The following is a 71,470-nucleotide window of genomic DNA, read 5'->3' on the forward strand; positions in this document are numbered from 1 at the left end:
TTCTTTTTTCCCAAGCAGACAAAGGAGATCTCTCTTTTCATTATAACTATGTAGTGATATCATGGGTAAATGCAAAAGAAAAATATGTATTGACAAATGAAAATCTGCAAAACCTTAACTTAAGACACCGGAGTGGAGCGACATTCATCTTGCAACCATGGTGGAAGGTGATTTTCTTTGGCACAAGTGGCTCTTTGAAATTCATCATCCTGAACATAACAAATTAGAAATATGTATTTTTGTAGCTTCATACTATTGATACATGGGAAGAATGACGGTCCATTTTGATACCTCATCCAGTTCATCAAACTCAAAATCCTGACAAAATGATCAAACACTGAATGTTAGACATAAGCAGAGGTTGCCAGTTCTGTGTAATTTATAGCGGGCCAATGTGATCTCATCAAGGATTGTGTTGACGTCTAACTATTTCCTCCATCTCAGTGTGTCTTCCCACATCTGCATAACCTTCTCCGCGCCCAACTGTCTGGCCTTCATGAACATGCATCATACGTTCATATCGATGCTGTCAGATCCTAGCATTTCAGAAAGCTATCTAAATGGTACAAGGAAAAAACAGAGGAAACGAAGAAATAAAACAAGGCAAGCAGAAGCATCGTAGTTGTCGTGCATGTCGAGGACAAGCCATGTACGGCCAGCCACTCATGGAAGACGGCAACAACGCGCTCCTCACATCCTCAATGGAGATGCCAGGAACCAGACGTCAAAGAGCGTGGATGACCTTCCGCCACAGTGATCCTATCTTCTATTATTAGTAGTTTATTAAAAAGAAAGCATGGTCTTCCTCTTCATGACTACACAAACAGAAACATACAGATTGTGGCAAATTAAATCCAAACAAGATAATCAGTGTGTCATGCCTAATTTAAAATACATTCTTGTGAGGGTAAACAAGAAATTGTCTCCCCTAATTAATTCCATCTAACTAAAAAATTCTGCAGCCTAATACTGTAGTACGAAAATTCATTTAACTAAATAATGTGTGCACCTTAATATGGTAGTACGGTACAGATTAGTTTTATGACTCACTGGCAATTATAGAACTTAAAGGAGACTCGCCGGAGTTGATGAGCCACTGGATTATGTGCGTTGCATAATACAAACTAAAGGCGACTCACTCGATAATTTCGTTGCGCGTTGCCGTTACTTTTGTCTGGTCGCAGCTGATTCGGCCACACACCCATAATTAACATGTAGTGTCTCTCTCGCTCCTTCCCTCTCCAAATTCCCGAGCAATTATTTTTTATGGTGAATTTGATGAGATATGAGAAATATCTTACTTCCAAGGCATATATACAACATGGGATGTGTTGAAGCAAATTAATTGAATAAGAGAAATATCATGTTTCTGTTGTAAGAACTTGGTGCACATAATTGCATGAAATATAATATATCCAGATCAGTTATTAGCTTCAGTCACATGAGCATCACATGACTACATCACGTAGATAACTTGACAACCCTTCATGCCACCACTTAAAATTAAAAGGCTGATATGAAATAAAATTAGCTTTGGCGCACACCTTAGCTTCACGATTACATCAATGTGATTCTACGACAGGTTATCGGTGCACTCTGATGCTGCCAAAATATATGGATAGTCTCAAATCGCATTGTTGTTCTTCACCATTGGGCCACAACAACAACAACAACAACAAAACAAAAATGAATCATCTCTCTCTCTCCCTCTCACACAACAGCTAATGCTAGCAGCAGGGTATGATGAACAATATGAACTCATCTCTCTCTCTCTTCTTCCCTCTCTCTCTCTACTGCACAACAATCGCGAATAGCAGCAGCAACAGCAGCGTACCATGACCAATATCGGCTACTCTCTCTCTCTCTCCCTCTCTCTCTCTCTCCCCCTCGCTCTCCCTCCCTCCCTCTCTCCCTCTCTCTATCCCTCTCTCTCTCTCTCCAATGCGGCGTCGCCCCGCCTACCATTGCCCTTCTCGGATCAAGCGCTGCACCACCTTTATCCCCTCAGCTCCCTGCCGCCTCGGTTCAAGCAAGGACGTACGTACATCGGTGCCGCAGCAACACCCTCGACGAGCCGTATCGCCGCTGCCGTGCGCCATTTCGATGAGATGGCCGATATGAGAGAGATGACGTATGCTCAGGAAGAGAAGATGAATGGATACCTCCCGTCCAGCCCCTGATGTCATCATAAGCACGTCGCCGATGCTGGATTGGCGCCGCTCGACCTGTCATGCCGGCCCACAGGAGAATAAACGAGATGGGGAGGGGATTAGGCTTTCTCTGGTTTGCTCGGGGGACCGGTTGCGTAGCGAGACGATCGGCTATTGGATGGATTCATCATGGGCAAAAGGAAAAAGAACTACCCGTATTTTTGGATATATAGAGATTGATTACCGTCAGTTGATCGTGATTGATTCCTTCCATGAATGTAGGTAGTAGAGATAAACGAGGAAGGAGACTGATTTGGTAGATATAAACAAGGAAGGAGACCGATTTGGTGGAACCACACGCAACTTGAGATAATCGGCGTCCATTAATTGCGAGATCGGAGAAAATCATGGATCCTATCGATTGATGGGAGGGGAGCAACGAACGAACAAACGAACGACGTACGAACTCGTCCTTTAGGAGTAGAGATTAGAACATTTTGAACCAACCAGCTCTCAGATCGTACCCCTACCTACTCCCTCCGTTCCGAATTACTCGTCGCAGAAATGGATGTATCTAGATGTATTTTAGAGCTGTCAGGATCCTATTGGTCGATAGAAAAGGTACTCCCTCCGTTTCGAATTACTCGTCGCAAAAATAGATGTATCTAGATGTATTTTAGTTCTAGATACATTCATTTTTGCGACGAGTAATTTGAAAGGAGGGAGTACCTTTTCTATCGACCAATAGGATCCTGGCAGCTCATCACCAGGACATCAGTTAATGTGCTCCAAAAGACGGTGATTACATTCATCCACAGGGGCATTTTATATTGGCACCGGCTATATATACGTCAGGCATATGAAAAAAATTCATCCATTAATCACTTTCACAGGAACCACTAATCTTAATCCAACGGTCCAAAACAGTGCTGCCACCGCCCCGACCATCTCTCTATGACCCACCGATCTAGAGAAGACTTCCGGCAATCCCCTGCAACCCCACCCCCACCCCTATGATAAATAATGGGGCAATGAATTCACTCTAAAATAGATAGTGGGGCTCCCTTCTCCGACGAGGTTCCTTCTTCTGCGGTGAGCTCCGGCATGCCAGAAGGAAGGAAGAAGGTAACTGATGCTAGAGAAATTTTCAGGTAACTGATTAATAACGAAACCGTTTAATATTATGTTTTAGAAACATACTCGCACAAGAGTAGTGCATCACCTACATACACTTACTTTTATAAATGCAGTTTCTTACACATCATTTTATATTACATGCACATACACTCACTCTTATTAATGCACGCATGCACTTTCTTATTCCTATGAACATAGGTACTCCCTCCATCCCGTATGTAATGTAAGGTGTTTCCGCAAGCCATGTTAACTTGTAAAAACGTCTTATACTATGAGACGGAGGCAGTGTAATATACATACCCCGACACTCCTGCCAAACACAAACCAGCGGTGCTTGCTATCAACTGCTCCGTTTCTTTAGTCACCTTATCTTCTTTTTTTGAAGATTTAGTCATCGTTATCTCGACTTGCCGACTTGCCTCTCGCACTAGCTGGCCTCTCTTTTTAGCAACTAAAACAAACGATTTTATGTATGGACAGGGACCACTGGTAGAAAAAGGGCCTGTTGTCCCGGTTCGTAAGGGCCTTTAGTCCCGGTTCCTGAACCGGGACTAAAGTGTCAGTACTAATGCCCTGTACCTTTAGTCCCGGTTCAATCCAGAACCGGGACTGATGGGCCTTCACGTGGCCTGTGCGCGGAGCCCAGGCAGGAGACCCTTTGGTCCCGGTTGGTGGCACCAACCGGGACCAATAGGCATCCACGTGTCAGCATTTTTGTGGCTGGGGTTTTTGTTTTTTTGAAAGGGGGGGGGGTTGGGGGTTTTGGGGGGTTAATTTAGGTGTTTCATATATTGTGTTAGCTAGCTATAATTAATAGAGAGAAGTGTCCTCTCTTATGTCCGTGCTTGGTCGACGCTACGTACTATACATACGTATAGAGAGGACTAGACACGCTAGTTAGCTAGTAAGCAAACGAAGGAAACAGAAGATCGTCATGAACATATATGCATACAGAGAGAAGTGATATCGACCACCTCTCCTTCTCCGAGAGATTGGTCGAACAACAAGTTCTCGTATATCTATCCGACACTACCGGCTACATATATACAATAAGTATCTCTTACAAATATAATCATACGGACTCATGGTCCACATAGTATTCTCCGTCTTCAGCGATCACGTGGTCAAGAAAGAATGCTACCAATTCCTCTTGAATTGCTCGCATGCGAGCTGGTGCTAGGAGTTCATCCCGCTTCCGAAACATCTAATTTGAAGAAGGGGGTCAATACATATATATATATATATATATGAATGAATGAAACTCAATACAAATGATGGTAATAAAACAAAATTGTGAATGTTGTTATTTACGTACTTCATATTGTTCGTCAGAGTACCCGCCCCGCTCACAGGTCATGTGGCGGATGGACTCGCAGACGTAGTATCCACAAAAATCATTCCCTTTTTCCTGCCACAACCACTTTACAAGAAATAGAGGTCAATCAAACTGATAAGCAAGAATGCTAAATGGTATTGATGAAACTAGCGCTTGAATCACTAGGAGATGCGCGGAACATGCTACTATAGTACTTACTTTCGGGTGTCTAAATTCCAGCTCCTTCGGCAGTCCCGGAACTTTTCTGGTGAATTTTCTCTAAACCCTGCCGGACAAAGAAAACAATTACTTGATATCAAGAAATGAACAAATTTGCTGATATGGTGGATAATGATCGATTTAACTTACTTCTTGAGGATTTCAGTCATGTCCGCATACTCCTGGGGATCTTTTCGTTTAGAGTCCAAGACGGTTACTACTCCCTGCTCAAGCCTAATCTCTAGGAGAATATAGTGGAAACTGCACACGCATGCATAACTCATCAATTACATTACTATAACCTGGACTAATATATAAGGGAAACCGAATATGCACAAGACAGTAACACTCACTTGAAGTTGTAAGGAAAGAGTATTATATCTTTGTTTTCATTTTTTTGAATGATCGTAGCAAGTTGGCCTCGGTATCTCCGGGACGATGTTGAACCTCAGTTGCATCTATGAGATATGTGTTAATGAACCCAATTGAAAGGACATGCGGTGCCTCCATGTGTGGTTTTGGTAATTGATGACAATCTCTATGGACTAACGGTTGCCTTGAGTTATATTTGAAGCATTTGTCCATAGGATTGTCTTGAAGTCCATGTGTTGGTTTCAAGGAGTTTATGAGATGGCCAAAGTGCTTTTCAAGGAATTATCCAAAGATTGGCCATGTGTGAGTTGAGATGGCCAAAGTGCTTTTCAAGGAATTATCCAAAGATTGGTCATGTGTGAGTTGAGATGGCCAAAGTGCTTTTCAAGGAATTATCCAAAGATTGGTCATGTGTGAGTTGAGCTTATTGCAAGCATGTCTTGAAGAAGAAGATTGTGTGATCATTCATGTTTACCTTCAAGACATCATCCAAATGAAGAGAGTTGGAAAGATTCAATGTTGATCAAGACTAAGTCAAGAGTGAATCAAGTTGATCAACTCACAAAGCGTAGAAGAAGTACCGAGAGGGATCAAGTGATCCCATGGTATGGTAAGCATTGTCCATTACGCTTTGTGTACTAACCCATGGTCTACGTGAGAGTTCTTTGTGGGGTTAGGTATGTTTCCATGGTCTTGCGTCAAGAGGAAGATCTCATACAACCCATGGAGGATGACATCAAGTGGTGATCGTCATCAAGTTTGCAGTGTGCAAGTTCAAGTGGAGCAACTCGAAGAGTGGCTCACCCATAATGGAGTATGGGGGAGCAATCAAGCTTGAAGCTTGCCGTCCATTGTGGTGTCAATGGAATTTTGAAGATGTGCCAAAGAGTGGCTCACCCATAGTGGAGTATGGGGGAGCAATCAACTAGTCTTCATCGAGCCAACACAATCAAGAAAGGTGGTCCAACTTGAGGAAGTCAAGATCGTCATCATCTAGCTCAAGTGGACTATGTGCAAGGCAAAGGTTTGCCCTTGATAGGTTTTCTATTTTACCGGTCTCATAGTGGTAGTTGGGAGACCGGGTTGTAGGATCGATTGCCGTACTATCAAGGGGGGCTCTCTAGGGAGTAGCTTGATCGTATCATTAGTCGAGAGCTCAAACCATTGCATCCTTGCATCATCTTTCTTGGTTCTTGTTTGGTTCCTTTGTGAGTCTTAGAGCTTATGGTCATCTTGATGACAAGCTTGAGTTCATCGAAAACGGAGTTCGCATGCATCTTCTATGATGTTTTCGGTGTTGGAGGTTTTACCGGTCTTATCCGAGGAAGGGTTCTCACCATTTTATTATGGTCCTTTTCTCATTTGCTTCTTATTGATATTTCTCTCAAGATTGTGTTAGCCCTTGTCATTAGCTTTCCAACAAACTTGGTTTCATTGAATTCGGAGCTCGTATGCGAAAGTTGTGGCTGTTTTGATATTGCCTGTTTTACACAGAGAGGTTGTACCGCCCCATGGAGAGGTTGTACCGCTTGACCGGTACAACCGGTGTTTGGAGCGGTTGTACCGCTCCCAAGGTTTTGGATCCCAAATAGGCCAATTTTCTCGTGGGTGGGCGATATTCCCGGTAACCACGGTTACCGAGAAATACCGAATAAATTTTGGACGAAATTTACAAATTGAATTTTGAATTCAAACAATTTTAAATTAGATATAATAATATCTTGAACTGAAGTCATTCAACAAGGGGTAGTAGCTCAGTGGTACCTCAACTACGTGCGCTCTTAGCTGTGTTCAGGTCGCGAGTTCGATTCATTGGTGCTGTCATTTTTTCACCTTTTTGGCTGTCTATTTTAAAAATAACAAAAAGAACAAACAAACGTGCGGAAGGAGGACTCAACAGCTACCTCCCGAGGCGCATAACAGATGCTTACCACTACGCCAGAGCAAGACAGTTGTCTCATATGAGAAACAAATTTCTTTATTAGACCTTGAGAATTCAAATTCAAATTATTCAAAAAATTCGGTATTTTTTGCTCGGTATAGGTATTTCTCGTGAGGCGGCGAGAAACGCGGTAACCGCCCGGTATCCGTTTTTCTCGGGCGGTACCCAAAACCATGACCACTCCAGAATTGGTCTGGAGGTTGTACCGGTCATGTACCGCTCTACCACCAGACTGGTCTCTGTTGTGGTGCGGTTGTTGGGCGGTTGTGGGCCGGTTGTACTGCTTATTGCCTGTTACCGGTTGTACCGGTGCTCATAGAGGTTGTACCGCTCCTATGTTATTCTGTACATAATGGGAAGATTCGTGGGGACCTATTTAAGGGGGTCTTCTTCCCCAATGGTTCCCTATCTCTTGAGCTGTCTATTTTGAAAAATAACAAAAAGAACAAAAACGTGCGGAAGGAGGACTCAACCAGCTACCTCCGAGGCGCATAACAGATGCTTACCACTACGCCAGAGCAAGACAGTTGTCTCATATGAGAAACAAATATTCTTATTAGACCTGAGAATTCAAATTCAAATTATTCAAAAATTCGGTATTTTTTGCTCGGTATAGGTATTTCTCGTGAGGCGGCGAGAAACGCGGTAACCGCCCGGTATCCGTTTTTCTCGGGCGGTACCCAAAACCATGACCACTCCAGAATTGGTCTGGAGGTTGTACCGGTCATGTACCGCTCTACCACCAGACTGGTCTCTGTTGTGGTGCGGTTGTTGGGCGGTTGTGGGCCGGTTGTACTGCTTATTGCCTGTTACCGGTTGTACCGGTGCTCATAGAGGTTGTACCGCTCCTATGTTATTCTGTACATAACGGGAAGATTCGTGGGGACCTATTTAAGGGGGTCTTCTTCCCCAATGGTTCCCTATCTCTTGAGCTCGTTTTCCCCCATTGTTGACCTTCTTTGAGCTTGCTAACTCTCAATCCCTCCATGGATTCTTGCTAGTTTTTGAGGGAAAAGAGAGAGGAGATCTAGATCCACATTTCCACCAATCACTTTCTCCTCTATGTGAGGGGAACCCCTTGGATCTAGATCTTGGAGTTCTTGGTGTTCTCCTTCTTGTTCTTCCTCTCATTTCCTCCCTAGCATTAGTTGCTCCGGTGGGATTTGAGAGAGAAGGACTTGGGCACTCCGTGTGCCCTTGCCATTGCATTTGGTGCATCGGTTTGAGTTCTCCACGGTGATACGTGGAAGTGAAGTTTGAGAAGCTTATTACTCTTGGGTGTTTGGACCTTAGAAATCATGTCTATTGCTATTGAGGGCAAGAAATATATTGATGAGTTGGAATCTCGTCTTGAGGAGCATGAGGTCACCATTGATCAAATGGAAGGTCATGAGCGTGATTACGCTAATGAGATTGCGGACCTCTCTCAAGCTCTTGAACTTGAACAAACCACCAAGGAATCTCTTGAGGAGACTTTTGCTCTAGAATTATCTAGAGTGAGGGAATCTCGTGATAGAGCTCTTGAGGTGGCCAATGATTTTGAAACTAAAAATGAGGAGCTTGAAGTTGCGCATGCTAAACTCCTTGAGGACTTTGAGCACCTCAAAAATGGCTCAAGGGTCATTAAGAGTGAGCTCATCAAACTCACCGAGTCTCATGCTCAACTTAAAGCTTCTTATTCAAAAGAGCTTGCCAAGTTGTCTTCTCCTCTTGTTGCTAATGATGATGCTTGTGCTACTAACTCTATCTCTTGTGAAGCATCCATATTGAAGGAGAATGTTGAGCTTCGGGCTCAACTTGAGTTGCTATCTAGCAATTATGGGAAATTGGAAGAAAACCATGAAAAGCTCTCAAGCTCTCATGATGATCTTCTAGTATCCCATAATGAGCTAAAGATATCTCATGAGGCCATGATTTCTAAGGTAACATCTAGTGAGCCTCATGTGGATACTAGCACTAATTCTAGTCAAAATGCTATATTGCCATGTGCTAGTCCTTGTAATTCATCTACTCACAATGTTGGTACATCTTGTGATGAATTGCTTTCCTTGCCTTGTTGCTCTAACGATGAAGCTTATACTTCCTCTAGTACTTGTGTTGAGACTAACCATGTAGAGGAAATCAAAGAGCTCAAGGCCCAAGTCACTTCTTTGAAGAAAGACTTGGAAAAGAGTCATGAAGGGAAATCCACACTCAACAATATCTTGAGTGTGCAAAAATCCCCCAATGACAAAGGTGGACTTGGATTCAACTCCAACAAGAAGAAGAAGTCCAAGGTGAACAAAAAGAAGGGCCAAGAACAAGTCAAGAATTCGGCCAAGATTGTTTGCTTCAAGTGCAAAGTAGAAGGGCATCATGTTAGATCTTGCCCATTGAAGAAGAAGCCCATTAGTGACAAGCAACAAGGGAAGCGGCCACAAGTCCACTCTCATTCTCAACCTCAAGTTGAAGAAAAGCCTCTTCCCAAGAAGACTCAAGCTTATGCTTCTCAAGTTGAGAAATCAAGTGAGAAGAAAGTGAAGAGTAGACGTTGCTACCTATGTCGCGAGAAAGGTCACCTCGCTTCTTCATGCACTAGTGGTAACTTATCCAACCCAATTATTATTGATGATGTCTATTCTCTTGGGAAGGATAAGGTTGGCAATGTGGTTGCCAAGTTTGTTGGTACTCAAAGTGGTTTGAAGCAAAGAACCATTTGGGTAGCCAAGCCTATTGTGACTAACCTCTTAGGACCCAACTTGGTTGGGGACCAACAAGCTCAAACTTGATCAATAGGTGATGTTGGAGGTCATTGGAGACTTGGCTACATTATGAAGAATTAAGGGGTACTTCATCATTCTTATTGTCTCAAGCCAAGTCAATTGAATCATCAAGATTATATCTTATATCCAATGTGCCTCCTTGCGGTAACTTGTACCTCAATTGCTTACATTGAAAGTTACTTGCCCCCTTGCATGTTTTGGTTTTGTTCCTTGCATGTGTTTGTATATGTTGTGCTTCCAACTTGATTATCTTGAGCAATCAAGTATGTGTGTGTTGGTTTGCACATCATGTACGTGTGTGTCATGCGTTGAGCCTTTTGCATCTTGTTTATTTCTTAGTTGGCTCTTGTGAGAGATTAATGGAATATCCCATTATGGGGGAGTGATGTGCTTTGTGCACTTCACAATCCTATAAAGGTGGGTACATGGGGAATACCACTTAGTATTGATATTGCAAGCTTATCTAGTCACTATGTGGTATGTCTTCTCATGAGAAATTCAAATTCTAAATAGTCCATTAATTATCTCTTGTTGGATCCTTTAATTGCCTCTTGTCTATCTTTAATTGGTATCACATTATGGGGGAGTAATATGCTATGTGTATATTACTAGCCTAGAAAATGTGTACATTTGAGATATTGTCATCTAGAGTTGATATTGTAAATTATCTTGTTCCTAGGTGGCATGTTAGCTCTACAAGTCTGCATTTGCTTTTTGTTTGGTCGTGAAGATGAAGTGTCGCAGAGCTAGTATGCCGTGTAGCTTTATTCTAGTTACATCAGCTAGGCGACTTATTTCCAGTGTATCTGTTACGTTGAATCATCCTTTTTGGAACAATTGGTTATTATTCTTTAACTTAGGAATGCCATCAAACCGTGGCTCGGTGTGTTAATGACACTCGTTGATTGGGTCTTCTTTTCATCGTTTAGCACTCTGGCATTTTGTTCTCCTGGGTAAGTGGATCAATCGCTGTGGTTCGTTGCCGACAGAGGTTAATGTCGTGTAGTGGACACGTTCTACGCCTTTTTGATTCTCTATCGGCATCCATCTTGTCGGTTGACATCATTTAGATCTTCCGGATGTTTGTGCTTTCCTTCTCTATTATCTAGCGCGTCTGCTTTACTTGTGTTGATCACCCTACCTTGTGTGCCACTCGACTAATTATGGTCATGCTTCTCCATAGCAAGCTTTCCTCCTCATAATGCCACTAGTCTGGGCTATTAGCGCTATTCCTCTATTTTTCTATAACACTACATATTACAGCTCTTGCGTACCATTATATCTAGTCGTTTGGGTTTTCGGCGTGGAGGCACGAAGGCGCTGGTTTGCATTTCAGTCCCGTGACTTTCACAGGCATGACTTTTTTGTGCCATCATGAAACTTTGTAGAGAGCTTGGTTTGTTTGGAACCATCCTCTCTTTTGGGAGTTTGATACTTTTTTTGAGTGTATCATTGGATATCTCATTCCTTGATGTATCTTTTATGGATATCCTCCAAGTGATGTTTTATTCATTTGGTATCTTTTCTTCACTTGGTTTTTCTTTGTCATTTGGTATCGGTTCTTGAAAGTCTTGAGCGTGCATATTAACTTCATGTAGTATCTTTGGCATGCTTTCTTTCTTCGACCCAATATATAGGGGAAACTCCACCAAGTCTCAAATTGGATGAGATGTGCATGAATTTCATTTCCTTTTCTATATGCACATATTTATGTGGAGTTTGTCCTATGTATTGGTGTTTCTAACTCTTTGGTCCCAATGAGTTTGGGTACCATTTTGTTTGTGTTGTTGTTCTAGGAACAATTGGAGATACATTGGATGCTCGGCTCACTCACAAGGAAGGTGTTGTCATCATGTGCTTATTGGAGTCGAGCTAGGATGATCAATGAACTACTATCTACCTTCAATTGGTATCTACTACATCCTTCCAATGTTAACTCGGTAACAAGTATCTTCATATTCTTCATGCACACATTTCTTGCATCAACCTTGTGTAGGTTGTATCATGGCATGTTATTCATTCATTCTTGTGATACTTGTTTCCCTTTCTCAAAGCATCCCAACAATGATCTCTTGTTGCTAGTTGTGATGTTTGATGGGTGTGTGGTAGGAATTCTTTTATATACAACAAGACCATATCTAGCCATGTGCTATGCTTCCAAGCAAATATCTTATTGCTATATGTATGACCTCCCTTTGGATATCTTGTTCCTCGTGTTGTAACTATTTCGGGTGTACATCCTTCTTTATAGATATATATCATCATGATTTCGTCTACCTAGAATCTTATACACTTGAGATAAGTTGTATATCTAGTTGATATCCTTTCTTTCACGCCCACCTTGTCTTTCTTATGTTGTTTCTTTGGTGGCTCCGTGAAAGCTTTTGCCTTGAGTGCGTGTCTTCTATCGTTGCATCTTGATGCACTCTTGTGTGGTGAAGATTATTTTCCTCATGCTTATCTTTACGAGGCTTTTGCCATCTTAATTGGTATCCCTCGTCTTGATGAGGCTTTCATCTTCTATCTTCACGATGGGTTGTCACAAGAATATGTTCTTTATATCCTTATTAGTAAGCTTGTGAACTCATTTGTAGTTGTGTGTGGGAATGATAGGCCTTGCACCGTGTTATTCTTTCAAGACTTTATTGATGCTTAATGCTCATCCGTACTTTAGTCTTCTCAAGTGTTTTGCCTTGACTCACACACATCATTTTTGTTGAGCCCTTTCTTAAGTTGCCTCTTTTACTTGTTGCTCAACCATGTGTTTGTTGCAAGTACTAGGTTTTGTTTCCTATATGCTCACTTGCACTTGTTGTAAGTTTCTATGATTTTGGGGGAGCTGTGATCCCTATTTTGTGCACTTTTGTATCCAAATACCAAAAAATTCTTATGTGTGCACAAATCCATGGGGAGCTCTCTAGTTTCTTTAGAACCACCTCCTTTCTTCATATCATAAATATCCTTTATTCCATGTAGCTCGTAGGATCTTTGGTCTAGTTGGTTCCAATTGATACCCGTTGATTGCTTTGCTTCAATTGGTACCTTTTGATTGCCTTGATTGCTTGTGTCTCTCTTTGTTAATGTCCTTGTGGCATATCATTCCTTTACGCCATCTTGGTGCCTCAATATAGTTGGTCTTCCTCCAAGTATTACTGTTGGATATGTGTATTGCATTCCACCTCCTCTTGTTGAGAAATACCACAACCTTATGGAGGAACATAAATTATATTGGCCTTCTAAGGCTTCTTTTCTCCCCATTTTGGCAATCCGATGCCCAATGGGGGGGAGAAGTTTCAGAGAGTTTTGTGGATAAGTTTAGAGAGTTTTTTTTTCTTCTTGCTTTGGTTTTGTACCTAAGCATTTGCATCTCATACACATGCATTGTTGGTTTTGTTGCGTTTTGCCATGGTGATAAATAATTCCTTATATAAACCTAAACTCTCTTGAAAGTGATTGTCATCAATTACCAAAATGGGGGAGATTGAAAGGACATGCGGTGCCCCCATGTGTGGTTTTGGTAATTGATGACAATCTCTATGGACTAACGGTTGCCTTGAGTTATATTTGAAGCATTTTTCCATAGGATTGTCTTGAAGTCCATGTGTTGGTTTCAAGGAGTTTATGAGATGGCCAAAGTGCTTTTCAAGGAATTATCCAAAGATTGGTCATGTGTGAGTTGAGATGGCCAAAGTGCTTTTCAAGGAATTATCCAAAGATTGGTCATGTGTGAGTTGAGCTTATTGCAAGCATGTCTTGAAGAAGAAGATTGTGTGATCATTCATGTTTACCTTCAAGACATCATCCAAATGAAGAGAGTTGGAAAGATTCAATGTTGATCAAGACTAAGTCAAGAGTGAATCAAGTTGATCAACTCACAAAGCGTAGAAGAAGTACCGAGAGGGATCAAGTGATCCCATGGTATGGTAAGCATTGTCCATTACGCTTTGTGTACTAACCCATGGTCTACGTGAGAGTTCTTTGTGGGGTTTGGTATGTTTCCATGGTCTTGCGTTAAGAGGAAGATCTCATACAACCCATGGAGGATGACATCAAGTGGTGACCGTCATCAAGTTTGCAGTGTGCAAGTTCAAGTGGAGCAACTCGAAGAGTGGCTCACCCATAATGGAGTATGGGGGAGCAATCAAGCTTGAAGCTTGCCGTCCATTGTGGTGTCAATGGAATTTTGAAGATGTGCCAAAGAGTGGCTCACCCATAGTGGAGTATGGGGGAGCAATCAACTAGTCTTCATCGAGCCAACACAATCAAGAAAGGTGGTCCAACTTGAGGAAGTCAAGATCGTCATCATCTAGCTCAAGTGGACTATGTGCAAGGCAAAGGTTTGCCCTTGATAGGTTTTCTATTTTACCGGTCTCATAGTGGTAGTTGGGAGACCGGGTTGTAGGATCGATTGCCGTACTATCAAGGGGGGCTCTCTAGGGAGTAGCTTGATCGTATCATTAGTCGAGAGCTCAAACCATTGCATCCTTGCATCATGTTTCTTGGTTCTTGTTTGGTTCCTTTTGTGAGTCTTAGAGCTTATGGTCATCTTGATGACAAGCTTGAGTTCATCGAAAACGGAGTTCGCATGCATCTTCTATGATGTTTTCGGTGTTGGAGGTTTTACCAGTCTTATCCTAGGAAGGGTTCTCACCATTTTATTATGGTCCTTTTCTCATTTGCTTCTTATTGATATTTCTCTCAGGATTGTGTTAACCCTTGTCATTAGCTTTCCAACAAACTTGGTTTCATTGAATTCGGAGCTCGTATGCGAAAGTTGTGGTTGTTTTGATATTGCCTGTTTTACACAGAGAGGTTGTACCGCCCCATGGAGAGGTTGTACCGCTTGACCGGTACAACCGGTGTTTGGAGCGGTTGTACCGCTCCAGAATTGGTCTGGAGGTTGTACCGGTCATGTACCGCTCTACCACCGGACTGGTCTCTGTTATGGTGCGGTTGTTGGGCGGTTGTGGGCCGGTTGTACCGCTTATTGCCTGTTACCGGTTGTACCGGTGCTCATAGAGGTTGTACCGCTCCTATGTTATTCTGTACATAACGGGCAGATTCGTGGGGACCTATTTAAGGGGGTCTTCTTCCCCAATGGTTCCCTATCTCTTGAGCTCGTTTTTCCCCCATTGTTGACCTTCTTTGAGCTTGCTAACTCTCAATCCCTCCATGGATTCTTGCTAGTTTTTGAGGGAAAAGAGAGAGGAGATCTAGATCCACATTTCCACCAATCACTTTCTCCTCTATGTGAGGGGAACCCCTTGGATCTATATCTTGGAGTTCTTGGTGTTCTTTGTCTTGTTCTTCCTCTCATTTCCCTCCCTAGCATTAGTTGCTCCGGTGGGATTTGAGAGATATGGACTTGGGCACTCCGTGTGCCCTTGCCATTGCATTTGGTGCATCAGTTTGAGTTCTCCACGGTGATACGTGGAAGTGAAGTTTGAGAAGCTTATTACTCTTGGGTGTTTGGGCACCCTAGAGCTTGTTCCTCTTGGGTGCCTTGGCGCCCTAGACGGTTGGTGTTGTTCGGAGCTCAATCATTGTGGTGTAAAGCTCCGGGCAAGCGTCGGGGGTCTCCAATTAGGTTGTGGAGATCGCCCCGAGCAATTTGACGGGTACCGGTGACCGCCCCCAAGGGTTGCCAAAGTGTACGGGTTCGGTGATCGCCCCCAAGGGTTGCCATTTGTACGGGTTCGGTGACCGCCCTCAAGGGTCCCTTAGTGGAATCACGGCATCTTGCATTATGCGAGGGCGTGAGGAGATTACGGTGGCCCTAGTGGCTTCTTGGGGATCAGTGATCGTTGTTTTATCGAGGGCCAATTGATTGAAAAACTGATAGAACTCCTCAAATGGAATAGGCAACAGTTCAATTCCAACGAGGTCATGCTCCGGTTTAACTCTCGCATACAAAGTACTCCTCCCCCCAGACTCTCTGCAGATTTTCAAGTACCAATCATGTAATCTTCGCATCATCGTTGTTAAAGATTTTTCATCTTTGACGAGAGGCTTCCTGTACTCGTATCTGTGTATCTGCACCTCCATGGGATCATAATGTACATCGTCGGGCAGGTAATCGTCAACATTGCCATAACCGGGCACCATCCTCGGATCGACGATGTCGCTAAGCACCTTGAGGGGGGGCACGATTGCTTCGCTTGTTCGCCGAGCTGGGCAATTTGTTTTCCAGCTGCTCGTCGTTCTTTCAGCCTTTGATCACTGACTGTACTTCCCGACCGCTCCGCTTCGGCCCATGTCTTTGCAATAATGCGCTCATAGTTGCCTTTCGGCGGAGACTTGGGTGGTTTTGCCAGGGCAGCCAGAGTGCGCTTCACTTTCACCGGATCTACCTTCTCCTCCGGAGGTGGATGTCTCTTTGCTCTCAACCCTTGAAACCAGTCATCCACTTCGGTTCGCGCGATCTCAGCGTTCTCCTCTGGGGTCCTCTCATATGGTAACTTCTCTGGAGTCTTCAGAGAAGGACCGAATCTGTATGTCCTCCCGCCTCTGGTTGTACTGCTAGACGCCGACCGAGCAGACGGAGCGGTTGTCTTCTTTACTTGCTTATGAGGCGGAGGAGAAGGACTACGATGCGCCGGAGCAGCTGGAGCGGCGGCAGGTCTCTTCCGCCCTTGCTGACGAGGCGGAGAAGGAGGAGGCTGGCTGCTCGGGCGCGTCGGCGCAGGCGGAGAAGGAGGCAGAGTGCCGCCACGTGCCGAAGAAGGAGCCGGCCGAGGGCCCTGATCGTCACTCGCCGGAGGAGGAGGTGGTGGAGGAGGCGGAGTGCCCTGACTCGCCGGAGGAGGAGGAGGAGGCGGAGGCGTCCAATTCGGAAGGTTGATGAGCTCCTTCCGCCATAGGCATGGAGTCTTCAGAGCAGACCCCAGCCGAGTCTCCTCTTCACCGGTAGGGTGGTCAAGCTGGAGGTCCTCAAATCCCTCCGTTATTTCATCCACCATCACCCTAGCATATCCTTCTGGAATCGGCCGGTAGTGAAAAGTTGCGCCGGGTTCAGTAGGATAAATAGAGCCAACAGCCGCCTTGACCTTCAAATTCATCCATTGCGTCATAAGGTGGCAATTTTGAGACTCCATGATAGCATCCACGGGATAGCTGGCAGGAGCCATCAAGGCATGCTCCGGCTGAAGCAGCTTGGTGGAAGCCACGCTGCTTCTGCGCTGAGATGGCAGGGTAGCTTCGGGGGAGGCTTCGGCAGTATGTTTGCTGCGATTTGCTTCTCGTTCCTCTATCGCGTCTACCCTTGCTTGCAGCGCCTACATTTGGGTATGCTGCACTTTTTTCCTCCTCTCATGGGATTTGTAACCGCCTGTGTCCGGAAACCCAACCTTCCACGGAATGGAGCCTGGCGTGCCTCATGTCCGTCCAGGGTGCTCAGGATTCTCGAGGGCCATTGTGAGCTCATCGTTCTCTCTGTCTGGAAAGAACTTCCCTTGCTGCGCTGCTTCGATATACTGCTTAAGCTTCCTGACTGGTATGTCCATTTGATCATTCGTCCAAATGCACTTCCCTGTTACGGGGTCCAAGGTTCCGCCATCCCCGAAGAACCAAGTCCGGCAACGGTCTGGCCAGCTAATTGTCTCTGGTTCGATCCCTTTATCAACCAGATCATTCTCAGTCTTGGCCCACTTAGGCCGGGCTATGAGGTAGCCACCTGACCCCGTGCGATGGTGAAGCATCTTCTTCGCAGCATTTTGCTTGTTTGTCACCAACATCTTCTTACTCTTTTCTGATGTCTTGTGGGCCACAAATGCGGGCTAGTGATCTCTGATCTTCTCATATCTGCCCTTGAATTCTGGTGTCTCATTATTTTCGACAAACTTATTCAGCTCTTTCTTCCACCTCCTGAATAGTTCTGCCATCCTCTTAAGAGCAAAAGATTTGATTAATTGCTCTTTAACTGGGTTCTATGGATTATCCTCTGGCGGTAGGGTGAAATTTGACTTCAGCTCAGTCCAAATATCATTTTTCTGCATATCATTGACATAAGACACCTCAGGGTCTTCTGTAGCCGGCTTAAACCATTGCTGGATGCTTATCGGGATCTTGTCCCTAACCAGAAGCCCGCATTGAGCAATAAATGCACTCTTTGTCCGGAGGGGTTCAATCGGTTGGCCGTCGGGCGTGATTGCTATGATCTCAAACTTTTCATCCGAGCTCAACTTTTTCTTCGGGCCTCGTCTCTTTACCGAAGTTGTGCTCGATCCGGAGGGCTAGAAAAAAGAACAAAGACTTAATTAATATGTGTACATACCAAAACAATGAATGCATCAATCAGCTAGTCAGCACAGGCTTAACTAATATATATACCTGGCCGGACTCGGTTCGGTCACCGGAGCCGTCATCACGGTCTCCTTCTTGCACCGGCATTGGGTCACCGGAGCCGTCCTCATGTTCTTCTTCTTGCACCGGCATTAGGTCACCGTAGCCAGCTTGTTCACCCTCTCCTTCCAGACCATCGGTGTCGTTGAGAAACAACGACACGGCATCACTTCCTTCTGCGATTATGTCCCTCAACAACGCTTCTTTTGCTTCGTCTAGGGCGGTGTCCATAGTTTCTACAAATATTTACAACATGGCAATATTATTCAAACATGACAGATGGATATATTAGTGCCAAACGTAGAACTAGCTACCTAATCATAGTAAGGAATCATATATATTAATTAGTGGCCTCGACCCCCCCCCCACGTGTTGAAGCTATCGGGAGGGGGTATATATCGACAACGACGACACTACATCTATATGTCCCTCGACGACCCTCGTTCCCGATAAAAAAAGAGGAAGAAGAAGAAAAAAAAGAGGAGAAGAAAGAATAGAGGAGAAGAACTCCTCTATTCTTTCTTCTCCTCTTTTTTTTCTTCTTCCTCTTCTTTTTTTATCCTGTTCTTCCTCTCATGTTCGTGTTGGAAATATGCCCTAGAGACAATAATAAAAGCATTATTATTATATTTCCTTGTTCATGATAATTGTCTTTATTCATGCTATAATTGTGTTATCCGAAATCGTAATACATGTGTGAATAACAGACACCAACATGTCCCTAGTGAGCCTCTAGTTGACTAGCTCGTTGATCAACAGATAGTCATGGTTTCCTGACTATGGACATTGGATGTCATTGATAACGAGATCACATCATTAGGAGAATGATGTGATGGACAAGACCCAATCCTAAACATAGCACAAGATCGTATAGTTCGTTTGCTAGAGTTTTCCAATGTCAAAGTATCTTTTCCTTAGACCATGAGATCGTGTAACTCCCGGATACCGTAGGAGTGCTTTGGGTCTACCAAACGTCACAACGTAAATGGGTGACTATAAAGGTAGACTACGGGTATCTCCGAAAGTGTCTATTGGGTTGACATGGATCAAGACTGGGATTTGTCACTCCGTATGACGGAGAGGTATCACTGGGCCCACTCGGTAATGCATCATCATAATGAGCTCAAAGTGACCAAGTGTCTGGTCACGGGATCATGCATTACGGTACGAGTAAAGTGACTTGCCGGTAACGAGATTGAACGAGGTATTGGGATACCGACGATCGAATCTCGGGCAAGTAACATATCGATTGACAAAGGAAATTGCATACAAGGTTGATTGAATCCTCGACATCGTGGTTCATCCGATGAGATCATCATGGAGCATGTGGGAGCCAACATGGGTATCCAGATCCCGCTGGTGGTTATTGCCCGGAGAGTCGTCTCGGTCATGTCTGCTTGTCTCCCGAACCCGTAGGGTCTACACACTTAAGGTTCGGTGACGCTAGGGTTGTGAAGATATGTATATGCAGTAACCCGAATGTTGTTCGGAGTCCCGGATGAGATCCCGACGTCACGAGGAGTTCCGGAATGGTCCGGAGGTAAAGAATTATATATAGGAAGTGCTGTTTCGGCCATCGGGACAAGTTTCGGGGTTATCGGTATTGTACCGGGACCACCGGAGGGGTCCCGGGGGCCCACCGGGTGGGGCCACCTGTCCCGGGGGGCCACATGGGCTGTAGGGGGTGCCCTGGCCTGCGCCTAGATGGGGAGGGCCCACTATGGGAGGGTCCCTTGGCCTACATGGGCCAAGGGCACCAGCCCCACTAGGCCCATGCGCCTAGGGTTTCCATGGGAGGAGTCCCACTAGTGGAAGGCACCCTGGTGCCTTGGGGGGGAGGGAAACCTCCCCTTGGCCGCCGCACCTAGGAGATTGGATCTCCTAGGCTGCGCACCACCCCCCTTGGCCCTCCTATATATAGTGGGGGAGAGGAGGGACTTGACACACCAGCCCCTGGCGCCTCCCTCTCTCCCCGTTACGTCTCTCTCTCGTAGTATAGGCGAAGCCCTGCTACTGTGACGCCCTGCATCCACCACCACGCCGTCGTGCTGCTGGATCTTCATCAACCTCTCCTTCTCCCTTGCTGGATCAAGAAGGAGGAGACGTCTCCCGTCCCGTACGTGTGTTGAACGCGGAGGTGCCGTCCGTTCGGCGCTTGGTCATCGGTGATTTGGATCACGTCGTGTTCGACTACATCATCACCGTTCTTTGAACGCTTCCGTGCGCGATCTACAAAGGTATGTAGATGCATCCAATGACTCGTTGCTAGATGAACTCCTAGATGATCTTGGTGAAACGAGTAGGAAAATTTTTGTTTTCTGCAACGTTCCCCAACAGTGGCATCATGAGCTAGGTCTATGCGTAGTTCTTCTTGCGCGAGTAGAACACAATTTGTTGTGGGCGTAGATTTGTCAACTTTCTTGCCGCTACTAGTCTTATCTTGCTTCAGCGGTATTGTGGGATGAAGCGGCCCGGACCAACCTTACACGTACGCTTACGTGAGACCGGTTCCACCGACTAACATGCACTAGTTGCATAAGGTGGCTGGCGGGTGTCTGTCTCTCCCACTTTAGTTGAAGCGGATTCGATGAACAGGGTCCTTATGAAGGGTAAATAGAAGTTGACAAATCACGTTGTGGCTTTAACGTAGGTAAGAAGACGTTCTTGCTAGAACCCTAATTCAGCCACGTAAAAACTTGCAACAACAATTAGAGGACGTCTAACTTGTTTTTGCAGCAAGTGGTTTGTGATATGATATGGCCAAAGTTGTGATGAATGATGAATGATCTATATGTGATGTATGAGATGTTCATGCTATTGTAATAGGAATCACGACTTGCATGTCGATGAGTATGACAACCGGCAGGAGCCATAGGAGTTGTCTTTATTTTTTATGACCTGCGTGTCATTGAGAAACGCCATGTAAATTACTTTACTTTATTGCTAAACGTTAGCCATAGTAGTAGAAGTAATAGTTGGCGAGCAACTTCATGGAGACACGATGATGGAGATCATGATGATGGAGATCATGGTGTCATGCCGGATGACAAGATGATCATGGAGCCCCAAGATGGAGATCAAAGGAGCTATATGATATTGGCCATATCATGTCACTATTATGATTGCATGTGATGTTTATCATGTTTTGCATCTTATTTACTTAGAACGACGGTAGTAAATAAGATGATCCCTCATAAAATTTCAAGAAGTGTTCTCCCCTAACTGTGCACCGTTGCTAAAGTTCGTCGTTTCGAAGCACCACGTGATGATCGGGTGTGATAGATCCTTACGTTCACATACAACGGTGTAAGACAGTTTTACACATGCAAAACACTTAGGTTAACTTGACGAGCCTAGCATGTACAGACATGGCCTCGGAACACAGAAGACCGAAAGGTCGAGCATGAGTCGTATAGAAGATACGATCAACATGAAGATGTTCACCGACGTTGACTAGTCCGTCTCACGTGATGATCGGACACGGTCTAGTTAACTCGGATCATGTAATACTTAGATGACTAGAGGGATGTCTAATCTAAGTGGGAGTTCATTAATAATTTGATTAGATGAACTTAATTATCATGAACTTAGTCTAAAATCTTTACAATATGTCTTGTAGATCAAATGGCCAACGTAGTCCTCAACTTCAACGCGTTCCTAGAGAAAACCAAGCTGAAAGACGATGGCAGCAACTATACGGACTGGGTCCGGAACCTGAGGATCATCCTCATAGCTGCCAAGAAAGATTATGTCCTACAAGCACCGCTAGGTGAAGCTCCCGTCCCACAGAACCAAGACGTTATGAACGCTTGGCAGACACGTGTTGACGACTACTCCCTCGTTCAGTGCGGCATGCTTTACAGCTTAGAGCCGGGGCTCCAAAAGCGTTTTGAGAGACATGGAGCATATGAGATGTTCGAAGAGCTGAAAATGGTTTTTCAAGCTCATGCCCGGATCGAGAGATATGAAGTCTCCGATAAGTTCTTCAGCTGTAAGATGGAGGAAAATAGTTCTGTCAGTGAGCACATACTCACTATGTCTGGGTTACATAACCGCTTGTCTCAGCTGGGAGTTAATCTCCCGGATGACGCGGTCATTGACAGAATCCTCCAGTCGCTTCCACCAAGCTACAAGAGCTTTGTGATGAACTTCAACATGCAGGGGATGCAAAAAGACCATTCCTGAGTTGTTCTCAATGCTGAAATCAGCGAGGTAGAAGTCAAGAAGAACATCAAGTGTTGATGGTCAATAAAACCACTAAGTTCAAGAAAGGCAAGGGTAAAAAGAACTTCAAGAAGGACGGCAAGGGAGTTGCCGCGCCCGGCAAGCAAGCTGCCGGGAAGAAGCCAAAGAATGGACCCAAGCCCGAGACTGAGTGCTTTTATTGCAAGGAAAGTGGTCACTGGAAGCGGAACTGCCCCAAATACTTAGCGGACAAGAAGGCCGGCAAAACAAAAGGTATATGTGATATACATGTAATTGATGTGTACCTTACCAGTACTCGTAGTAGCTCCTGGGTATTTGATACCGGTGCGTTGCTCATATTGTAACTCAAAGCAGGAGCTGCGGAATAAGCGGAGACTGGCGAAGGACGAGGTGACGATGCGCGTCGGGAATGGTTCCAAGGTCGATGTGATCGCCGTCGGCACGCTGCCTCTACATTTACCTACGGGATTAGTTTTAAACCTCAATAATTGTTATTTAGTGCCAGCTTTGAGCATGAACATTGTATCGGATCTCGTTTAATTCGAGATGGCTACTCATTTAAATCCGAGAATAATGGTTGTTCCATTTATATGAGAGATATGTTTTATGGTCATGCTCCTATGGTGAATGGTTTATTCTTAATGAATCTCGAGCGTATTGCTACACATATTCATAGTGTGAGTACCAAAAGATGTAAGGTTGATAATGATAGTCCCACATACTTGTGGCACTGCCGCCTTGGTCACATAGGTGTCAAACGCATGAAGAAGCTCCATGCAGATGGACTTTTAGAGTCTCTTGATTATGAATCATTTGACACGTGCGAACCATGCCTCATGGGTAAAATGACCAAGACTCCGTTCTCAGGAACAATGGAGCGAGCAACCAACTTATTGGAAATCATACATACTGATGTGTGCGGTCCAATGAGTGTTGAGGCTCGCGGTGGCTATCGTTATGTTCTCACCCTCACTGATGACTTGAGTAGATATGGGTATGTCTACTTAATGAAACACAAGTCTGAAACCTTTGAAAAGTTCAAGGAATTTCAGAGTGAGGTTGAGAATCAACGTGACAGGAAAATCAAGTTTCTACGATCAGATCGTGGAGGAGAATACTTGAGTCACGAATTTGGCACACACTTAAGAAAATGTGGAATAGTTTCACAACTCACGCCGCCTGGAACACCTCAGCGTAATAACGGTGTGTCCGAACGTCGTAATCGCACTCTATTAGATATGGTGCGATCTATGATGTCTCTTACCGATTTACCGCTATCTTTTGCTATGCTTTAGAGACTGCCGCATTCACTTTAAATAGGGCTCCGTCGAAATCCGTTGAGACGACACCGTATGAATTATGGTTTGGGAAGAAACCTAAGCTGTCGTTTCTAAAAGTTTGGGGATGCGATGCTTATGTCAAGAAACTTCAACCTAAAGCTCGAACCCAAGTCGGAAAAATGCGTCTTCATAGGATACCCAAAAGAAACTATTGGGTATACCTTCTACCTCAGATCCGAAGGCAAGATCTTTGTTGCCAAGAATGGGTCCTTTCTAGAGAAAGAGTTTCTCTCGAAAGAAGTAAGTGGGAGGAAAGTAGAGCTTGATGAAGTATTACCTCTTGAACCGAAATGGCGCAACTCAAGAAAATGTTCCTGAGGTGCCTGCACCGACTAGAGAGGAAGTTAATGATAATGATCAAGATACTTCTGATCAAGCTCCTACTGAAATTCGAAGGTCCACAAGGACACGTTCCGCACCAGAGTGGTACGGCAACCCTGTCTTGGAAATCATGTTGTTAGACAACGGTGAACCTTCGAACTATGAAGAAGCGATGGCGGGCCCGGATTCCGACAAATGGCTGGAAGCCATGAAATCCGAGATAGGATCCATGTATGAAAACGAAGTATGGACTTTGACTGACTTGCCCGTTGAACGGCGAGCCATAGAAAATAAATGGATCTTTAAGAAGAAGACAGACGCGGATGGTAATGTGACCATCTATAAAGCTCGGCTTGTCGCTAAGGGTTATCGACAAGTTTCTAAGGGAGAATTGTATATGATGCAGCCGGAAGGTTTTGTCGATCCTAAGAATGCTGACAAGTGTGCAAGCTCCAACGCTCGATTTATGGGCTGGTGCAAGCATCTCGGAGTTGGAACATTCGCTTTGATGAGATGATCAAAGCGTTTGTTTACGCAGACTTATGGAGAAGCCTGCGTTTACAAGAAAGTGAGTGGGAGCTCTGTAGCATTTCTCATATTATATGTAGATGACATACTTTGATGGGAAATGATATAGAACTCTTGGACAGCATTAAGGCCTACTTGAATAAGAGTTTTTCAATGAAGGACCTTGGAGAAGCTGCTTATATATTAGGCATCAAAATCTATAGAGATAGATCGAGACGCCTCATAGGTCTTTCACAAAGCACATACCTTGATAAGATATTGAAGAAGTTCAATATGGATCAATCTAAGAAGGGGTTCTTGCCTGTGTTACAAGGTATGAAATTGAGCTCAGCTCAATGTCCGACCACGGCAGAAGATATAGAAGAGATGAGCGTCATCCCCTATGCATCAGCCATAGGTTCTATTATGTATGCCATGCTGTGTACCAGACCTGATGTAAACCTTGCCGTAAGTTTGGTAGGAAGGTACCAAAGTAATCCCGGCAAGGAACACTGGACAGCGGTCAAGAATATCCTGAAGTACCTGAAAAGGACTAAGGAAATGTTTCTCGTTTATGGAGGTGACGAAGAGCTCGTCGTAAAGGGTTACGACGCTAGCTTCGACACAGATCTGGATGACTCTAAGTCACAAACCGGATACGTGTATATTTTGAATGGTGGGGCAGTAAGCTGGTGCAGTTGCAAGCAGAGCGTCGTGGCGGGATCTACATGTGAAGCGAGTACATGGCAGCCTCAGAGGCAATCACATGAAGCCAATATGGTGAAGAGTTCATCACCGACCTAGAGTCCATACCCAATGCGTCGGGCCAATCAAAACTTCTTTTGACAACACTGAGCTATTATCTTGCCAAGGAAGCCCAGTTTCACAAGAAGACAAGCACATCAAGCGTCGCTTCAACTCCATTCGTGAAAATTGTAAAGATGGAGACATAGAGATTTGTAAAATACATACGGACTGAATGTAGCGATCCGTTGACTAAACCTCTCCTAGAGCAAAAAACATGATCACACCAGAATCCATGGGTGCGATTCATCACAATGTAACTAGATTATGACTCTAGTGCAAGTGGAGACTGTTGAAATATGCCCTAGAGCAATAATAAAAGCATTATTATTATTTTCCTTATTCATGATAATTCTCTTATTCATGCTATAATTGTGTTATCGGAATCGTAATACATGTGTGAATAACAGACACCAACATGTCCCTAGTAAGCCTCTAGTGACTAGCTCTTGATCAACGGATAGTCATGGTTTCCTGACTATGGACATTGGATGTCATTGATAACGAGATCACATCATTAGGAATGATGTGATGACAAGACCAATCCTAAACATAGCACAAGATCGTATAGTTCGTTTGCTAGAGTTTTCCAATGTCAAGTATCTTTTCCTTAGACCATGAGATCGTGTAACTCCCGGATACTGTAGGAGTGCTTTGGGTATACCAAACGTCACAACGTAACTGGGTGACTATAAAGGTAGACTACGGGTATCTCCAAAAGTGTCTGTTGGGTTGACATGGATCAAGACAGGGATTTGTCACTCCGTATGACGGAGAGGTATCACCGGGCCCACTCGGTAATGCATCATCATAATGAGCTCAAAGTGACCAAGTGTCTGGTCACGGGATCATGCATTACGGTACGAGTAAAGTGACTTGCCGGTAACGAGATTGAACGAGGTATTGGGATACCGACGATCGAATCTCGGGCAAGTAACATATCGATTGACAAAGGGAATTGCGTACGGGGTTGATTGAATCCTCGACATCGTGGTTCATCCGATGAGATCATCGTGGAGCATGTGGGAGCCAACATGGGTATCCAGATCCCGCTGTTGGTTATTGACCGGAGAGTCGTCTCGGTCATGTCTGCTTGTCTCCCGAACCCGTAGGGTCTACACACTTAAGGTTCGGTGACGCTAGGGTTGTGAAGATATGTATATGCAGTAACCCGAATGTTGTTCGGAGTCCCGGATGAGATCCCGGACGTCACGAGGAGTTCCGGAATGGTCCGGAGGTAAAGAATTATATATAGGAAGTGCTGTTTTGGCCATCGGGACAAGTTTCGGGGTTATCGATATTGTACTGGGACCACCGGAGGGGTCCCGTGGGCCCACCGGGTGGGGCCACCTGTCCCGGGGGGCCACATGGGCTCTAGGGGGTGCGCCTTGGCCTAGATGGGCCAATGGCACCAGCCCCAAAGGCCCATGCGCCTAGGGTTCCACTTAAAGGAAGAGTCCAAGTGGTGGAAGGCACCTCTAGGTGCCTTGGGGGGGAGGGAAACCTCCCCATGGCAGCCGCACCTAGGAGATTGGATCTCCTAGGCTGCGCACCACCCCCCCTTGGCCCTCCTATATATAGTGGGGGAGAGGAGGGACTTGACACACCAGCCCCTGGCCCTCCCTCTCTCCCCGTTACGTCTCCTCGCTAGTATAGCGAAGCCTGCTACTGTGACGGCCCTGGCATCCACCACCACGCCGTCGTGCTGCTGATCTTCATTCAACCTCTCCTCCTCCCCTTGCTGGATCAAGAAGGAGGAGACGCTCCCGTCCCGTACGTGTGTTGAACGCGGAGGTGCCGTCCGTTCCGCGCTTGTCATCGTGATTTGAATCACGTCGTGTCGACTACATCATCACGTCTTTTGAACGCTTCCGTGCGCGAATCTACAAAGGTATGTAGATGCATCCAATGACTCGTTGCTAGATGAACTCCTAGATGATCTTGTGAAACGAGTAGGAAATTTTTGTTTTCTGCAACGTTCCCCAACAGTTCGAGAGGATCGTCGAGGGGTCGGAAGGTTGCCTAGTGTCAAAGGATTCAACAAAACCATGACTTCATCATTAGGCGAAAGTAACATGTGCATGATGGTACGAAGCTCTCCAAAGTTATTTTGGAACGGAGTCCCAGATAAGATAATTCGCTTTTTGGTACAAAGTTCAGCAACACCTTCCAAATATCGTTATTTGGAAGGCCTTTGCTGAAATTCATACAAAAAGGCAAATTATCCTATCCGGGACACCATTCTGGAATAACTTTGGAGGACTTCGTCATGCCCTGGTTACTTCCGGCTAATGATGAAGCCATGGATTTCTTCAATACTTTGACACTAGGAAACCTCTCTCGACCCCTCGGCGATCCTCGACCCCTCGAACCCTCGACCACCCTTGAACCCTCGACCCCTAGACGACCCTGGAACCCTCGACCCTCGATCCCTAGACCCTATAGAACCCTCGAACACTCGACCCTGAAACCCTCGACCCTTGACCCCTTAACGACCCTCGACCCTCTACCCTAGTTCCCGACCCTCGACCCCTCGGCGATCCTCGACACCCTCGTTCCCGATAAAAATTAAGAAGAAGAAGAAGAAGAAGAAGAAGAAGAAGAAGAAAGAGGAGAAGAAGAAAGGAATAGCTAGAGGAGAAGATCGAAGAAAAAAAGAAGAAAAAAAAGAGGAGAAGAAGAAAGGAATAGTGGAGAAGAAGAGAAAATAGAATATTCTATTTTCTCTTCCTCTCCACTATTCCTTTCTTCTCCTCCTCTTCTTTTTCTTCTTTTTTCTTCTTCTTAATTATTTATTTCTCCTCTTCTTTTCCTCTCCTCTTCTTCTTTCTTTCCTCTTCTTATTTTCTTCTTTCCTATCCTTCTTTTTCTAAAATTGTAACTTTTGCATATATAAAACTTTTCTAAAATTGTAACTTTCTATATAAAACTTTCCTATCGGGAGGGGGTTATATCGACCCCCCCCCCCCTCGTATTGAAGAAAACGAAGAAGAAATAAAAGGAGGAGAAGAAGAAAGGAATAGAGGAGAAGATCGAAGAAAAAAAAAGAAGAAAAAAAAGAGGAGAAGAAGAAAAAATAGAAAAACTCTATTCCTTTCTTCTTCTCCTCTTCCGTTTCTTCCTCTCCTCTTCTTCTCCTTTTTCCTCTTCTTATTTTCCTTTTTCCTCTCCTAAATATATAAAACTTTTCTAGAAATGAAACTAACCTAAAATGTACTAAATCAGAGAACATATATAGATAATCCTTTTCTAAATATTTAAATCTAACTTTTGCATATATGAACATATATACACAGAGAACATAAAAACATATATACATTTTTATAAAAAAGCAAAATACAAAATACAAACATATATATGAAAAAAAATCTGAAAAGAAGCAATATACACAATACATATACTGACATATATACATAATATACACAAAGAGGCAATATACACAAGCATATATAATATATAAAAAAACAGGGGAGGGGCGCCGGCCGGACCAATGGGGCAGGGCGACGGCAACGGGCGGGCCGGGGCGACGGCGACGGGCGGGGCGGGGCGACGACGACGGGCGGGGCAGGGGCGACGGCGACGGGCGGGGCAGGGCGACGGCGACGGGTGGGCCGGGGCGCGCGACGCGCGTCGGGGCAGGGCGGCGATCGGCGACGGCGTCGGGCGAGGGCACGGGCGACGGCGAGCGGGCGGCGACGGCGACCTCGGGTGGCTAGGGGAGGCGACGGCGACGTCGGGGCAGCCGGCGTCGAGGAGCAGCGCAGCAGCCTGGCGGCGTTTGGAGAGAAGAATGGCGGGTGGGGGAAATTTCCTATGTGTTTGGTTATATAGGAAAGGTATTGGTCCCGGTTCGTGGCTCAACCCGGGACCAATGCCCCCCTTTAGTCCCGGTTGGTGCCACCAACGGGACCAAAGGCCTCTTTTCAGCAGCCCAAAGGGCGGGAAGCGGCGGCCTTTGGTCCCGGTTGGTGAGGCGAACCGGAACCAAAGGGGTCCATTGGTCCCGGTTGGTGCGACGAACCAAGACCAATGCCCCCCTTTGGTCCCGGTTCTTCCCACCAACCGGGACCAATGGCCTTGTGCTGCCCCGCGCCCAAAAGTTTAGTCCCACCTCGCTAGTTGAGAGGGCTCTGGAGTGGTTTATAAGCGCTGCTGCACCCACCCTCCCGAGCTCCTCTCAACTGCAGGCTTTCGGGCCTAATCTGTCACTGCAATGCCTGTGGGCCTACTAGGCCTGCTGCGGGCCTGAATCCTGGCCCATGGTAGGGTTTCTAGTCGTATTCAGGCCGTGGTGGCCCAGTAGGTGGCATTTTTTTTGTTTTTTTGTTGCTTTATTTATTTTCTTTTGTTTTTTGCTTTATTTTTTAATTCTTTATGCTTTTATTTTTAGAAAAATTATAAACTTTTTGTTAATGCCATTAGTTTTCAAATTTGAAAATAATTTTTTAGTTTTTTTGTTTTCTTTGTTGCTTTATTTATTTTATTTTGTGATTAACTTTACTATAAAAATAGTTTTTTCCTATTTTTTGATTTGTTTTTTGCATTATTTATTTTCTTTTGTTTTTTGCTTTAATTTTTAATTCTGTTTGCTTTTAGGTTAGCAAAATTATAAACTTTCTGTTAGTGCCATTAGTTTTAGGAAAATTATAAACTTTCTGTTAGTGCCATTAGTTTTAGGAAAATTATAAACTTTCTGTTAGTGCAATTAGTTTTCAAATTTGAAAACACTTTTTTAGTTTTTTTGTTTTCTTTGTTGCTTTATTTATTTTATTTTGTGATTAACTTTACTATAAAAATAGTTTTTTCCTGTTTTTTGATTTGTTTTTTGCATTATTTATTTTATTTTGTTTTTTGCTTTAATTTTTAATTCTGTTTGCTTTTAGGTTAGCAAAATTATAAACTTTCTGTTAGTGCCATTAGTTTTAGAAAAAATTTAAACTTTCTGTTAGTGCTATTAGTTTTCAAATTTGAAAACACTTTTTTAGTTTTTTTGTTTTCTTTGTTGCTTTATTTATTTTATTTTGTGATTAAATTTACTATAAAAATAGTTTTTTCCTGTTTTTTTGATTTGTTTTTTGCATTATTTATTTTCTTTTGTTTTTTGCTTTAATTTTTAATTCTGTTTGCTTTTAGGTTAGCAAAATTATAAACTTTCTGTTAGTGCCATTAGTTTTAGAAAAATTATAAACTTTCTGTTAGTGCCATTAGTTTAAATTTGAATAGTTAAAATTTGAATTCTTTGAAAATTGTTTGAATCACAAGTTTGTGATTAACTTACTAAAAAATGAGAATAGATGCGCTTATAGAGAAAATTCAACCTAAGTTCCTAGTAAATTTCTATGAATTTCAGAGAAATTCACTATGAATTTAGGTTAAACTTTTCTCTATTAGGGCATCTATTTTCACTTTGAGAGGAGCTCAACAAGGCAGAGAGGGAAGGGCTTATAAACCGGTGTGAGCCCCCTTCGGTTGGCGAGGTGGGACTAAACTCGGCCCGCAACGAGGACCAACCCTTTAGTCCCGGTTTGAAAGTTGGCATGGGCCAGGGACTAATGGTCATGGTATTACGAGGGCCGAACCATAAGACATGAAAGCATTTCAAATGAACTCTGAAAAAGTTGAAAGTTGGAATGGTATCATAATTTCACCCACATAGCATGTGCATGTACAAAACGGACAATGGTAGCATGTTCGTGTGTTACAAAGTTGCGGGAGAAAGTCTTCACTTTTTCTTCGCTTGTGTCATTTGCTTATTGCGCCGTAACCATGGATAATCTTCATTGTTTATCAGGATGCTTGGGTCAGCCTTGACATTGAAGGGAGGAATTTCATGAAACTTTTCATAATCTTCAGACATGTCTGTCTTGCCGTCCACTCCCAGGATGTCCCTTTTTCCTGAAAGAACTATGTAGCGCTTTGGCTCATCGTATGATGTATTCGCTTCCTTATCTTTTCTTTTTCTCGGTTTGGTAGACATGTCCTTCACATAGATAACCTGTGCCACATCATTGGCTAGGACGAACGGTTCATCAGTGTACCCAAGATTTTTCAGATCCACTGTTGTCATTCCGTACTATGGGTCTACCTGTACCCCGCCGCCTAACAGATTGACCCATTTGCACTTAAACAAAGGGACCTTAAAATCAGGTCCGTAGTCAAGTTCCCATATGTCCACTATGTAACCATAATATGTATCCTTTCCGCTCTCGGTCGCTGCATCAAAGCGGACACCGCTGTTTTGGTTGGTGCTCTTTTGATCTTGGGCGATCGTGTAAAATGTATTCCCATTTATCTCGTATCCTTTGTAAGTCAATACAGTCAAAGATGGTCCCCTGGAAAACAAGTACAACTCATCACAAACAGTGTTGTCACCTCTAAGACGTGTTTCCAACCAACTGCTGAAAGTCCTGATGTGTTCACATGTAATCCAGTCGTCGCACTGCTCCGGGTGTTTGGAGCGCAGACTGTTCTTGTGTTCATCGACATACGGGGTCACCAAGGTAGAGTTCTGTAGAACTGTGTAGTGTGCTTGAGACCAAGAATATCTGTCCCTGCATATTATTGAGTCTCTTCCAAGAGTGCCTTTTCCAGTCAGTCTCCCCTCATACCGCGATTTAGGGAGACCTATCTTGTTAAGGCCAAGAATGAAGTCAACACAAAACCCGATAACATGCTCTGTTTGATGGCCCATGGAGATGCTTCCTTCTGGCCTAGCGCGATTACGGACATATTTCTTTAGGACTCCCATGAACCTCTCAAAGAGGAACATATTGTGTAGAAATACGGGCCCCAGGATGACAATCTCGTCGACTAGATGAACTAGGACGTGCGTCATGATATTGAAGAAGGATGGTGGGAACACCAGCTCGAAGCTGACAAGACATTGCGCCACATCACTCCTTAGCCTTGGTACGATTTCTGGATCGATCACCTTCTGAGAGATTGCATTGAGGAATGCACATAGCTTCACAATGGCTAATCGGACGTTTTCCGGTAGAAGCCCCCTCAATGCAACCGGAAGCAGTTGCGTCATAATCACGTGGCAGTCATGAGACTTTAGGTTCTGAAACTTTTTCTCTGGCATATTTATTATTCCCTTTATATTCGACGAGAAGCCAGTCGTGACCTTCATACTAAGCAGGCATTCAAAGAAGATTTCTTTCTCTTCTTTCGTAAGAGCGTAGCTGGCAGGACCTTTATACTACTTCGGAGGCATGCCGTCTTTTTCGTGCAAACGTTGCAGGTCCTCCCGTGCCTCAGGTGTATCTTTTGTCTTCCCATACACGCCCAAGAAGCCTAGCAGGTTCACGCAAAGGTTCGTCGTCACGTGCATCACGTCGATTGAGGAGCGGACCTCTAGGTCTTTCCAGTAGGGTAGGTCCCAAAATATAGATTTCTTCTTCCACATGGGTGCGTGTCCCTCAGCGTCATTCAAAACAGCTAGTCCACCGGGACCCTTTCCAAAGATTACGTAGTGTAAATCATTGACCATAGCAAGCACGTGATCACCGGTGCGCATGGCGGGCTTCTTGCGGTGATCTGCCTCGCCTTTGAAATGCTTGCCTTTCTTTCGACATTGATGGTTGGTCGGAAGAAATCGACGATGGCCAGGTACACATTCTTCCTGCATTTGTCCAGGTATATACTTTCAGTGTCATCTAAACAGTGCGTGCATGCGTGGTATCCTTTGTTTGTCTGTCCTGAAAGGTTACTGAGAGCGGGCCAATCGTTGATGGTCACGAACAGCAACGCCTTAAGGTTAAATTCCTCCTGTCTGTGCTCATCCCACGTATGTACACCGTTTTGATTCCACAGCTGTAAAAGTTCTTCAACTAATGGCCTTAGGTACACATCAATTTCGTTGCCAGGTTGCTTAGGGCCTTGGATGAGAACTGGCATCATAATGAATTTCCGCTTCATGCACATCCAAGGAGGAAGGTTATACATACATAGAGTCACGGGCCAGGTGCTGTGATTGCTGCTCTGCTCCCCGAAAGGATTAATGCCATCCGCGCTTAAAGCAAACCATACATTCCTTGGATCCTTTGCAAACTCATCCCAGTACTTTCTCTCGATTTTTCTCCACTGCGACCCGTCAGCGGGTGCTCTCAACTTCCCATCTTTCTTTCGGTTCTCACTGTGCCATCGCATCAACTTGGCATGCTCTTCATTTTTGAACAGACGTTTCAACCGTGGTATTATAGGAGCATACCACATCACCTTCGCAGGAACCCTCTTCCTGGGGGGCTCGCCGTCAACATCACCAGGGTCATCTCGTCTGATCTTATACCGCAATGCACCACATACCGGGCATGCGTTCAGATCCTTGTATGCACCGCGGTAGAGGATGCAGTCATTAGGGCATGCATGTATCTTCTCCACCTCCAATCCTAGAGGGCATACGACCTTCTTTGCTGTGTATGTACTGTCGGGCAATTCGTTATCCTTTGGAAGTTTCTTCTTCAATATTTTCAGTAGCTTTTCAAATCCTTTGTCAGCCACAGTATTCTCTGCCTTCCACTACAGCAATTCCAGTACGGTACCGAGCTTTGTGTTGCCATCTTCGCAATTGGGGTATAACCCTTTTTTGTGATCCTCTAACATGCGATCGAACTTCAGTTTCTCCTTTTGACTAATGCATTGCGTCCTTGCATCGACAATGACCCGGCGGAGATCATCATCATCGGGCACATCGTCTGGTTCCTCTTAATCTTCAGCAGCTTCACCCGTTACAGCATCATTGGGCACATCGTCTGGTTCCTCTTGATCTTCACCAGCTCCCCCCGTTGCAGCATCACCGTATTCAGGGGGCACATAGTTGTCATCGTAGTCTTCTTCTTCGCCGTCTTCCATCATAACCCCTATTTCTCCGTGCCTCGTCCAAACATTATAGTGTGGCATGAAACCCTTGTAAAGCAGGTGGGAGTGAAGGATTTTCCGGTTAGAGTAAGACCTCGTATTCCCACATTCAGTGCATGGACAACACATAAAACCATTCTGCTTGTTTGCCTCAGCCGCATCGAGAAACTCATGCACGCCCTTAATGTACTCGCGGGTGTGTCTGTCACCGTACATCCATTGCCGGTTCATCTGCGTGCATTATATATAATTAAGTGTCCAAATTAATAGAAGTTCATCATCACATTAAAACCAAAGTGCATACATAGTTCTCATCTAACAACATATAGCTCTCCAGAGCATCTAATTAATTAAACCATACATTGAAACTATGTAAAACATTTCAATGCGAAAACAAATGCGATCATAATCGCAACCAAGGTAACAATTGATCCAACGGCATAATGATACCAAGCCTCGGTATGAATGGCATATTTTCTAATCTTTCTAATCTTCAAGCGCATTGCATCCATCTTGATCTTGTGATCATCGACGACATCCGCAACATGCAACTCCAATATCATCTTCTCCTCCTCAATTTTTTTATTTTTTCCTTCAACAAATTGTTTTCTTCTTCAACTAAATTTAACCTCTCGACAATAGGGTCGGTTGGCATTTCCGATTCACATACATCCTAGATAAATAAAATCTATGTCACGTTGGTCGGCATAATTTTCATAAACAATAAATGAACCAATAGTTATAAAGATAATATACATACCACATCCGAATCATAGACATGGCGAGGGCCGACGGGGGCGGATACCAAAACCATCGCACTATATAAGATGCAATAATAAATGTAAGAAAATGATACAAGTATCTATCTAAACATACAAGTAAGAATATTTTTCCTTCCAGAAAGAAGATAAGAACAAGAGGCTCACCACGGTGGTGTCGGTGATGAGATCGGCGCGGGTGATCGACGGCGGTGAAGACGGGGACGGGGCGTGACGGACCGCTAAATCTAGACAAATCTCGAGGAAAATGGAGTTTGGAGGTCGAGCTTCGAGAGGAGAAAGCTTAAGTAGTGTGGCTCGGGCATTCCATCGAACACCTCATGTGCATAGGAGGTGAGCTAGAGCACCACAAAGCCCTCTCCCCCTCGGCCAGAGAAAAACAGAGCACTGGGGTGCTCTGCTCGCGAGCGAGGGGTATATATAGGCACCTCATTGGTCCCGGTTGGTGACATGAGCCGGGACTAAAGGGGAGCCTTTGGTCCCGGTTCAGGCCACCAACCGGGACCAATGGTGATGGGCTAGGAGCGAGGCCTATTGGTCCCGGTTCATCCCACCAACCGGGACCAATGGCCCACGTGGCTCGGCCGGCCTCTTGGGCTCACGAACCGGGACCAATGTCCACATTAGTCCCAGTTCTGAACTGAACCGGGACTAATGGGCTGACCCGGCCTGGACCAAAACTCTGTTTTCTACTAGTGGACGGTGTACGTAAGTGTTGCTTCTTTTGGTAGTATGTGCAAGTAAATAGTGACCTAAAACGTTTTATAAAAGTTGACAGAGAGAGTAGTAATGTAGTACAAAAAAGCTGTTAAATCTCTTCCCCGGTTGGTCCAAGATTCCTGATTCGGCCCTCTCGCCTGAGTGCAGAATGAGACCGGCGTGCGATCATGTATTGCCAACTTCTGCTGGCGGGATGACATCAAGCAACACGCGTGGCCATATGCATTGGTAAAGTTTTCTCTTGCTTGCTCGAGGGTATAGCCACGTTTCCTTCAAAAGTGTCCCTCTTTTCGAAAGTATCCTTCAAATGTCGAGCTCAAATGCTTCTGCCATTAACAGTAAAATAGAAAACAAAAACAAAAAAAATCTAATTTTTTGGCAAACTTTAAGAAATGTTTGAAGCGCATGCATCACAAAATCATATCGGAGCAAGTCGTGAAAAAAATAGGATCAGAGCTCCAAAGTATGTTTGAAAGTAACATTTTCAGAGTATCGATTTTGTTTTTCTACCATGGCTTGCTTCGATGTGATTTTGTCATGAATTTTTGCATGCACTCCAAACATTCTCTAAAGTTTGCCACACAAAATATTCAGAATTTTCTATTTTTTTTCAAATTTACTATTCATGCAGGAGCATTTGAGCTCGAGCTTAAAAACTCCACATCCCCCTCTTTTCGTCTATATTGTTATAAGAAACGACATCAGCGAACCGTTGTTAGGAAACGTGATTAGCGGTTATTAGAAAGCTTGAACGGCAGGGCAGTGGTCAGGAAATAATGTGTTCGGAGGTGCTGATGAAAGAATGAGGTGGTTCCGAACACAAAAATGCAGCAGCTAGATAGAGCAACTCGGAGTGCCAGTGAAACTGATTTCTTGGCAGTACCGCACAGAACTGAGCAGTTGCTAGAACGAAAAATCCTGCAGAAAAGAGCTAGGTCACAACTCAGAAGTTTCGGACGAAAAGAAGCGGAGGTGCCAAACTTATATTGTGACCTGCGGAAAAGCAAACCGAGATACTTGGAAATGCCGTGTAACTTGTTATACTCGGAAGTGCCGATGCAAATAGGAAATGTGTCAAAGTGAAATATGTGGGTCAGTAGTTCCAAGACAAAAGAAACGGTGCTCCGCTGGCATCGTCTCCGATGTGCCCTTTGGTGCTAGGACGCGTGAGGTCAACATGGGGTACTGAAATCGGTGTTGCAATGGTGAGTGAAGGACTTAGGATGCTCATAGGCCGGTGCCATACCACCAGTCCGTGGCAAGCCATATCGCCACCGCGGTGTGTGTGTGTGTGGGGGGGGGGGGGGGGGGGGGGGGGGGGGGGGGGGGGGCGGAGCCGAGGCGATTTTAGGCTTAGCTAGTGTTTCAAGTAAAGATTAGTCTCTCCCTCCATACTAGTTTGTTCCCCTTTAACTAGTGTTTCAAGTAATGATTATTTTTTCTTCTTCTTTTTTGACAACTTTCTTCTTTTCTTCTAAATATAAAGGCTGCCTGGAGAACATTTTTCTTCACGGTGTAAAGGCCGAGAGCTATGTTCATCTCAAGTGGCCCTTCAACCGGTGGGGCCCACAAAAAGGATGGATCGTTGATTCGCGTCACAGCAGAAAAGCTGTGATTTTTCCTCTGTCCCCCCGTCGACTAGCCTAGACAGCTACTGCATCTCGCTTTTTCTTCCCTCGCTGTCCATCTCGCGCGGCGACGGCGGCGGCGGCCAGATCGTGGAGCTCCGGCGACGGCAGGACGCAGGTGCGTGCGCCCGCCCTCGCCCCATTTCCCCCGCTCCCCTTCCCTCTCCTCCCTCCGCTGCAACGGCGGCTTAGGGCGCGGCGCGCCGGCTGGGCGATGCCCGGGGCGGCGGCCTGATGCGCGCGGCCGCTGAGCACGAGGCTCTTCTCTTGTTGCACCAGCTTGGGACTGATCTATCTCTTTCCCTCGTTGTGATTTATTGCAGCGACCGCGAGGCAGCTCACAGGAGCAAGCAGCACAAGTCGTGTGATTTTTCCCCTTCAGTCGGAGGTATACAAACTCTAGTTTCCACCTACAGTCAGACGTATACATACGAAGTGTGTATTTGTGCTCGTATGCTCTGTGCTGTTCGTGTGTTTGGGAGCGACACGATGACCAAGTTTAGTTCAATTTTTCGAAATGATTATTGTTCATATTCATATTGGATTGCACGGCACCCTGTCCTCAATCTAGTGATTATTTTTAGTTCAATCCCACCACGGCTATTTCTCGGTGTGCTGGCACACCATCAAGATCCGCGCTCCGTCGCCACACAGCCAATTCCACAATACATGTTGCTACCTACCTCGAGTAGCTGATTCCTGTGGGTTCAGTAATCCTCTTGGATTGATATCTGAACATTTTATGAGCTTATATCCTTGCCACATTTTACTAGTAGGTACTTAGTTTTGACCTTGTGACAGGCCCTTATCCCATTTTATTATTTTCCGCAAACTCAAGGAGGGCCCGTGTCTGCAAAACTGATACTACTATACCATAGAATTTAGTTGAATTTCACGAAATTTGGCATTTGGAATGCCCATACATGTCAGAGTTGTCTGCCCAGTCAGCTGTCCTGTCATGTCGTCATGACAAATGGATCTAGCTTTTCAGTTTGTGGGAAAAAATAAAATGGGGTAAAGTCGTCACAGTGTCACAACGAAGGGGTAAAAAGTGGAATTTACTCATAAGCTAGATACATTGCTGTGCTCTGGTTTTTGTTGCTCATCTGGTTCCCTTCCATATTCGTTTATTTTAATCTTCTGTATTGCCTATTGCTTGTATCCATAGTTCAAAAAAGCGCTAGGCCTTAATTGTGCGTTTTGCCACCGTCTTGCGCTTTACTGACCAAAGCGCATGCTTATGCGCAATTATGCGCAAATTAAGTGCAGTTATGCGCAATGCGTTTTGCCAACGCCTAGAGCCTAGGCGCGCTTAAGCGCTCGCTTAGGCATGCCTTTTTTGACTATGCTTGTATCTCATATCAGTATCTTGTTTTTTATGCGATTTTCATGTGTAGGTAGCACACAAGGAATTATGAGTGCTGAGAACACTATACCTGATGTTCTTGCCCAAGAAAATTCCCTGTCTCCAGGAGATAGGATGAATGCAGTAGGGACCAACATGGAAAGTCTTACAAGAGTAGAACTCGACCTTGCATTTGCCTCTGAGAAATTGCTAAATTTGGAGATGCTGGTGATGGAAATAGCTCGCCGAGCTACTGATTTTGAGCCTCTTACCTTGGAAAGTGGATCTGTTTCTTCTGAGACCGCTGAGGATGCCTTCGAGTTGGACACCTTATATGGTATTCTCGATGCAGAAGTCCAAGAGTTAGATGACATGATCAGTTCTCTTCAGATTGATGCTAAAAATGTTGAGGACAAGGTTTATGACGAAGAATCTGGAGGCAAGGTTAAAGCTAAGCTGGATGCTGCTATGGCTTCTTTGAAACAGATGCAGGATCTAATTGCTGATATCAGAAAGGAGTCTGCAAAGTTCGAGAAACCCATTGAGTTTTCCAGCGACCAAGCAGGTAAATGCTCACTTATCCCTATTATGCATCAACTGGATCCCTTTCTAACCGCTCTTGTACAGGAATTGCTGAACATGGTGTGTGTGAAAATGGCCATGTGTCATCCGTCACTAGCATGTATACAGAAGATGAACGAAGAAATGTTCTGCAGATGTTAGAGCAATCGATAGCAAGTGAGCTAGATCTTGAAAAGAAGCTCTCTGATTCAAGATATGCTGTAGAAGAACTTAAGATGAAGCTTCGCCTCCAAACACAAGAAGCATCTTTTCTAGAGGAATTAACAGAAACAAATTCGGGGAGATTGTTTGAAGCAGAAAATGCTTCTGAGGTACTCCTGGGAACTTCCAGGGAACTTATAAATGAACTTAATACCATACAGGTCCATTTAAGTGCATCAAGATCTAGAGAAGATGATCTCAATTCGAAGTTAGAACGCAGCTTGATGGAACTGTCTTCTCTGAAATTAAACCAAGAGAAGATGCAAGAAGAGAGTAAAATGGTTGAAACTGAAGAAGCTGTACAGAATGAGGCACGATCAAACCCTGAATTATTATCCTTGCACCGTCAGGTTGAAGAGCTAGAAAAACATTTCACGGAATCTAATTCACAGTTGTTGTTGGAAAAGGTATCATCAGAAGTAAGTCAGGAAAAAGAGAATGTGATGCTCACAGAGCTAAGCACACTGGAAAGTATCATTAAGAATCTCAAAGCTGATGTCCTAAGAGCTGAAAACAGAGCACAAAATGCTGAAGTAAGGTGCATGCAGCTAACAAAAGACAATGTAGAGCTCAGTGGGGAGTTAAGCTCTCTTAAAAGCCAGGGTTCGGATAAGGCCTGTCTTTTGGAGAGGGAATTGTCGGAGTCAAATGCCCAGTTGGAGCATGCCAAGGCATCAGTTGCTGCCTTTGCTGAACAGCAGGGTATGCTGAAATCTACAGTATCTGACATGGAACATATGATTGAAGATTTGAAAGGAAAGGTTTCAAAATCTGAAACCAGAGCCCTAAATGCTGAATCAAAGTGTGCATTATTAGCAGACACCAATTTAGAACTTAGTGAAGAGCTATCGTTTCTGAGAGCTCGAGTTGAAGGCCTAGAGAGCTCGTTACAGGAAGCTAACCATGTGAAAGTATCAACCATCAAGGACATTGGTCTCAGAACTAAAGTTATCACTGAATTGGTCACGAAACTTGCAATGGAAAGAGAACGACTTCATCTCCAGGTATATGCATGATTGCATACACAGCATTAATGTTTACCTTTATAAACTCTTCTTTTTACCTCCCATTCCTGTATGTTCATATGCTGGTTTGGCTCTTCGTGGTGGTTGCAGATTTCTATGTTAACAAAGAAGAACAGGATATTGACTCACAGGTGCAAAGGAACTAGTGTTAAGGATGGCACAAAGCTGTACAAAAATGCTACTGGTAAAGATGCTGAACTTCAGTTCACTACATCGGCCGAGGAAATAGTTTCAGATTCTTCATCAGCACAAAATGTGGTGAGATTTCTCTCTAATTTATTCACCCCTCTTCTTTGAAGTAAAGTGCATGAGCATCCACATCCCATTGCATATAATGAGGTGCTACAGCAGACATACTCCAGCCCCTATAGACGCTACTAAGGCCGCGTTCGGCAGTCCTCCGCGGAGCGGAGCGCGCGGAGCAGGCCTTAACCAACTCTGCAAATTGTGGCCTTAATCAACTGGATTGCCGCTCCGCTCCGGCGCGGAGCCGCGGAGCGGAGGGAATCCGAACGCGGCCTAAGTTGACAGGAAAACTTCAAATTTGACATTTATAATAGAATTCATATAACTAAGCATCAGCAGCCAAGTTTAGCTTTGTTGCCAGTCTGCCCTTAGCGCGGATGCGTGCAGTTCTCCTCTCCTTTAGCCTCTCATTAGCATCATGGGGTGCGGATGCTCTGAAGTTAGTGCGGTGCGCGATTGGCTCTGGCAGAACTTGGGCTAGGCAAATATTTTATTAAGCCCCAGCCATTTTCCTAGCAAAATATTCGCACTTACACAGCGCTGACATTTTGCCGAACATGCAGCGTTACCTGCACACCTTGATCTTATTTTGCTAAGCTGTCCATGCATACCCGCATCGCGAAACAGAGATTGTTCTAATCTTGTAAATGTGTATCCATGATATGTTGTACTCAGGCGGAGAAAGCTTCAGACCTTATCGATGGCAAGGTGGAAGCGGAGGGAAGCACCGGAGAGGAGGAGGAGGATTCCGCCGACGAGGGCGCGCTGCGGACCATAAAGCCGTCGGTGGCGCTCAGCTGGAAGTACGTCGCCACGGCGCTACTTGCCGTGGTGGCCGCTGTCGTCGTGTGCCACCTGCTGCTTGAAAACGGCTGGGAAGGGCGCACGGCCTGACGTTTCCTTTGATTTCGCCTGAATAATGCGCAGTTTTGTGCTGGACTGAATCGGCGCTGAATGTATACTCTGATGCTCTCATCCGGCCTGAGTGAGACCTCTGGGACACCTCCTACTCAAGGAAAATGGCGGGCTGATCTTAAGTGGGAATTTTGTATTACTAATATATCGGTTTTGTTAACCTCCTTGTGATTATGTTTGGTGTACTGCAGCAACATTCGAAGAAGAGCATTTCAGCCTGCTGTGCTAGTCTTCATTGATTTTATTTCTGGGCTTGACACTGAGCTCCCTGATGAAGCGGACGAGCCGCTCCAGCTCGGACGACGACGACCCCGTCTCCGTGACGTCGAGCCTCAGCTGCCGCGCCATGGCTCCGGCCGCCGCCCTGATCTCGCCGGACGCCATGGCCTCCCTCGCCGTGCTCTCCACGACGCCCCTGTCGCAGACGTCCTTCATGTCCAGCCCCGTGCCCCACACGGCTCCCACGAACCGGCTGTTGGTCTGCTGGTCGGCGAAGAAGGGCCAGCACACCATGGGCACGCCCTCGGCGGCGCACTCCAGAGTCGAGTTCCAGCCGGCGTGCGTCAGGAAGCAGCCCACCGCCCGGTGCCGGAGCACGTCCCGCTGAGGTGCCCACTCCACGACGCGCGCCCTGTCAACTCCTCCTGCCGCCGCCGCGACGGCTTCCCGGAGCAGCAGCCCAGGGCTGGCCGGGCGGACCAGGTCCGGCCGGAGCACCCAGAGGAAGGCGCGCCCGGTGGCCGCGAGGCCGGCGAGGAACTCGGTGAACTGCCCGTGCGTGATCACCGCGAGGCTCCCCAGGCTCACGTACACGACGGACCGGTCCTCCCGGCCGTCCAGCCATACCATGCACCCCTCGTCCTCCTGCCAGAGGCTTGTGTTTGAGCTTGCGGCGGACCTCGACGAGCTGGCGGCGTGCAGCGGGCCTACGGCGAAGACGTCGGTGGCTGTGCGCGACGCGATGCGGGCCAGCGCCGGCCGCTCCATGGACGCGGCGGTGTTGAGCACGAGCGCGCGTGCCGCTTTGCAGCTACGGGCGATCGCCTCGGCCACCTTGAGCACCATCGGGTCCGAGCCGCCCTGCTCGGCGCAGCGGAGCCCGCGGGGCAGGTCTCGCCGCCGGAGGAAGCCCTCCATCCCGGGGACGCCGCGGACCGGGTCGTCTGCCGGGAAGGCGGTCTCGCCGAGCTCGTCGAGCCGGGGCGTGCAGAGCAGCGCCAGGTAGCTGCAAGCGCTGTGCGCGGCGAAGGCGAGCGCCGGGACGCCGAGCTCCTCGGCGACCTGGACGGCGAACGGCATGGTGCCGTCGGCGACGACGCACGTCACCGTTGTTGGCTCGTCGGCAGAAGATAGAAGCGACGAGAGCAGGGCGCTGTAGGCGGGGCCAGTGGTGGCGCACATGGACGCCATGAGGTCCAGGAAGCCGCGGGGGTGGTCGTCGGGGAGGCCGTCGGGGACGGAGAGCACGCGCATCGGGCGCGGCGGTGGGGGCACGTGGGCGAGTCGGCGGAGGGTGTGGTCGGTGTGGAGGAAGGTGACACGGAGGCCGGCGTCGAGGAGCGCGGAGGCGAGGTGGAGCATGGGGTTGATGTGCCCCTGCCGCGGCCAGGGGAACACCAGGACGTGCGCCGCCGCGGCGTCCATGGCTTCACCTCACCGGGGCAAACCTCAAACGTACGTCCAAGGTCCAACGCGCGCGCGCGCAAATCCAATGTCGATCGGCTCGGTGTTTGCTCGGCCCATTTGAAGTGGTCACGGTCGGTCCAATGGCATCTCTGGCTGCAACCCGGCCGGTCCGGCACCGCAGGAGCGTTAATTAGTATTTTTTTTAAGGATTGAGATCTAGCCCCACCAAAAAGAAAAAAACCGCCACTATGTGCTGACTCAGTGTCTTGATCAGATCGATCGGGGGATGCTGCCAACTCCAAGTGGTGCTACACGGCACGCCATTGACAATTTTACATCACTTCCACGTGCGCCCCAAAAAGCACACTGTAATCTTATCAAAAAAGCTTTCACCCTGCTTTATATTATATAAAGCAACTGTCCAAGGCAAACATCTAACAAGGTTCAAACACACACACACACAAAGGTCTAGACACACGTGGGGTGCGGCAGAGCATCTAGTCGGGCTCCGCGCACGCGTGGGGGGGGGGGGGGGGGGGGGGGGGGGGGGGGGGGAAGCGGAGGCGCCAAGCGGAAGGCCATCGATCGAAGGTCAGCGAGGAGGTTGTTGATGACGTCTCGGTTCTAGGGGCGGCTAAGCGGCCGCCAGAGCTGCAAGTATCCACACATTTTAAAGATGGCGTCAGTAGCACGTCGAAGAGGCACCTTCTGTATTACAAGCTTATTGCGAACGGTCCAAAGCGTGGCAAGGACCCCAACGCAAAGCCATCTAATATGGCGGTCGCGAGGGGGGGGGGTCTGAATTTCCGCAAGCAGGTCACGGAAGTTGGTGTTGCACCACTGCCCCCAGCCGTCTCTCGGAAACAGGACCAAAGGAACCGAGCCGTGGAGCACGAGAAGAAAGATGTGGTTAGCATCCTCCACCGTACCGCACATGGGGCACATCCCATCCCCAGGTCCATTACGCTTAAGGACCTCCACGCCGGACGGGAGGCGGCCTCAGATCCATTGCCACAGGAAGATTCTGATCTTCAGGGGAAGGCAGATGTCCCAAATCAAACTAAAGGGCTCGGGGGCTGTCGAGGGGGCGATCCCCGCGTAGAGGGATTTGGTGGAGAAGTAGTCGGAAGGGTCTAGGCGCCAAGAGATGGCGTCCGGAGTGTCGGCGATGTCCATAGGGAGGAGGGCGATGTCCTGAAGGAGAGCATCCCAACCGGCAACTTCAGGTGGGCCGAAGGGGCGTCGGAAAGCGAGGCGCCCCAAGTCAATAAGGGCCGTCTCGACAAAAACACGAGGGTCAACCGCAATGGCGAAGAGCTCCGGAAATCGCGCGGCCAGGGGGGTGTCACCAATCCACCGATCAAACCAAAACAGGGTCGAGGACCCAGTGCCAACCGAGATGGATGTGCCAATGCGAAGCAATGTAGCAGCTGAACGACGGCCTGCCAAAACTGGGAGCCGCCCGAGCGCTGACAGAAAGCAAGGGGCTGTCCCCGAAGGTACTTGTTTTGGATGATGGTGAGCCAAAGACCTCCATCGCCATTGGCAATTCGCCAGAGCCAACGGGTCAGGAGGGCAATGTTCATGCGTCAGGAGGATAAGATCCCAAGGCCGCCCTGGTCCTTGGGCTTGCAGATATCTGGCCAGCTTACCATATGGTACTTCTGCTTATCCCCCTTTCCAGCCCAGAAGAATCTGGATTGGTATTTGGCTATCTCCCGATGGAGGGTCTCATGGAGGCTATAGAAGCTCATGAGGAACCATAAAAGGCCGGCAAGCGAAGAATTGATAAGGATCACGCGAGCAGCCTTCGACAACCAGCGCCCTTTCCAGGGCTCAACTCGGTGTTGCATACGGGTCACCGCGGGGCGAAGGTCCGCCACAGTGAGGCGCGAATCACTAATGGGGATCCCCAGATATGTCGTGGGGAAAGAACACAACCGACAATTAAGTCGGTTCGCAATAGCCTGTGCTTCCTCCGTGGGGTACCCGAGAACCATCACTTCGCTCTTATCGAAGTTGATGGTTAGGCCCGACATCTGTTGGAAGCACAGGAGAAGGAACTTCATGTTAGCAATGTCTTGGACGGAGGCCTCCACCATTATTATGGTATCATCAGCATACTGAAAGGAGGGAGACCCCTCCCCCTCCGACTAAGTGGGGGACGATGCCGCGGATATGGCCAGCATCCTTGGCCTTATCAAGGATGGATGTCAGGGCATCAACCACCATGTTAAACAGGAACGGCGAGAACGGGACACTGTAATCTTACGACTCGTCCGATGAAATCAGCGACAATTAATATAAATCGGGGGAGTAAATATCATTGTACTCCTTGTCTCGATCCGTTTGACTCCGGTCAAAATTTGACAATGTTGATATTTTTGCCTATCAATTCTGTCAAAATCTATAAAAGTTTGATTCGACATACAAATCTAATATTATGCGAAGCAAAAGGAATCGGAGGGAGTATTATGATGAAAATAATGGGCCAACAAACGACCATGCTACTTCACATGCTTCGATGTTCCGGTACCATAGACACCAAGAAATGAAGTAGCAAAAAAGGGAAATATGAAGGGAGAGCCGATCCGGTCAGCCTCCAGCTACTATGAACATTCCCAGAGATTGCTTTTGAAGGTTGAGCTCCATGGAGGCCTCCAAAAGCAAAGTTCAATATTTGTGAAAATTTATTTGTTTACATGCCAAAAAAATTCTGAAAAAAATTACAGAGTTAGATGGAGGCATTGTTCACAAGTGTGTAAATTTTCAGGACGAGATACGGTGAAAAATGAGTGTTGTGCGGAAAAGACAAATCTGAGGTTTTTTAACGCATAATACCATTCATCCTCTCAGGCCATGAATTTGTTTTTTTACAGGTCGCATTTTAACGTATTTCATCCTGAAATTTTACACACGTACACCTCGCATCCCTTGTTTAATTGTACAAATGTTTTCAGATTTTTTTTCGATCTGAAATTTTGGAATTTCGATTTTTTTTCTTTTCAAAACGCCATTCTCTGAACTTTGCAATAGATAAAATTTGACATGATAGATAGATACTCCCATCATGAGTGAGTAAATCTCAGAGCAGGGTTGTGGAGATGGACGTGCTGCTAATGCTGAAGCTGGAGTATCTGAGAGCAGGAAAAAAAATCAGTTATGAAATGCAGTAATTCTTCTTTATCCTTCTAATTGATGCAATTAAACTCGGCTCAATCTTCTTTTTCCTAAAAAAGATTGACAAATCGAGATTCTTCTACTCTATATATCTAGAATATTATATATATATATATATTAAGGTATAATACAATAAAGAAATACAAATAAATAATAAAATAATAGTAAAATATAGGCGGCAGCAGAGTCAATCCCGTGAGACGGAAAGGCGACGGTGTCGTCTTCGTCGCTCAATCATTGTGTGCCCCTCTTGGCTCTCGTCCTGCCGTCGCCGCAGAGGAAGACGGAGACACCGTCGGAGGAGGAGCGCCATGGCCGGCTCTGATCTCCTCCGCCCAGATCCAGCCACAGGTCAGTTCACTACTCTCTATCTCTTCAGGAAATTGCTTGGGGCAGAGCCGATCCGGTCGGCCTCCAGCTGCGAATTTCACTCCTTCAATCGCCGGTTGTGGTTGCAGGGCTGGCCATCGTGATCATGGGCGTCAGCGGCTGCGGCAAATCGTAAGATCTAATTTGATTTCAGCAATCATCCCCTCTTCTCTTACTGCTTGCTCCCTCTGCTCTGATGCGAATTCTCTATTCTGCCGCAGGACCGTGGCGGCGATGCTCGCCGACGCGCTGGGCTGCGGCTTCGTCGAGGCGGACGACTACCACTCCCACGCCAACAAAGGTACCACCAACCGACGTCTTTCAGCAATGGTGATGACTTGCAGTGCCACCTCTCAAGCTCTGAAACCAAACTCTGAACTTCTCCGCTCCTCCCATGTCCATGTCGAACAAAACACAGAGAAGATGAGCAGGGGCGTCCCGCTCACGGACGAGGACCGCCTCCCGTGGCTGGAGTCGCTGCGCGACGCCATCCGGGAGCGCCTAGGCCGCGGCGAGGACGTCGCCGTCAGCTGCTCGGCGCTGCGGCTCAAGTACAGGGAGGTTCTCCGGCAGGGGGACATCAGTTACAAGCCTGGGAGCTATGAGACCTGCAGAGTCAAGTTCGTGTGTCTAGAGGCGTCGGCGGAGGTGATCGCCGGGAGGGTCGAGCGCAGGGCGGCGGAAGGGGGCCACTTCATGCCGGCGAGCCTGGTGCGGAGCCAGCTCGACCTGCTGGAGATCGACGCGGCCGAGGGGATCACCGTCGTCGACGCCACGGTGCCCGCCCACGCCATCGTCCAAGCCACCGTCGCCCAGTTCAGGGACGAGCTGGCATCCATGGCGTGCTGAGAAATTCAGTTGAATCCAGCTGCTCTGTTTCTTATTTCTGAATCCAGTTTCATGGCTGTACAAGTTATACAAGTTTTAAAGGCTCTCCAAACACCGGAAATTGCTTTTGGAGACGGAGCTCCGTGGAGGCCTCCAAATGCAAAATTCAAAATTCATATTTTTATATTTGAAAAAATTCTCAAAAAATTACAGAGATAGTTGAAGGCATAGAGCACAAGTGTGTACACTTTTAGAACGAAATACACTGAAATGAGGGCTGCGCAAAAAGAGAAAGAAAATAACCTGGGTCCTCTGTATATTTTTATATTTTTTCTAATTCATGAGTGATTTTGTATGAGACCACATATTTAGTGTTAAAGCACATCATGTACACCAAGATTTATACATCAGGTGGATGTATTAAGATGTTTTTTTTCGAAAAAGAAAATAACCTGGGTCCTCTGCACCGATTGGTGCGCACCTCATAAAACAGAGGACAGTCATGGTGGTTTTAGTGTTCAATAGCCTATCTGTGTAATACTTCCAATGGTAGAATATGACGTGTAATAAAGCATAAATAAGTTTGTTTAGTAGTTAATTAATTTGGTAGTCTTTTAGTTGGATAAGTTATGATTGGGGAGGACTATTAGAATGTCGTCATAACTAGCTCTCACATGTCAGGTCAAAAAAAAAACTAACTCTCACATGTTTAAGTTTGGCAAATCCCTCTTATTGTAGATAAGTCTTGGATGTCAAGGTAACTAAACTGCATATTTTAAGAAGTCTACTAAACCGCTGCTCCTAGAGGGTCGTAAACTCGCTTCACTAAACCCTACATCACTATATACTATAGGTTGAGTTCAGATGGTTTCAATTTCATGGTTTGCTAGAAGCAATCCACTTAAGGTTGCTCATATCTTGATGCCACATGTGCTGCAAATGTCGAGAACGATGCCACCGTAGTAGAATTAAACGACATCAATTGTTCGAGTCTGATGTTTGGTGAAGCAATGATGATGCCCTCGCTCCACACAAAGTTGTCACTAGCTGGCCTCCTATAAATAACTAGCTTATTGCCCATGTAGAGAGATCACATTTAGTTGGTAGGGAAATGTGAGGAGAATGACAAAGTGTGGGACGAGGGCGCTAGTGACTAGCAAGCTGAATGACACCGACGATCACATAGCATGATATAGCAGTGGAATGTGATGTATTGGAAATTTGTTTGGAGGGCACACACAAAATCATAGTCCGCCAGTGAACATTGGAACTAGCAAACAGTGAGCAATTGGTGGCTCTTATTACTTCCCAGTCAAACACGTCACATATTTTACGTGACATGTTAGGGTTAGGCAACCCCGTGGTGGCCGCTGTCGTTGTGCGCCTCCTGCTGCTTGGAAATGGCTGGGAGGGGCGCACGGCTTGATGTTTCCTGTGATTTCGCTGCGTTTGTGTTTGCGGAATAATGGCGCAGTTTTGGATGCTGTATGTGTTCACGTCTCTTCGTTTCAAGCCAGCTCGACCTGCTTGAGATCAACGCGGCGGAGGGGATCACCGTCGTCGACGCCACGGTGCCCGCCCACGCCATCGTCCAAGCCACCGTCGCCCAGTTCAGGGACGAGCTGGCCTCGACGGCATGCTGACAACCGAGAGTTTCTGCTGGTTCTTGTTTCTGAATCCAGCTTCATTTCGTCAGTGTACCGGACTGGACAGACAATAATCAATCCACATACAACTTGTAAAAGAGGCTTGCAGACAAGCAATATACTCCCTCCGGTCCTTTTTACTATGCATATTAGATTTGGGTCAAGTCAAACTTTACAAAGTTTGACCAAATATATATTAAGAAATATCAATATCTACCATACCAAATATATATTCTATGAAACTACATTTCGTAATTATCTAACAAAATTGATTTGGCATCGTAAATGTTAATACTTTTTTCTATAAATTCGGTCAAAGTAAAGACGTTTTGACTTCAGACAAAACTTATATGCAGACTAAAAAGGACCGGAGGGAGTACTAGTATCATCAACCTTATGAAATTCATGCTGCAGCCAATTCATTCAAAAGTCCAAACAGATGAAGAAGTGCGGACAATGTATTTCAACAATACCTAGTTCACTCAAAAATAAAACATGCATAGTGATGAAATAGGCATGCCGCCACCATTCTCAAACAAAGTAAAAGAAAGACTGAACCTAGCCTTTCTTTTTTGACTGAACGTAGCTAATAACATTAATTGAACTGCTATTGTTCTAACCCGCAGGGCTATAGATATCAAACCAATGTTGCCAACATGGCGCTAATATGAAACCAATAATAGCAGAATGACATGAAAAGCTCAACATGATCATTAATGTTGAACGTGACATATCTGTGCATATCTCTTATCTCTAGTCATTTATATCTTAATTTGTAGAGATTTGGTAGGGTTAGTTGGTCGAAAACATTTCCTATATATATTGTAAACTACTCTGATTAATACAATTGAGTTGCATCCAATACCTTTCTACATGGTATCAGTTTTACCATCCGATCCTATTGCCCTAGGCCTTTAGGTGCAACCGATGGGAGACAGTAGCATGGGCTACATACAATCAGTTTGGATGGCGATCCAATAATAGGATAGGTTTTTAGGCATTGTGTCCTATTTTTGTTGGTTGTGGCTATTTGTTTACTTTTTGTTGTTGTTCTCATTTGCATACTTGAGATGTTATCCGTACTTTGATACTTTATTCTTTTACTAAACGGCTTGATGCAGAGCCCGGGGGAATCCTTCTTTTCGAAAAACATATGGGGGGGAGGCTGGATGAGTAGCACCCTGCCCCTTGGATGCAGGCTGATCTTGCTCAGTTCCTCTCTTGGTGGTTTGTGTGTGTATCATATTCCCATGTTTTTTGCTACAGGACAGTTATGGAGAAAATGAATAAAATTATGAGAAGATTCTTGTAGCAATATGGAAGCACTAAGAAGGTATCACATGGTCAAGTGGGATTTGAGGGGTGGAGAGCTCAATATCTTTAACATCAGTCTCTTGTGCAAGTGGTTTGGTATGTGAAGGAGCTTCCCTGCACGCCCCCCTCATGCTTAATTTGTTTGCTCACCAACCTCTCGCGCTTTCGTCATTGCCGTCCAATGTGCTGTGCCACTGTTGCAGTTGGTTACTCACCCAACCTACAAACTAACAGAATCTACCAAGGAACTCGGAAAAGAAATTGTTATGTTATGTTATTTATATTTTTTTGACGTGGCATGGCTCTTCAGCTTTCATACAAACTGCTAGGCAGAGCCGATTCAATCATGTACTCCTTTCGTCCCAAAATGTAAGACCATTTTTAACACTGTATTTGCTAATTCCACCTCGGCCTTCTCAAATCACGCCTACCTTCTGTGGCTGCAGGGGTGGCCATCGTCGTCATGGGAGTCAGCGGCTGCGGCAAATCGTAAGATTCATTCTCCCTGAAAAATCTTCCCTCCCTCATCCAATCCCTGATGATTGCTTCCCCCCTCTCAAGAACACGGCACGAGGGAGCTCACCGGCCGCTTCCGGGAGCAGCGGCTGCAAACAAGCAGCTTGAGCTCTGTGTAAGAAGGATAGAGAGGGAATTGGTTGAATTGTTGTTGTATTGCTTGAGCCTCATGATCGTATATATAAAAGTACATGGCCATCTTGAAGTACAAGGCAAGATAGAATAAATCCCATGCTTCCTAAATAACCATGATACTCAACACTCTGCTCTTGTCATCTTATCAGAGAGACTATGGCAATGACACTTCTTCTGAAAGGACATTTTTTCTATGCGAGAATCCCCCAGGACCGTCACGGCACGAGATGCTCGTGGAGGCGCAGGCAAACAAAGGTGCAAAATTCAGAACAAAAAGAGTCTGCCTTTCGGCCCAGCTCTGAAGCTTCTTTACTTGAAAAACAAACTATAAACTTCCTTGCTGTTTCCCTCTCCATGGCAAAAAATAACAAAGGTGCAGCGCCATCAGGGAGCCGACGGCGGTGGAAGGGGGGCACTTCATGCCGGCAAGCCTAGTACAGAGTGCGCTCGACTTCCTGGAGATCAAGGTGGCCGAGGAGATCACCATGGTCGACGCCACGGTTCCCGCCAACGCCATCGTCCATCACCCAGTTCAGGGACGAGCTGGCATCAATGGCAAGCCACCATCACCCAGTTTAGGGACGAGCTGGCATCAATGGCGTGCTGATCCCCGAGCATTCAGTTGAATCCAGTTTCATTGCTACATCATTTGTACTGGACAGATGATCCCATCCATCACGTACAGCTTGTAAAGAGACTTGCAGACAAGCAAGACACCATCAACCTCAACATTACCCAGTTCATTCAAATTCAAACATCCATGGGGATGAAACAGCCATGCCGCCACCCTTCTCAAATCTCAAACAAACAAAAAGAGAAGACTGAACCTAGCTAATAATAACGGTAACCAAACTGCTGCTATTGTTCTAACCTGCAGGGCTATACAAACCAAACTCGCCAACATAGCTTCCATACGGGCTAAGCTTAGGTACGACTGCGAGATCACTTGAACTGCTGCCGGTTGCAAGTACCCTCATGGACGGCCCTCGAAACGGATGCTTAGGTACGGCTGCGATCATGGGAACTGCTGCCGGTTGTAGGTGTCCTCATGGACGAACACCGGCTCGCTGCTCTGCTGCGGGATCACGGGCTGGCCCATGGAGATGCCCTGGTTCTGCTGCGGCCCCCAGCTCGGCGGGCCTTTCGACGATGTCAGGGCGACGTAGTAGACTATGGCCAGGGCCACGCTCGCGAGGGAGAGCACCGCCCCTCCGGAGAAGACCCCCGGCTTGACCACGTAGCAGAAGCTGCCGAAGTACATGTTCTCCTGGCCCCTCTGGTCGTTCAGTGCGGCTCCAGTCAGCAGGAGAAGGAACGCGATTATGAAGGTCACCCTGCGGAATGCAACAATCCCCAGAATGATGTTATGACAAATAGTTGATCAAGTCCTCATAACTAGCAACACTTGAGCAGCAGAATTGCTGGGGTGAATGCTAAATAGGACTGCAAAACGCTCGAACGAAAAGACAGAAATGGCCCATGCTGCTACTTGTATGTGAGATCTATCTATAAAAGGTTATTCCGTATAGACTCATCATATGGACCATTCATGTGTGATGCTACCAAAACAAAATGCTACAGTACCAAAAATACAAGCATCAGCCTAAAAGCAAATTCCTACATTAATGAAGGGTGTGGACCCAGGGCATCAACCATGCAATCTTTTTAATGAATGTATTCTTAACATTAAACCAAGAACTGGGAAACAAAATACAAGAACTCAACATGATCATCAACAAGCACATTGGAGGTCAACATGAGCGGAGCAACTAGGCTGGAAAGAAGAACTCAAGTCCAAGTGTTAGCCAAATTTAGGGTCCCTTATTTCTGTTACACTGTTTTCAACAACACGTAAGGCTTAGTGCGGGTTCAACATAATGTAACAGTGTTCAGAATTTCTAACAATTGTTAAGAATTTCGGAGGAACCTCAACGTTCCGTTGAAGTCTTCAAAATATGCAGGAATGAAGAAAACAGTTGGTAAACCTGTCGGGCAGAATATTACCAAGATACGATGAATGAGATCAGAGCCACACTCCAGTTAGTGTCCGAGGGAACCGGATGCCTCTTACAACAGATGCAACCAGCAACTGTATTGATAATAGCCTGTGCGACCATAAGGGCAACGGCAGACATCAACCCAAGGCCTAACGCCGGGCTCCTCGGGTATATGCATTCACCTGGAGAAGAATCGGTTTGCACATCCGAAACCTGCATGAATCAAGCAGTGTATTAATACTTGGGCATAGTACTAAGGTGTTGCTTCAATAATACTGCAAGCCTACGACGTCGTTGCAACAAACTCTCCCTAGATCACCCACACTGAATCAGTTGATTCTTAGTGCCAAGTAAGGATGGCAATTTTATCCATGGACATGGATATCCATGGATATCCGATCCGAATGGATAGGGTTTGGATATGCTTTTGTGTCCATGGGCGGCGCCCAAACCCAACCCGGTTGTTCGTGGATAGGGCATGGATATAATCTTGTACTCATGGATATACCCAAACCCGACCCGATAGTATGACTTAATGGGGGAAAATCTGCTATCCTTGCCCCAAGGTTATATGTCCCACAACAATTTTACACTTTTTTATCTAAAACATGCATAAGAAATTACACAATCCCCATCGTAACTTTTTTTAGTTGACATTCAATCCCCTCTGTAACATAATCCAACACCCCTTCCCTTATTTTTACCTCCTCCTTAAATGACTCGTCATTCTCATCTGTTAGAAAAATACTAAATGATCTTAGGTTGTTAGTGGATGTTGATTTACCATAAGTGAAGCCTAGCCTAGCACGAGGTGAAGAATGGAAGAGTTTATGTTAATATTGTGTTATGTCTTATTTATATGTCTCGAAAGGACCCAATGGATATCCAATGGGTATGGATATCCATCGGATTTGGACATGGACACAATTTTTCACCCATGGATTTTTTCATGGGCGGGCAAAGACTGTCTTCATGGACATGGATATGGATTTGAGATTGTTCAACCCGATCCAAACCCGACCCATTGCCATCCTTAGTGCCAAGTGTGATAATTGCTCATTGTTTGCTGGTACAAATTCTTCTTTTATAAAGTAACTTCAAAACAAGAGAGTGTTATTGTGTATACTCTTCACAGGAACAGGGCAAATTGGCTTCCCTGATACTAGTTAAAATATAGTATAGGGCATCCTATATCTCTATGTGATAGACGTGGCTACATAGAAATGTGCTCAAGCCTCAAAGGGGCATAAATCTGCGATGTGAGCATAAGCAGTAGGACCTGTGTGTTTCAAGTATTGACCAAATTTAAACCTAGAGCAAATGATTCGTACTGATGATTCCCTATTTACCTCATTAAAAGTGAAAGATAAACAGATTCAAATGTAGCAAGCAAGGCGATCACAATGTAATAATAGTATAATTGGGGGAAACAGCCACACCTTGTGACAGCCCATCATATCGCTATTTGGAGTCCCATATGCATCCATAATATAAACGGATAAACAGATTCCCAACCTAGTACACTCAAGGGATATATATATATATATATATATATATATATATATATATATATACCAAGAACTTATCGATCACGACAAAATAGATTGGCACGAATGGCGTTTATGCACCACCACATCCATAACATAAACGGTTAAACAGATTCCCAACTAGCACACTCAAGGGATATATGTACATATCGAGAACATATCGATCCCGACAAAATAGATTGCCCGAATGGCGTTAACGCACCGCCGGACATAGCATACGTAACGTACTAGACGCTAGACAGATTGTAACACATTGTGCATTTGTCGGTCAGCTCAATGGAAAGCGACAACTTGGACAAATCCTTACCGAATCAGCCAATAATAGTATTTTGGCTACGAGGGATCGCCCAATGAAATAATCTAGTAGAGTCAAGGGATATACGTACATAACAAGAACTTATCGACCGCGACAGAGTAGACTGCCATGAATGTCGTATACGCGCCAACGCACGCAGCATACTTACATAGTGCTACACATTCTAGCAGCAGCAGCAGTTAGTAGTGAGCTCCATGGAAAGGAAACAAGCTGGGCATCACCCAATCATGGTATCTTAGTTAGGAGGGAGGGATTGGGGCAACCAATTTAGGCCAAGCATCCACCCCAGTCCACTCTGCCTCGCAAATGATCTTCAGTCAGGGCAAATCAGTAGGTCCAGCACGATTTGATTGAACAAGGCCGCGTAGAGAAGCTGGCACACCTAGCACCGCCGGGTAAGGAAATCCCCAATGCGGTAATGCGCGGAAAGAGGATGGATCGATCCCCAAGCTCCGAGACCGGCAGTAACGCCACCACAGCAGCAACAAGCGGCTACTCCTCCGGCCCTCTAGCTGCCGGCGTTTCTTGTTCGTCGGTGGTGGGGTGGCGGGGTGGCTAGATCTAGCAGCGGCGCGTAACTTAACCGCAGCAGCAAGCAAAGCGAAGCAAAGGGTGGCGGTTTCCTCCGGGGCGAGATTCGCTGGAAACTGACGGAGGGGAACGGGAGGGGTTTGTACCTTGACGCGGGTGCCCTCGGCGGCGAATCCGAGCGCGGCGGAGAGGACGCCGAGGAAGCCGACGAGCGCGCACACCACCACCGCCTTCCGCTCCATCCCCTTGCTTCCCCCCCTAGCTTCCTCCTCCACCAACCTCCCACCAACCTTGTCGCCGGATCTACCACCCCCGCCTCCCTCCTTCTCCCCGATGGAGCTCCACCAGCACTCACCTGCAGCAGCAAGCAAGCGAGCGAGCCAACTGCCGAGTGCCGAGCAACGGGGGAGGAGGACAAAAGATGGCAGCGCCGAGGACGAATTTCCCCCGTGATTTCTTTTCGTTTTCCCCCCCGCACCCGCAGCGCCTTTTCTTGTTCGCTAGCGCGGCTTTTTTATTTTATTTTATTCTTCCGTTCGTTCTTTCTTTGCGCCTTTTTCTATCCCCGCCTCCTTCCCCTCGCGACCCGCGCCGCGTCGCTTGCACGCGGGCCCAGGCACGAGGCGGGACGGCGTGTCGGTGGGCGTGGCGTGGGGAGCGCGGGGTGCACGGAGGCGTGGGGCGCGCACGCGGCTGGCTGGCGGGGTGGGGGGTGGGGTGGGTTGCTTGTTCGAGGCGCGCAGGGCGGAGTGGGGTGGGGGGAGACGGTGGGGTCGGACCTGAGTCTGACTCTGACTCATCCCGGCGCGCGGTCTATATACGGTGGACCGGTCGTGGTGGGGGATGGCGAGGGGCCCGCTGGCAGCGGGAGGGTGCGCGGTGGACGCGGTGCGTGGGAGACGATGTAACCAACTGACTGACTCGGTGCGCGGCGGGCGTGGAGTCTCGCTCGCTCCCCCTTTCTCGTGCCGAGTTCAAACGTGGGGAATGGAATCCATGGACCAGACGAAAGAAGAAGAAGAAGAGAACAAAAGCCAGGAGAACAATGCCGTCTCTTTCTTTTTTTTTAATCTTTCTGAGCATATAAGATATCCTCGCTTTTCATCTGCAAGGAAATTGCCTTCCGTTCTTCCAAACTGCTTCCTCTATAGACAAGGACAGAGAAATATAGTAATATCTAAACCAACACTCTTAGGCCTCCTTTGGTTTGGAGGATTTTTATAGGAATTTCATAGGATATGATTTTTGTAGGAAAAATTCCTTTAGATTCCTTTGGTTTGTAGGAATGGAATCCTATTCCTATGGAGAAATTCTTTCTATCCTTCACAATTCATAGAAAAATAAATATTAGCCTAGACTCAATGGAAAAAATCCTATGAAGTGAATCAAAGAACATCTTTTTTCTATTCCTACTCATAGGATTTGAGATGCATGTCATCCCATTTCCTATGACTTTTCTATTCCTATGATTTCCCTACCCTATGAACCAAAGGAGGCCTTACATTTCTTTACAGAGGGAGTATGCGTTTCTTTCACAGGGTTAAAACGATATCTTTTTTAAAGCGCGCAAAGTCATGGGGGAGAGAGAGGATCCTTCATGTAGTAGAGTTGGTGTACGGCGTCACCAAAACAAGCCAAGCCCCTTTCAACCTACAGGTCTCCTCAGCTTATGCCTGGATGAGGTTCATCGTAACTCGGCGATACATCTCCAGCAGCTCGGAATGCAAGAGCCATCGGCATTGGGTTTCACACGTCCTTCTGCTAGAGGCGACCACCCAGCAGGGGGAGGGGCTGGGTAGGCGCGACGTGCGATAATGGCGCCGGACCGCACCCAGAAGCAGCGATCGCCATTTTACCTTTCACAAAATAACCCATTAGAAAACCGCTTGAAGCCGAGCAGGAATCGACCGGAGGCTTTCTGTCTTGGAGGATTTCATTCCGCACGTGCCAACTGCACCAAAGATTCCAACTGTATGTTCAGGAAAACCAAAGATTCCAACTGCAAAGCAAGATGAAAATAGCTGGCAGATTCCAACGTTCCGCCATGGCTTGCCATAGTGCAACTGCCCGTGAGAACCTACAGTAGACGTGTAACGTCTCCTCTTTGTCCTCTTGCAAACTACCTAATCCTCCGTATGTTCTATCGATGGGAGGTTTCACAATCCACCCTCTCTTGCCCCCACACGCGAAGCTGCCCGTCTCCTCCCACGGGCGCAACCTCCATGGCCTCTGACGGGCTCCCATTTACACATTCCTCTCACCCCTACTCAGTGTTGTCGGTGCTGCTTCGGCTCCCTTCTTCCATTATTCAGCGTTCCCGCGGGGGCTATCTACCTCATGCTTGGTGCAGGAGGTGACACAGTTCATGCCATAGAAGGGTCATGTCGGCCGACCCTCGTCTTTCCTTTTCAAACTTGTTGAGGAGTCCACCGCTACCCCCCTGCTCTCACACGGAGCTGATGTCATTGCCTTTTGTCATGTTGCCATCCTCCTCCGCAGCTAGGTATAGGACACGAAGATCAGGAAAACCAAAATAGGACAACCTGCTAACGGGAAGGTCCGTCATGGTCCTCATGGAAGAGAAAATATAGAGGATGTAGTTTAGGGAGTCTGATAAGGAAAGCACTGGAAGCCTCGAAAAGCTTTAGAGGGCCTCTAAAAACTTTAGGGAGTCTGATGTGGAGAGCGCTCAAAGCCTCTAAAACCTTTTAAGGAATCCACTATAGTTTCTCTAAGAAGGCAGTCGGTAGGCCATTAATCATAACTAGAGAAATCCCCCATAAAGATCATTATTGGATGAATATGGCATGTTTGGTCCAAAGAAGATTCATATAAATTTTGTAGAATTCTCCCTGGGAATTTTTCCAATATAGGAAGTTTGGTTTATAGGAATAAGTATCATAGGAACTTTTCATATGGTCTACATGTCATAGGACAATTTGTTTACATTGGGCATGACCTCATGCAAAGATTTCTTTGTTTCACTCACAACCATGACATATACCAAATCATTCACAAAAAAACTACATTTTCCGGTGGTGTGCTGATACGTGTTAAATGTACTTATAATTTTAAAAAATTTATATTATTTCTTATTCTATTAGGCATTGTTTTATATTTCGTTGAACTTACCCATCAATAAACAGCTAGACGAACCAGTTTATGTCAATGTGTCTATGGGTACAAATAAAAAAATGTGTCTACGGGTACGTGTATTTTCCATAATTCAAGAAAATAAGAGAAACATCAGCATATATTTTCTCATAGGACCTGAGCCAAAAGGTGGACCCATGGGGCGGCCCACTGGGTCCACACGCACCCTTGGCAAAGTTAGCGAGAGGTATGTGCCTTGTGTCATGTGATTCGACCCACTTTGTGTTCCTGAGTTTCTTAGACTCTATGCCATTGGGAACGGACACCTTCCTTGATTGGTGGCTTCGGAATAGAGTTAGCTTCCGGACGCCATAGAAAATGGGATTTGATATCGTCATTTGCACGGCTTGGGCCTTATGGAAGCAACGAAATGCCCTGAGTTTTCAATAGACGAGAACAACAAAATGGTGCTGCTAGTCTTGCTAACATGATCCTTGATGAACTTAGAGATTGGAAAGTGGCTCTGAATGGAGTAGGTGGTTTACAACGTTTTGTGAGAGAGATGCTAGCTAGTACGGTTTGTGTAGGTGTACCTACGTTGATGTTCGCATCATCGTGAGGATTCTTGTAAACACTTTTCTCCCCTCTATAAAAATGTGGTATCCGATTTACGTACTCTCAAAAAAAAAAGTTTCTTAGATTTAATCAGCTTTTTCCCTCAATTTTTTAATCAATTTTCACCTGTTCTTTTTTTTGTTACCTGATTTTCCCCCGAAGAACCTTCAAAGTTTATGTTTCTTTTTACATTCTGATTTCATTTCTCGTTTCTTCTTTATTGACTCTGTTGTCACATAAGAAATATCATTGTTAAGCCATCATGAAAACATCACTACTGGGAAAGGACTTATAGGTGATCACAAATTAGTGGCGAGCAGGGCAGGGCACCCGCCACAAGTTGTGCAGAAGCAGTGGCGGGTGCTTTTGGATACCCGCCACACATGCGGTCCCTTCGTATGTTTTTTTGTATAACTCAGCTGTGGCGGACCAACAGAGACACCCGCCTGTTGACATCAGATTTTGGCACGACGTAAAAGGCAATAAGATGGTCTGAAGTGAAATGGTTTTCAACATGAAAAGTTTCACGTCGCCGAGTGGAAATTTTTTGATGTTTAGGTTATCGTCATCCGACCTCATCTCAGGGGCCGAAACTGTACTCCGTATGACAGAATTTAGTGTTTCAAGTGCTTTTTGGCCCATTACGCCTCCAAAACGACCTCAGCTGAAGGAGCACTCTACATGGATTGTCTTCGCCTCGTCGAAGCAATCAATTTTGATAGACAAATCATCTTAATCCAAGTTCGTATGCAAAATTTAGAGGCAACGCACTGTAGACTGGCTCTGAGCGAAAATATGGCGCGGGTACTAGACACCCACCTAGGTAATGTCTGATGGGTCGTGAGTCCTTGGGCCATCAAGACAGCCTTGAATCAAAAAACCTTCAACACGAAAAAGTTTTGCCTCGTCGAGCCGATTGATTTTCATATGTAATTCGTCTCAATCCGAGGTCATAGGCGACCTGGAGAGGCAAATCAAGATCAGGATGTGTTTTCATTTGGGAAATCCGAGTGAAAAGTTTACCATCCGAGTGAAAACTTGTCGTCCGAGTAGAAGATTGCCATCCAAGTGAAGATATTGCCATCTGAATGAAATATTGTCATCCGAGTGAAACATTGACATCCATGTGGAAAAATCTAGCCGGGTGATCTGAGTGAAGGACCCTAACATCCGAGTGGAGAGATTCGAATCCGAGTGCTCCGACCAGAAGCTGAAAATGTGCCTGAAAAGTTATCTGGATTGCTTCAGATGGAAAAGTGTTCAACACAAAAGTTATGCGTATCGTCGGAGGGTGGCATGGATAGCCTACTCCTCGTCCGACTATCCTACGAGGGTGTCCCGGTCCACGGGGTCGAGTTCAGATGAGGAGCCGCCGCCGGATCCGACGATGATGGCGATGGCTCCCTCCTGATCGATGGGTTGTGTTATCTATGTATGGATCGTTCATTGCTTCGAAAGACAATGCGCGGTCTGGTATGATTCTACGAAACTGATTCGAAGATGTTATGTATGCATCTCGCCGCATTTTGTTCAACTGCGATGAGTTCACTCATAGCTAAGCTTAGTGCTCTGATGGAAGGTGTTGCTTTGGCAGTTTAGCATATCAAGGCAGCAATGATCATCTAATCTGACTGCTGAGTTGCACTGAATATTATAACTGATCGCGGTCTTGATTCCTACTATGGACATCTTAAAGCATGGTTAATATTACATCCAACAACCGGCTATATGAAGTTGCGACGTCACGTATAGCCACATAATAGCCCACTTGTTAATAGTTAGCTATAAACATTTACTACTTTATCACTGTTTGACCCACTATCTTGTCTCACTAGTTTTTTGGAGCTCATGCTCACTACAAGAAATATGTCAAGTAGTGACCTTCTGTCAGTGACCCTAAAAGAATTGGTCATAGATCTATGACCATTTGAGTCCAATTGGTCAAAAGCTGTTCGGGGGGCTTCAAACCCTAAACTATAACGACTATTTTGGTCAGAAAGGTCGTAATTTCCTTACACGAAATGGTCATAAAGCATATAGCACTGGTCCGCTGCCTTATTTCTAGCTGATCATGACCAATATAGATGGTCATAACCTTGTAAATTGTGGTGGGTTGCTATGACTAGGCGCCACCTCATCAGTTTTGCCTATGTGTCATGTCCATGTGTCAGTTTTTGCCCTAGGTTGTGAAGCAACCTATATTTCTGTCATTCCCAAAATTCCCAAAAAAATCTCATAAATTATTTGGGTCATATCTTTCTCAAATATGTACAAAATTTCCTTGCCTAGTTCAAAAATAATTCAACAATATTCATTTTCCTATTCTGTTCAGAAAAACACTTTGTGAAAGAAGTGCTATTTATATATTCTTGATTGCCCTCAAAATTTTTGGGCACTCTTTCCTATCCAAATCATTGCCGCATGATAAAATTCAGGTCCATTGGCCCAGTAAATCTTCCTCAGCAAATTTTCAAAGTTTTTGTCCACCTAGAAGCATTGTGAAGGAAGTACAAGATAGGTATATCGTTATGAGTTTAATTTTTGCCACATATTCTATATGCCAAAGTCATAACTCTACACAAAAGTTTAGCTCTATCTAACAATACATGTGAGCTCACCATCGAATCTTTGTTCCTGGTAATATTTGTAGTTTGTGAAGCAACTACATTTTATATTCCTTTATAATTGCTGAAAATTTGCCAGGACATTACCCTGACTATAGAAACCCCCTACACCGAATTTCAGCATAATCCAATCATCTATGTAAGCCCAACTTCAATTTCTATTTTCTGTCCAAATTGGCACATTGCAAAGGAAGTGCTATCTAGACACCTCCTATTGTCCTCTAACTTTTTGTGCCATCTTACATATAAAAATCATTGCCACATTCCAATATTCAGCTCCATTTTCCTATTAAATTTTCCTCGGCAAATTTATAAAGTTTCTATCCAGAGAGAAGATTTGTGAAGGAAGTACAAGCTAGTATTATCCAAATGGTATAAAACTTTTACAGTGCTTTAATATGCCCAAACTACCATACTCCACAAAATTTCAGCTCATTCCACTTATCCACTTGAGCCCAGATTCAACATCCATATTTCTGCCCGATGTGGTACTTTGCAAAGCAAGTGCCATCCAAACTCCTCCATTTGAGCTGAAAATTTGCCAAGACAGTCTCCCTAGTAGATGATCATCCTCAGCCAAAACTCAGGCCCATTAGCCTTGTGAATTTCCCGTACCTCTTATCAAACACTTGGCTGCTAATTCATGTTTGAGCATAGTTCGGTCTCCTCGTGAGATTCTTCTGTTGTTATTTTCTTCCTAGCATCTACCTGAGGAGTGCCCAACCTACTAGACATGCCTAGGCTACCCAGAACACATGGCAATGCCACGGTCAGGCGGTGACCACGCGACGGGCATGCGAGTCTACGCGCTTTGGAGTTGGGGCCCTGGGCCACCGTCCAAACCACGATGTATCACCACAAAACCATGTAATTATGATTAAATAGATAATTATGTAACTAGAAACGATTTTTGGAAAAAATAAAGAGCAAACTATAAGGCAGCTACAGTTCAAATTTGACATGTTTCCTACTGAATGGGCGAAAATTTGTCATGAGAGGTGGATAAAAACTTTTGACACCCAACCATTTTGTCAAATATATGGTTCCTACTGAATGGGCCTAGTATTTTAGAAAATTGATTTGGTACAATTTTGCAACAAATATATGGTAGGTCCTTCACAAAAAAAACTCATTTCGGGCACTTAGAAAATGGAAAATGAATTTTCCGTGCAAAGAAAATGAAAACTTTCTTAGGAAACATTGTTTGGAATTCCAAGATGCACCCTTGTGCACAATATGAGATCATTTGAACAAACTATGCCATGAATGTGGCCATAAGATTGATCATTTGGCTTGAAAGCCATGAATCTTCACGCATGGTAACTCATTTCTGAGAACACTTTTTTAAAATAATTGCCATAGTACAAGTTTATTATTTTTTCCCGTAACTTGGTCACATATAATGACACAATGCGAAGGTTTTATATTTTTTTATAATTTTTTATGCCCGTTTCAAAATGCGGTCAAAATGGCGGGCTTGACCGTTCCTAACTAGTGGTTGAATCTTGGAAAACTTTTGATGTTTCTCTGATTAAAATAGATACTTATGTACCTAAAAATTATTTTTAGAAAAAAATAATGAGCAAACTATGAGGCAGCTGCAGTTCAAATTTGACACGGTTCCTACTGAATCGGCGAAAATTTGTCTTTTTCATGAGAGGTGGATAAAAACGTTTGAAACCCAACCATTTTATCAATTTTGCATTAAATATGTCCTAGTATTTTATAAAATTTATTTGGTCCAAATTTGCAATAAATATATGGTAGGTCATTCACAAAAAACCTTATTTTGGGCACTTAAAAAATGGAAAATTGATTTTTCGTCCAAAGAAAATGAAAACTCCCTTAGGCAACATTGTTTGCCATTCCAATATGCACCCTTGTGCACAATATGAGATCATTTGAACAAACTATGCCATGAATGTGGCCATAAGATTAATCATTTGACTTGGAAGCCATGAATCTTCACACATGATAGCTCATTTCTGAGAACACTTTTTTAAAAGAATTGTCATATTACAATTTTATTATTTTTCCTGATAACTTGGTCACATATAATGACATAATGCGAATGTTTTCCAATTTTTTGATTTTTTTGAATTTTTTATGCCCGTTTCAAAATGCGGTCAAAACGGCGGGAATGACCGTTCCTAGCTAGTGGGTGAATCTTGGAAACCTTTTGATGTTTCTCTAATTAAATAGATAGTTATGTACCTAGAAATGATTTTTGGAAAAAATAAAGAGCAAACTATGAGGCAGCTACAGTTCAAATTTGACTCGCTTCCAACTGAACCGGCGGAAATTTGTCCTTTTCACGAGAGGTGGATCAAAGCTTTTGACACCCAACCATTTGGTCAATTGTGCATTAAACATGGCCTAGTATTTTATAAATTTGATTTGGTCCATTTTTACAACAATTATTTGGTAGTTCCTTCAAAAAAACCTCATTTCGGGCACTCAAAAAATGATTAAAATAGCTAGAAAGATAGAAAATGCATGCAAATTTGTGATCATCCATAAAATGTGGTCTAAATTGAGTGATAAATCTAGTTGTGCCATTTTGGAAAATATTTTTAATAGCTGCTTCACAAAACCTCCTAGTTTTAGTACTTAGAAACTATTTTAAATCATAAAATTTCTGAACTAATCAGGGCTCTTCCCACGGATCACTCCAATGCAGCCAATCTGAACCATCCAGATCCCACGGATCCAACAGCTCTCACTCACCTCTCAGGTCTCTCTCCCCCAACCCAAACCCTAGCAGCCCTCACTCCATCAAGATCTCTCTCCCCCTCTCCCCGAGAACCGACCCGCCGCCGCCTATCTCCTCCCTCGCCGCCGCTGCTGCCATCTCCTTCCCGTCCCCGGCCTCCTTCCGCAACGCCCCCATCAATCCCGATCCCTTCTCCTCCTCATCTCCTCTCCCCCACCGCTCCCACCCACTGAACCGATCTTGATCCCTTCCAGATCGAGAGAGAGTGAGAGCTCGCCTCCTCCCTTCTAGATCGCCGCCGCCACCTCCCTCCGGTGGAGCTCGCCGCCGTCCATGGCCTGCCCCAGGCCCGAGGTCCTTCGCTCCTCTAGATCCGGCCTCCTCCTCGGTCCTGCCCGACGCGTTCGACCTGGGCTTCGATGCCTACGCCCATAACGCCGCCACCGTCGGCGGCCTCATCTCCGACCTGCGCTCCTGCGTTTCCCAGGGTGCGTGTCTGTGACCACCACCCTCACCCTCACCGTAGATGACCCCCCGCCGCCTCCGCACAGCACCGCGCCCTCCCCTCACCCTGGCCCCAGGTCGGGCAGTGCGAGGCGACGCTCCAGACCCGCGAGGGCCGCAGCCTTGCCATGGTGCGCTCCTTCCTCCCTCTCCTCCCAGACCCGCTTGGATCCGCATGACCCACCCTCACCGCACCTCGTCTCCTCTCTCTGCCTCTCAGATCCACCACGACAAGGTCACCATGGGCCTCGACCTCCACGGACGGCGGCCAGATCGAGCAGAGCTTCCCTTCCTCTGCCCGACGGGATAAGGACAAGGACAAGCAGCAGCAACATCGCATCATCAAAGTTCAATCTCATCTTCTTCCCTCTGTTTATTTTCTACAATCCCAAGCCATTGCTGCAATCCCTCCCTCCCTCCCCCGATTGGATTGGCTTCTTCGATCTGGGCTAGTGGCTGATTGTGGTTGGGTTCATTCGTGGGCAGGGACCAAGGTCGGGTACAAGCTCGATGTGGTCGTTTGCGGGAAGGACCTGGAGCAGGACTGCAGGGCGCACCGCGGGATCGGCTACTTCATCGAGCTGCTCGTTCTGCTCGGCCTCTTCGCCAGGTTGACCTTGTCCATTCGTCTCAAAGCTGAAGGGTGTTTTCTTATCCTGTTTCTGCTTGAGGTTAATTGATTCGATGTCAGATTATGTGTATATACTTGCAAGTCCAAAATGTAGTATAATAGTGTTGATATAATGTAGTGCTGGGCACCACCGCGTGTGTTTATCATACACAGGCATTGTGATTATCTAATTTAGCACGTTGCTGATCTTATAATGCTACTCTGCATACTTATCTTGCTGCCTGGTAGGGGTTCCCCTTGAAGGATTGATTGTGCTCTGTATCCTACCATGATATATTCTCAACGAGTTTACTGAAATTGTTGTAGTCTGAAAAATAGTTAACAGTTTCTCTGTTTGGTACTATTAAACTGATAGTCAGAGAAACTGTTAAATTGTTGGTTTCATACTACTCACAATCAACAGATGAATTTCAGTACTTCTGTTTGGTACTATTTGCCACTAGTAAGAACAATTTTTTTGAAGCTAGTAAAATTCATGGAACTTAAAAGGTCAAATAAGTTGATTTATCTCTTTTCAGCCTTAACATAGAAGGTGGAGTTATCCGTTCTATTTAGCCTATTTTTACTTGGGTTGGATTAACCCGTGAACAAAATTCAAGTTCCTATAATACTAAATTAAATCTAGTTTCTGCACATCATCTTGTTTTCAGGTTTAGCACCTGAGCTGTATTCTTCCACATGAATGGAACCACTTAGGGTTGTTTTAGCACGTTGTAGTTCCAGCCTGAGAGAAACTGCAGTTTCCCCTCCAACTCAGTGATTATTGGTCCACATGAATGACATGTTTTTAAATCTATTTCCTAATTTTGTGGTCCATAGAACAAGGCTGGTTGCTGTAGCTGCTCAAAAGTTCATTGCAGACATCGCAGACATTGTTGTTACTTACTATACATTGCATTGTAGTTTCGCTGGAGATTTTGCTTGAGAGACACTTGGATTCACGCAGCATCAGGACGAGCTCAAGCACGACCACCAAGAGGCACCACCGCAGCAGTAGGTAGCACGTCCATATCCACCTCCCTCTCCCTCTGCTCCCAATCCTTTTTATTAGAATATACTGTGTACATTCTGAACCCCCTAATGTGACACAAGTATACGCACATGCTATGGTTTAAGTGTTGCTTGTGTATGGTAAATAGGTTGAGCACCCACCGCTATTTGATGCTATTTTGTTTAGGATTCAGTTCCTCTATGCATGTAATCTCTAGACCATGATCAAGCATACACACACGGTTGATTTGCATGGAACTATTACTACCAACTAAAGAAGGAAGCAGACTTCTTCACATAAAGGAAGATGTCTGTTTTAGTAATATAAACAAATAAAAAAAGATTGTTTGCATACAATTAGATCATTCTCACTTATTAGTTGAGTTCTAAGTATGTAGAATCTTTAGTTCTCTGGTTATATTATAGTCAGAATTATACAGTGTGCATGATTTTATCCATTGCTGGTACTATGGATAGAGCTTTGTGTGTAATCTAGAGTTGTTCCTGTTATTGTTCTATCCATTTTATTGCTGTTACATGTCTAGCCAGTAACCAGGACCTGCACTTGTGCCATGCATATTCATATTGTCTCTATTGTCTTGTATGAATATCTCATTTTAACTAGCTCGGCTAAAAAAGCTCGGTACTAGCTGAAATGTGTTTATCATTCTATAAAGAATTGTCCTTTACTCCTTTACTCCTTTTTTTGAATGGAATGTTCATAATATATTGGCTCCAGTTTTTCTAATTCTTCTTAGCTGATTCATGTAACAGGGCGATCATGGAGGGCATGCAGTTGTTCTGTTAGCCCAGTCCTGACTATGGCCGTCCAGTGAGTCTGACATTTGATCTCTATCGAAGGAGCTCCATGCTGAAGAAGAAAACACTTGTATAGCTTGTAACATTACTTGGAGTGCTTGTAAAGTACTGTAGAGATTTGCATTTGTAGAGCTTGTAAAGCATTGTATATGTTAGAGCTTGTATTACGTGTCATTTGTAGAGCTTGTAGTGAATCTGGCTATTGTTATTTGAATTATTATGTGTGTTTTCTGCTTGCCTACACTAGTAGAAAAAGGTCCTTTAGTCCCGGTTCAAGAACCGGGACTAAAGGCCCTCCACGTGGCCGGTCCACCTTTAGTCCCGGTTGGTAACACCAACCGGTACTAAAGGAAATTTTCTGATTTTTTTTGATTTTTTGATTTTCAAATTTCTGAATTATTTTAACCTCTAATCTCTAATCACCCCTCATCACTGCTCAATTTAATCTCTAATCATCCTCATCATTCCAAATCATCTAACTTCCCGGACGGTCACCCATCCTCCCACTCCCCCAGCCTAAGCACGCTTAACTTCCGGGTTCTATTCTCCCTCGTTTCCAAGTCTGCACTCATTGTTTTCCTGACAATAGTAAGATGTCAATCCTATTAACCCTCAGGAGTTTAGCTTGAGCATGAAGTCACACATTTCACTGTTTGAGTTTGAAACTATTGTTCTAAAAAACAATAATTTTTTAGTAACACTAATATTTTCTTGAATAAGTAGTTCAAACATTGTTTGACCACAGTTTGACCATAGTTTGACCAGATTTGACCAAAATTCAAAAAAACTGAAATAATTATTTATTAACACTAATATTCTTGAATAATTATTTAGTAACACTAATACTTCTTGAATAAGTAGTTTGACCATAGTTTGACCAGATTTAATGAAAATTTAAAAAAACTGAAATTTGAGCATAACTTTTTTCCTTTTGGAATATGAGGATTCTACAAATTTGCAAACAGGCCGTAGGCGGTCTCCATCGGATGTAACTTTTCGAGTAGATGATTTTTCATATAAAAAACTTTTTAATCCGAGTTCGTATGCAAAAGTTATGCCCATTTTACAAATTCCAGAGAGATTTTGTAAATAAAGTCGAAATTCATATTTGTAAATTTTCCCAACAACTAGACCACATATCACATGGGAAACTTATTTTATTTTATTTTTTGACATTTCCATCATTTTCTTTTGTTTTTTCTAAAACTGAAAAGGCGGTCAGGGGGGGGAGTTTGAAAATGGGTCCTTTAGTACCGGTTCGTGCCATGAACCGGTACTAATGCCTCAAAACCCATTAGTCCCGGTTGGTGGCACCAACCGGGACTAAAGGTCTAACCTTTAGTACCGGTTGGTGCCACCAACCGGGACTAATGGGCATCGCACCCTTCAGTCCCGGTTCGTGGCACGAACCGGGACTAAAGGGCCCAGGTGAACCGGGACTAATGCCTTAGCCGCACGAACCGGGATAAATGCACCCATTGGTCCTGGTTCTGGACTGAACCGGGACTAATGGGCTTACCCGGCCTGGACCAAAGCCCCCCTTTCTACTAGTGCTATTTAAATACTGGTTATTTTCTTACTATGAAATTCAAATATGATGTCAAATTGAAATATGAAGAATCTAAGCCTAATAGCTGGGACCCATTTATCAGAACCTGACAAGTGGGACTTGTTTGACTAATGGACCCATTTTATAAAAAAAGAAAACTAAAACTGCTGGTACAAAAAGGCCATGGCCTAGAAAATAAAAAAGGCTGAATTGTAGGGCTTGGCCCGTGTAGTTCATCAAAATTAGCAGCGAAAAAAAATATAAATGGCTGAATTAATGGGCTTAGCCCATATAACCACCGAATTGGACCGGGCTGATTCTTATCCACATCAGCTTGCCATGCTGGATTCCTACGTGGCCCGGGGAGGTTGCTAGTGACCAAAAAATTGGTCGTGGAATCAACGACCTTTTACAGAAGGTCGTTAATTTCAGTTTACGACCGCCAGCTTTTGACCTTCTGTTTTTTGGTCAAAAAAAGGTCGCAAATGAAAAATAATGACCTTTCAGCGGCCAATAGTGAGGGTCACAAGTTGACATATTTCTTGTAGTGGCTGCAGCTGGCTACTAATCTACAGTCTGCTTCTCTTCTTCAACTTAGAAAAAATATTATATTTAGATCCTTATATCCTGCTTACATCATATTATTACACTTGCTTTTATGAATGAAATTGTAGTTACTTTGGAAGACCGTGAGTTTGTCCTCCAGAAACTAGATTGTGAGAAAACTAGGGTTGTCGTCTTCTTAGCGAATTATGGCAGAGCTAAGGGGGCGAACCGTGTGTTGGTTACGTCACTCACCTATATTTATCTCAATGCTATTGCTAGCCGACTGTAACCTTGTTACTCCCATACAAGAATTAGACTATGTGCTTTCCCTCAAAAAAAAACAAATGATAAAAGGGGATGTTTCTCTTTTTTTTAGAAAAGGAGGATATACCCCCGGCCTCTGCATCTGGACGATGCATGCAGCCATATTATTAATTATTCACAAAGACCATACAAGGTGATACATCAATAACCCTGAAGCCACCATCTTGGCAACACCGTTGCTACTCCTATCCACTTGATGAAGGCGTGCCGAATGTCCGGGCCTAATACCAAACAGACATTGCATCAAAGCCTAACATCTAAAGCCGAGTGTCCCATCCAAGACACTACCTGGATTGGGTCCCACACCGGTCTGGCACACTCCCAGTGAGCACCGCACGCTGCAAGGGCCGTCACCTCCATCATCCCTCGGTCCATCCTCAGAGCAGAACTGAAGCACCGACCTTGCCAGACCTATCTGCCATCAACGCCACCATGACGCCAGACAGCTTCCTCCTCCTGCACGAGTCCATCTCCGCGCATCAGACGTCGAGTCTCCACAGTGCCACGCCGCCGAGATCCGCCACCATCAATGTGCAAGATGAAGCACCGCTCCACCAAACTCGCCGTCCTCTAGTCCCTCGAGCCCGTGTGCACCTCCAAGAATGACGCCCCCAGGGGGGAAACGACACCAGAAAGCCGCCGTCATACGATATACTGATCTAGGGTTTCCCCCGGAGGTAGCAGAGAGTGGCCTTGAACTTCTCCGCGGCGATGCCTTCAGGAAGGAAACGACGCAGACAGCATCGCCATCGCCGGCCTTGGCCATAGCCAAAAGCAGGTTTTCACCCAGATCTGATCGAAGACCTTCATCTCTCGTGCACGGGTCGCCGCCATCCTTGCCGGGATCTGGATAATCCCACTACCAGATCTCAGTAAGGAGAAGCCCCCCTCCCCCACCGAGGCCCGCCGGTCGAGCAGGGAAGGCCGAGACCGCACCCGCAGACCAGATCCGCGATGGATCCATGCCCGCGCCGCCGCCCCGGAGTCAGCCCCACGCGCAGCCACCACCGCCTGTCGAGGCCCGCTGCCGCGCGCCCCGCCACCGCTCGCCGAGTCCTGCCACCTCGCGCCAAACCGCGAGTGCCGCAGGATACCGCCGCCTGCCGCCTAGATCCGCCGTCCGCGGAGGAAGGGGAGCCGGGAGAGGGAGTCCCCCCGCCGCCGCCGTCTGCCACGCGGGTTTCACCCGGGGGCGTCCTCCGGCGGCGGCGCGAGGAGGGGAGGAGGAGAGGGCGGCGGCGGCGCCTAGGGTTGGAGAGCCCCCCAGTCGCCCAGGGCGGGGGCGACGCGAGGGGCCGACTGCCAGGTCTTTCTTGCTCCTGTTGCTTTGCTCTAAAAGGGG

General features: G+C 45.6%; 4 protein-coding genes across 4 annotated transcripts; 2 read left to right on the top strand and 2 right to left on the bottom strand.

Moving 5' to 3' along the window:
* The first annotated feature begins 37,347 nt into the window (after positions 1-37,347).
* LOC125525007 (WPP domain-interacting tail-anchored protein 1-like) lies at positions 37,348-41,889 on the top strand. The gene is made up of 6 exons (XM_048690032.1): positions 37,348-37,519; positions 37,725-37,789; positions 38,799-39,311; positions 39,374-40,533; positions 40,645-40,812; positions 41,476-41,889. Exons 3-6 carry the CDS (start codon positions 38,816-38,818, stop codon positions 41,692-41,694), a joined length of 2,043 nt encoding a protein of 680 aa, XP_048545989.1. The 5' UTR covers positions 37,348-37,519; positions 37,725-37,789; positions 38,799-38,815; the 3' UTR covers positions 41,695-41,889.
* Positions 41,829-43,618, bottom strand: LOC125525008 (7-deoxyloganetic acid glucosyltransferase-like). The gene has a single exon (XM_048690033.1). The coding sequence runs from the start codon at positions 43,357-43,359 to the stop codon at positions 41,941-41,943; it is 1,419 nt and encodes a 472-aa protein (XP_048545990.1). The 5' UTR covers positions 43,360-43,618; the 3' UTR covers positions 41,829-41,940.
* Positions 43,619-46,708: 3,090 nt separating this feature from the next.
* On the top strand, positions 46,709-47,830 carry LOC125525009 (gluconokinase-like). The gene is made up of 4 exons (XM_048690034.1): positions 46,709-46,872; positions 46,980-47,022; positions 47,112-47,191; positions 47,309-47,830. The coding sequence occupies exons 1-4, from the start codon at positions 46,833-46,835 to the stop codon at positions 47,737-47,739; spliced, it is 594 nt and encodes a 197-aa protein (XP_048545991.1). The 5' UTR covers positions 46,709-46,832; the 3' UTR covers positions 47,740-47,830.
* Positions 47,831-52,032: 4,202 nt separating this feature from the next.
* Positions 52,033-56,189, bottom strand: LOC125522888 (protein MODIFYING WALL LIGNIN-1). Its single transcript, XM_048687933.1, has 3 exons — positions 55,867-56,189; positions 53,334-53,539; positions 52,033-52,663 (listed from the first exon to the last, which is right to left on the bottom strand). Exons 1-3 carry the CDS (start codon positions 55,960-55,962, stop codon positions 52,345-52,347), a joined length of 621 nt encoding a protein of 206 aa, XP_048543890.1. The 5' UTR covers positions 55,963-56,189; the 3' UTR covers positions 52,033-52,344.
* Between the last annotated feature and the right edge of the window lie 15,281 nt (positions 56,190-71,470).

This window comes from Triticum urartu, chromosome 7, assembly GCF_003073215.2.
Source record: "Triticum urartu cultivar G1812 chromosome 7, Tu2.1, whole genome shotgun sequence".
Lineage (NCBI taxonomy): Eukaryota > Viridiplantae > Streptophyta > Magnoliopsida > Poales > Poaceae > Triticum > Triticum urartu.

Coding starts and splice junctions, on each gene's coding strand:
- LOC125525007 (XM_048690032.1), top strand. CDS start 38,816: ATGAGTGCTGAGAACACTATACCTGATGTTCTTGCCCAAGAAAATTCC. Junction 40,534..40,644: donor GAGAACGACTTCATCTCCAG/GTATATGCATGA, acceptor TGGTGGTTGCAG/ATTTCTATGTTAACAAAGAA. Junction 40,813..41,475: donor CTTCATCAGCACAAAATGTG/GTGAGATTTCTC, acceptor TGTTGTACTCAG/GCGGAGAAAGCTTCAGACCT.
- LOC125525008 (XM_048690033.1), bottom strand. CDS start 43,359: ATGGACGCCGCGGCGGCGCACGTCCTGGTGTTCCCCTGGCCGCGGCAG.
- LOC125525009 (XM_048690034.1), top strand. CDS start 46,833: ATGGCCGGCTCTGATCTCCTCCGCCCAGATCCAGCCACAG. Junction 46,873..46,979: donor CCGCCCAGATCCAGCCACAG/GTCAGTTCACTA, acceptor TTGTGGTTGCAG/GGCTGGCCATCGTGATCATG. Junction 47,192..47,308: donor CCACTCCCACGCCAACAAAG/GTACCACCAACC, acceptor AACAAAACACAG/AGAAGATGAGCAGGGGCGTC.
- LOC125522888 (XM_048687933.1), bottom strand. CDS start 55,962: ATGGAGCGGAAGGCGGTGGTGGTGTGCGCGCTCGTCGGCTTCCTCGGC. Junction 53,540..55,866: donor CCGAGGGCACCCGCGTCAAG/GTACAAACCCCT, acceptor TGATTCATGCAG/GTTTCGGATGTGCAAACCGA. Junction 52,664..53,333: donor ATCTCATTCATCGTATCTTG/GTAATATTCTGC, acceptor TGCATTCCGCAG/GGTGACCTTCATAATCGCGT.